At 40.4% G+C, this 72,089-nt stretch overlaps 1 protein-coding gene across 3 annotated transcripts; it reads right to left on the reverse strand.

The window, feature by feature from the left end:
- Window positions 1–17,020: 17,020 nt before the first annotated feature.
- On the reverse strand, window positions 17,021–52,302 carry muc15 (mucin 15, cell surface associated). 3 transcript variants are annotated; one of them, XM_061887337.1, is made up of 6 exons: window positions 52,146–52,213; window positions 48,888–48,963; window positions 48,669–48,778; window positions 45,820–46,800; window positions 33,312–33,476; window positions 17,021–25,328 (listed from the first exon to the last, which is right to left on the reverse strand). In XM_061887337.1, exons 4-6 carry the CDS (start codon window positions 46,778–46,780, stop codon window positions 25,207–25,209), a joined length of 1,248 nt encoding a protein of 415 aa, XP_061743321.1. In that variant the 5' UTR covers window positions 46,781–46,800; window positions 48,669–48,778; window positions 48,888–48,963; window positions 52,146–52,213; the 3' UTR covers window positions 17,021–25,206. The 3 variants fall into 3 exon arrangements, with proteins under 3 accessions (XP_061743321.1, XP_061743319.1, XP_061743320.1); XM_061887335.1 differs by lacking the exons at window positions 48,669–48,778; window positions 48,888–48,963 and having other exon boundaries at window positions 52,146–52,302; XM_061887336.1 differs by lacking the exons at window positions 48,669–48,778; window positions 48,888–48,963 and having other exon boundaries at window positions 52,089–52,214.
- Window positions 52,303–72,089: the final 19,787 nt, after the last annotated feature.

A 72,089-nucleotide genomic window follows, 5' to 3' on the forward strand; every position in this document is an offset into this window, starting at 1 on the left:
TGTACGTAACTTATGTAAACTCAAATGGCTGGCCTATTATTTATATTGCTCTGTTTTATTCATTGTGTATGAAGGCCATAACAACTTCTAATTTAAATAAGGTCATAGTCATCTAAATATACCCAAAGTCAGCTGGGATATGCTGCAGCCCTCTGTTACCCTGCAAGGATGTAGCGGATGTATGCATAACTAATTAATCCCGGCTGACAGATAAGGTGCATTTTTTTAATAGGTATTTCACATTTTTCCGGGGCTTTTCTGCTTAGTTTATGATTGAAAAGATTGAACTTTTTCCCCCTCACAGGGGACGTGACCACATGTTACTTTACAATGCAGCTCATTCTAGTTTGCACCGCGCAATTACACAATGTTCACTGGCATCATCACCGGTGTTCTATGACGCACGGATCGAAAATAAAATTAGGTACAATAGCTCAGCAGGCACTAAATAGTCAAAATGTCAATCACGTGTCCGCTATCGAAAAAGGAGTCGTCTTGAATGGTGCTGTCATTTCAAACGTTTTCTATACGACACGTTATTTCTACTTGACTGTGCGAATAAATCTTTGTGAATAATATCATACATACTGCTCTTTAGTGCCGCCCTAGTGGCTCCCTGGAGCATTTTTTAAAAAAGGTGTCAGGTTCAAACACTGATGATGTCTATTAATCAGACAAGAAGCAAGGAATCATGCAGAGACAGAGTTCAATTTAGCTCATGAGGAGAACGCATGGCGCTGCACACTTAGTCACAGTTTCGCCCTACGCTCTAAGGTTCAGCTCCCGCGTCCATCTTTTTATTCAGAGTTCCATAGTTCACATCACTGAGGCCGCCTCTAAAAGGAGTGGTCATATATATTATACAAAGCAGGTCCAGGATGCACGGTACTTGACGGAATGGGCTGGGGGATTTGCGATTTCGCCTTGTCCACGCTTTGTCTGCGTGTTGTCATCTTATCTTCGTTGAGGTCCTTGAAGTCTCTGCTTCGTCTACGTGCTGTCATCTTATCTTCGTTGAGGTCTTTGGCTGTTAGCGAAAAAAACAAAGATAACATCTGTGGGGGAGACCACCCCTCAGACAAGAAGTTGTGTCTTTGCATAGATTAGAAAAGTCTAACTTGAGCACAATAACTAATAACTAAAGCAACAGACTTTAAGCATACTAAAGTTAGTTTGATAATGTATGCATAATTAATCATACAAAAGTGCTGAAAATGAAAAAAAAATGGGTGAAAAATAATTTTTCAGTTATAGTATATTTTTTTGTTTGAGGACAATCATGATGCAAACCTTCCCAATTGTTAGAAAGCCCACTCTTTAATATGTTTGTGTGTATGCTTCACTGATGAGAGTAGATGGCGAACGTTGTTTTGTCCTACTAATTTCGGCGGTTCTTGAACTCACCATAGTGTGGACTGTGATGCAGCAGTTTGTTTACATGTAAAATCTTCCGCTCCTTCTTTGTCTCATTTTGTCCACCAAAAGTTTTATGCTGTGCGTGAACACACAAAGGTGCACTTTGTTGATGTTTTTGACCTGTTGGAGTGCTAATCAGAAGGACAGAATTTCTAGGCGCAGTCAAGGCGTTGAGGGGTTCCGGTTTGGTAACCGCAGGATTAGGTCTCTGCTTTTTGCAGATGATGTGGTCCTGATGGCTTCATCTGACCGGGATCTTCAGCTCTCACTGGATCGGTTCGCAGCCGAGTGTGAAGCGACCGGAATGAGAATCAGCACCTCCAAGTCCGAGTCCATGGTTCTCGCCCAGAAAAGGGTGGAATGCCATCTCCGGGTTGGGGAGGAGACCCTGCCCCAAGTGGAGGAGTTCAAGTACCTAGGAGTCTTGTTCACGAGTGAGGGAAGAGTGGATCGTGAGATCGACAGGCGGATCGGTGCGGCGTCTTCAGTAATGCGGACGTTGTACCGATCCGTTGTGGTGAAGAAGGAGCTGAGCCGGAAGGCAAAGCTCTCAATTTACCGGTCGATCTACGTTCCCATCCTCACCTATGGTCATGAGCTTTGGGTCATGACCGAAAGGATAAGATCACGGGTACAAGCGGCCGAAATGAGTTTCCTCCGCCGTGTGGCGGGGCTCTCCCTTAGAGATAGGGTGAGAAGCTCTGCCATCCGGGAGGAACTCAAAGTAAAGCCGCTGCTCCTTCACATCGAGAGGAGCCAGATGAGGTGGTTCGGGCATCTGGTCAGGATGCCACCCGAACGCTTCCCTAGGGAGGTGTTTAGGGCATGTCCAACCGGTAGGAGGCCACGGGGAAAACCCAGGACACGTTGGGAAGACTATGTCTCCCGGCTGGCCTGGGAATGCCTCGGGATCCCCCGGGAAGAGCTAGACGAAGTGGCTGGGGAGAGGGAAGTCTAGGTTTCCCTGCTTAGGCTGTTGCCCCCGCGACCCGACCTCGGATAAGCGGAAGATGATGGATGGATGGATGGAGTGCTAATCAGGGATATTTGGTCGGTGCATCAATGCTAACATGCTAATTAGGCTAGCTGTGTGTACATAATGCATCATTATGCCTCGTTTGTAGGTATATTTCAGCTCATTTAATATCCTTTACTTATATTCTCTATGGATATCATTTAATTTTGCATCTCTCATGACACATTTCAGATAGTTGTTTGTGTGCCGTGTTGTTCCAGACCACAGCAAACATTACATAGCTTGCCAAAGATTGTAATAAATCTATTAAAAGAAGACAGGCTGCTGTTTCCTTTAACTTGGACACACACATGTATACCTTTGGCCATTAAAAGCCAGTAATTTCCAGGAGTTATCTCACCTTCTGAGTAGCGTCTGATTTACTAATGGTTTGTAATGTTGTAAAAATGTGTAGAATAAATATTACATTTAAACATTTCTGTCAACGAAGATTTGTTTCAGCCTGCGACACATAGTCATGTTGATAGTAGGCTATTATAGCAAAAATAGACACTTATGTGTTGCTTTAAAGGCCTACTGAAACCCACTACTACCGACCACGCAGTCTGATAGTTTATATATCAATGATGAAATATTAACATTGCAACACATGCCAATACGGCCTTTTTAGTTTACTAAATTACAATTTTACATTTTGCGCGAATTATCCTGATGAAAACGTCGCGGTGAGAAGACGCTTATGACGACGCGTGCGCGTGACGTCACGGATTGTAGAGGACATTTTGTTCCAGCACCGATCCCAGTTATAAATCGCCTGCTTTAATCGCATTGTTACACAGTATTCTGGACGTCTGTGTTGCTGAATCTTTTGCAATTTGTTCAGATGATAATGGAGACGTCAAAGAAGAAAGATGTAGGTGGGAAGCGGTGTATTGCGGCCGCCTTTAGCAACACAAACACAGCCGGTGTTTCCTTATTTCCTTGTTTACATTCCCGAAAGATGACGGTGAAGCTTTACTATGGAACAGAGCGGTCAAGTGAACGTGGTTCCCTACCACATGTCAACCGGCAGGTTTCGGTGACATAATGGGGGTAATAAGTTGGCTCTTACCGTAGACATGAGCGGAGAGCTTGCGTCGTTCCTCCTGCAGCTGTGAACTCTCTTGCCTCCTCCCACCGGCCGACCCCGACCGTCGGATGCTTACACCGTGAAGGATATGTAAAAAAAAAAAATCTCAGCCCTGCTGCCTTCGCCTCTTCCCTCGGAGACACTGGCGGTCACCACACCCCTCCGACTTTCAGGTTGTACAGGTACGACCATATAATCTCACTAAAACACTAGTAACACAATAAGCAGACAAGGGATTGTCCAGAATTATCCTAGTAAATGTTTCTAATAACATCTGAATCGCTCCCACTGCCCACTTTTTTTTTTCTAGTCCTTCACTCTCACTTTCCTCATCCACAAATCTTTCATCCTCGCTCAAATTAATGGGGAAATCGTCGCTTTCTCGGTCCGAAACGCTCTCGCTGCTGGTGGCCATGATTGTAAACAATGTTCAGATGTGAGACGCTCCACAACCCGTGACGTCACGCGCACATCGTCTGCTACTTCCGGTACAGGCAAGGCTTTTTTATTAGCGACCAAAGCTTGCGAACTTTATCGTCGATGTTTTCTACTAAGTCCTCTCAGCAAAAATATGGCAAGATCGCAAAATGATCAAGTATGACACATAGAATGGACCTGCTATCCCCGTTTAAATAAGAAAATCTCATTTCAGTAGAGCTTTAATTATAACACCTATATACGGCTTTTCATTTTTTGTGGCTGCAGACAGATTATTTTGTTTGGTCCAATATGGCTCTTTTAACGTTTCAGGTTGCCGACCCCTGCCATAGGCCAATAAAAAATGCATACACAATTGTTCTTGTGCAATCTGGGGAAATTGCAGCAGTTATAAATTGTAGTGCTGTCAAGCGGTTAATAACCCTAATTAATCTCACTTTAAGGGTGCAGTATTTTCATTTAAATTCTTTACATTACTGCGGGTGATCACAAGATTGATATGTATTAGAACGGGGATCACCAACCTTTCTGAAACCAAGAGCTACTTCTTGGGTACTGATTAATGCGAAGGGCTACCAGTTTGATACACACTTAAATTAATTGCAAGGTATAGCCAATTTGCTCAATTTACCTTTGGTAAATAAATCTATATATATATTAAAAAAAATTGCTATTTCTGTCCGTCATTCCGTCGTACTTTTTTTTTCTTTTTTCGGAAGGTTTTTTGTAGAGAATAAATGATGAAAAAAACACTTAATTGAACGTTTTAAAAGTGGAGAAAACACAAATTAAGTTTTGAAACATATTTTATCTTCAAGTTCAACTCTTTAAAATTCAAAATTCAACCGAAAAAAAGAAATGAAAAACTAGCTAATTCGAATCTTTTTAAAAAAATTAAAAAAATAATTTATGGAACATCATTAGTAATTTTTCCTGATTAAGATTAATTTTAGAATTTTGATGACATGTTTTAAATAGGTTAAAATCAATCTGCACTTTGTTAGAGTATATAACAAATTGGACCAAGCTAGATTTTTAACAAAGACAAACCATTATTTCTTCTAGATTTTCCAGAACAAAAATTTTAAAAGAAATTCAAAAGACTTTGAAATAAGATTTTATAGATTTGCCAGAATATTTTTGTTTGAATTTTAATCATAATACGTTTGAAGAAATATTTCACAAATATTCTTCGTCGAAAAAACAGAAGCTAAAATGAAGAATCAAATGAAAATGTATTTATCATTCTTTACAATAATAAAAAAAAAAAAACTTTAACATTGATTTAAATTGTCAGGAAAGAAGAGGAAGGAATTTAAAAGGTAAAAAGGTATATGTGTTTGAAAACCCTAAAATATTTTTTAAGGTTGTATTTTTTCTCTAAAATTTTCTTTCAAAGTAAAGTAAAAAAAATTTTTTATTTATTTAAACAAGTGAAGACCAAGTCTTTAAAATATTTTCTTGGATTTTCAAATTCTATTTGAGTTTTGTCTCTCTTAGAATTAAAAATGTCGAGCAAAGCGAGACCAGCTTTCTGGTAAATAAATACAATTTTAAAAAATAGAGGCAGCTCACTGGTAAGTGCTGCTATTTGAGCTATTTTTAGAACAGGCTAGCGGGCGACTCATCTGGTCCTTACGGGCTGCATTAGAAAAATATACACTTGAACAGATGCCGTCTAAAATAAAACACCCATATCGAATGAAATCAACACACCAAAACAATAATACACTTTTCTGAGCAATGCAAGAGCTTAGGTCCACCCTGACGGCGAGCATTATCCGAAAACGAAAGTCTATTCAAAATTCGAGAGGGTTTGGAGGCTGGTTTCACTTCTAAGTACCTCACGTTTAATTTCTGCTTTGTTTTCTGCCGACATGAACAGAAGGAAATTGAGGGAATGCAATTAGCGCTTGTGCCAATAGAGGCCTCTGCTGCACAATAAAATATATAACAGTCTCCTATTTGAAAGTGCTAAGTGAAATTTGACATCTGGATGTTTGGTTTCATAGATGTCGTTTTTATTGTATTACATTGCATAATACTGCTGATTAAATGAAGAATCCACCTGACACAAATGTAGTTGGAGCCTATGTTTCTCTCATATGCACAAACAGATCTAATTCATAGTATACTAATACTGTGAAAAGTAGTATAACATCAGTTACCCAGTATATATGTTCCCTTGGTACAAAACCCCAAAACCAGTGAAGTTGGCACATCGTGTAAATCTTAAATAAAAACAGAATACAATGATTTGCAAATACTTTCCAACTTATATTCAATTGAATAGACTGCAAAGACAAGATTCTTAAAGGCCTACTGAAACCCACTACTACCGACCACACAGTCTGATAGTTTATATATCAATGATGAAATATTCAAAAATGTGTCTTTTAAGCCTCAGGGCTAATATAGTCCGGGATTTACGTTATACACTTGTGCCATCTAACACCTTAGACCAGGGGTCACCAACGCGGTGCCCGCGGGCACCAGGTAGCCCGTAAGGACCAGATGAGTCGCCCGCTGGCCTGTTCTAAAAATAGCTCAAATAGCAGCACTTACCAGTGAGCTGCCTCTATTTTTCAAATTGTATTTATTTACTAGCAAGCTGATCTCGCTTTGCTTGACATTTTTAATTCTAAGAGAGACAAAACTCAAATAAAATTTGAAAATCCAAGAAAATATTTTAAGGATTTAGTCTTCATTGTTTAAATAAATTATTTTATTGATTTACTTTGCTTCTTATAACTTTCAGAAAGACAATTTTAGAGAAAAAATACAACATTAATTGATTTTAGAATTTTTAAACATATACTTTTTTACCTTTTAAATTCCTTCCTCTTCTTTCCTGACAATTTAAATTAATGTGTAAGTATTTTCTTTTATTATTGTAAAAAATAATAAATACATTTTAATTTAGTTCTTCATTTTAACTTCTGTTTTCTCTACGAATAGTATTTGTGAAATATTTCTTCAATCTTATTATGATTAAAATTCAAAAAAAATATTCTGGCATATCTAGAAAATCTGTAGAATCAAATTTAAATCTTATTTAAGAGGCTTTTGATTTTCTTTTAAAATTTTTGTTCTGGGAAATCTAGAAGAAATAATGATTTGTCTTTGTTAGAAATATAGCTTGGTCCAATTTGTTATATATTCTAACAAAGTGCAGATTGGATTTTAACCTATTTAAATCATGTCATTAAATATTTAAAATTAATCTTAATCAGGAAAAATTACTAATGATGTTCCACATTTCGAATTAGCTAGTTTATGCCTTCTTTTTTTCGGTTGAATTTTGAATTTTAAAGAGTCGAAATTAAAGATAAACTATGTTTCGAAATTTAATTTTCTTTTTTGATTGGGTTTTCTCCCCTTTTAAACCCTTTAATTAAGTGTTTTTTTCATCATTTATTCTCTACAAAAAAAGCTTCCATGGAAGGAAAAAAAATGTCTGACGGAATTTTTTTTTTAATATATTTATCTGTTTATATATATATATATATTTATTGCGAGAAATCATTAAGAAGATCAGTGTTTCCACAAAGATAAATATCATTAATTATTAATAATAACAGAGTTAAAGGTAAATTGAAAAAATTGGCTATTTCTGGCAATTTATTTAAGTGTGTATCAAACTGGTTGCCCCCTTGCATTAATCAGTACTCAAGAAGTAGCTCTTGGTTTCAAAAAGGTTGGTGACCCCTGCCTTAGACTTAATGTCAAACAGCACTTGCAAATAATGATATGATGGTAATAAAAGAAGATGTAACAACTAGGCTTTTTTTTTCAAACATTGCAATAAAAAAATAGATTTTATTATTAAAAACACACACTAATTACAGAACATTTGCACCATAAAGTACTTTAATTTATATCAAAGTACCATATTGGTTCAAATGTGAATGGTACCATTCCAAAATATGGTTCTGAAGTGAAGACTTCAGAACCATACTATACCCCCAGGAGCCCCCATGTAAATTGGGTTTGAGACCCCTGATTTATTTGAAATAACAGTCACCACTGCACCTCTGACCAAATTAATTGCAGAAGTTCATATTATTAAAAAAAATAAAAATAAATAAAAGTTGCAGCAGGGGAAATGTCCAAATGATTTCCTTAGTATGAGCTAATAAAATTTCAGTCATTAACACATTTGGCATAATTTCACTTTAGACTGCATCATTTATTTTTAATCAAATTGAAAGAGTGGACCGGCCCGACCTTGCCGATGTGAAGTATGAACATTTGATTGCAGGGATGAGGTGTCATTTAATTGATTTCAGCCTCCTGCTTCATCCACAACTGTGAGTGGATCAAAATAGTAATAAGAGTTTATTGAATGGCATAACTTAGCTCCGTAGCGTGTGAAGGGAGCGCTCGAAATGGTGATGCAGAGGTCGTGAGGCACTGACTTATTTTTCAAACCTTCCATTCTTCTACTCCAATCAGTGTTGATTTAGGTTGCTCGTTACAGTAAGAACAGATATATATGTTATATATATATATATATATATAGAGAGAGAGAGAGAATAATTAACTGTTGGTTATTATGGTTGTTAAGAATTCCCCATGTTATTTACGTTTCAAATACTTTATTTTGAAGCATTTCTTGAGAGTGTCACTTCCGCTTCCCGTTTGACGTGTGTTAATGTGTGCTGACTTGTTTCTCAATCAATCAATCAATCAATGTTTACTTATATAGCCCTAAATCACTAGTGTCTTAAAGGGCTGCACAAACCACTACGACATCCTCGGTAGGCCCACATAAGGGCAAGGAAAACTCACACCCAGTGGGACGTCGGTGACAATGATGACTATGAGAACCTTGGAGAGGAGGAAAGCAGTGGATGTCGAGCGGGTCTAACATGATACTGTGAAAGTTCAATCCATAATGGATCCAACACAGTCGCGAGAGTCCAGTCCAAAGCGGATCCAACACAGCAGCGAGAGTCCCGTTCGCAGCGGAGCCAGCAGTAAACCATCCCAAGCGGAGGCGGATCAGCAGCGCAGAGATGTCCCCAGCCGATACACAGGCAAGCAGTACATGGCCACCGGATCGGACCGGACCCCCTCCACAAGGGAGAGTGGGACATAGGAGAAAAAGAAAAGAAACGGCAGATCAACTGGTCTAAAAAGGGAGTCTATTTAAAGGCTAGAGTATACAAATGAGTTTTAAGGTGAGACTTAAATGCTTCTACTGAGGTGGCATCTCGAACTGTTACCAGGAGGGCATTCCAGAGTACTGGAGCCCGAAATGAAAAAGCTCTATAGCCCGCAGACTTTTTTTGGGCTTTGGGAAGCCGGAGTCCTTTGAACGCAGATTTCTTGCCGGGACATATGGTACAATACAATCGGCAAGATAGGATGGAGCTAGACCGTGTAGTATTTTATACGTAAGTAGTAAAACCTTAAAGTCACATCTTAAGTGCACAGGAAGCCAGTGCAGGTGAGCCAGTACAGGCGTAATGTGATCAAACTTTCTTGTTCTTGTCAAAAGTCTAGCAGCCGCATTTTGTACCAACTGTAATCTTTTAATGCTAGACATGGGGAGACCCGAAAATAATACGTTACAGTAATCGAGACGAGACGTACCAAACGCATGGATAATGATCTCAGCGTCTTTAGTGGTCAGAATGGAGCGAATTTTAGCGATATTACGGAGATGAAAGAAGGCCGTTTTAGTAACACTTTTAATGTGTGCCTCAAAGGAGAGAGTTGGGTCGAAGATAATACCCAGATTCTTTACCGTGTCGCCTTGTTTAATTGTTTGGTTGTCAAATGTTAGAGTTGTATTATTAAATAGAGGTCGGTGTCTAGCAGGACCGATAATCAGTATTTCCGTTTTTTTGTCGTTGAGTTGCAAAAAGTTAGCGGACATCCATTGTTTAATTTCATTAAGACACGCCTCCAGCTGACTACAATCCGGCGTGTTTCTCTGTTATGTTTAATCGGTGCTCTAGTCCTTGACGATGTGAGTATGTTAATTATTATTTAAGAATCATTTAGTTTATTAATAGACATCACTGTGTTTGTGTAACATTTACTGGTGTTCTATTAATATTATTAGTGCTGTGTTGTCAGAATGCTACGAGCTAACATCTCCCTGTTTAGGATAGCATTGATGCTACTAATGTGGCTAGTTCATGTGCCATTGTGAAAATGCAATATATTATGTCTGTATTACTTTACTTAGAGCATATCTATAGGCATAATATAATATATTATATATATATATATATATATATATATATATATATATTGTTGTTTGTATAAATTACATAAATATTGATGGGTGTTTGTTTGTGGTTTACAGATACTAACTGCACCTAATATAACTCAATATGCACCATTAAAGTTGGAAGAGTCCAAATGATGACCGTGTGTCCTCTGACCGGAACCCCAACGTGGTCAATATCCCAAAAAAACAGTCGCAGAGTTTAATACTCAACAATGTTGTTTTCAAATACTTCATAATCCGATATTTAACTACAAAATCAACCAGTGATGATGTCATAGACTGAGTTTCGATTTCTGACCTGCGTTTGATAGGGATAGTCGTGTCTATCTAAATATCGATATCGATAACATTAATATCGGCATTACATGTATACTAGCGGGATGGGATCGATACTGAAGGCAGCCCGTCGTGATGGATGTGTTAGGCAGAGCTGTGGCCACGATCTTGGAATTGAACCGCAAATTGGATAACATCTCGGAGAAGCTGCCTATTTTGCAAGTCGAAACAATTTCAGAACAGTTGACAAACCATTGGAATGTGTTTGCTCACGTTCAAAAGCAAAGTTAAGTTCCTAAAAAGAGGTCCCACTGTATGTCTGTTCTAGGTCAGGCCTCTTCTGAAAATGTAATGTCTTTGTACGTTTTAAGTGCAATGACAATTAAGTTCTATTCCATATTCCACTTCTGTTGCTTCCACTTACTTGATTTTCCTCAGAGTTCATGCAAGTGCAGGGTTTTTTCTTTGTTTTTTCCCGAGCCTGTCAGTGTGTATCTCTCTCGTTCTCGAGCTGCTGCTCACTCAGGCACACACTCCCATCCCCTTACCTGGTTCACTCACCACTGACTTCATTTTTCATGCAAATATCCTGCAATGGAACTTTTTGACGTTGTTTTGTTGACATTCTTGTATTTACATTTTTCTTAGATTACACCATTGTTCTTAAACAATGGGGTTCTATTAAACGTGATAAGGGGATTTTTTAAAATTAAATTCCTTATATATTTACCCAACCCAAAACCAGTTGGCATGTTGTGTAAATACTAAATAAAAACAGAATACAATGATTGGCTAATTCTTTTCAACCTATATTTAATTGAATAAACTGCAAGGACAAGATATTTAATGTTCAAACTTATTTTTTCTTTGGAAATAATCATTAACTCAGAATTTATTGGCAGCAACACATTGCAAAAAAGTTGGCATAGGGGCATTTTTACCACTGTGTTACATAGCCTTTCCTTTTAAAAACACTCAGTAAACGTTTGGGAACTGAGGAGACCGATTTTTGAAGCTTTTCAGGTGGAATTCTTTCCGAATCTTGGTTGATGTACAGCTTAAGTTGTTCAACAGTCCGAGGTCTCCATTGTGGTATTTTAAGCTTCATATTGCGCTACACATTTTCAATTGGAGACAAGGTACCCGCACTCTTTTATTATAAAGCCACGCTTTTGTAACACATGAAGAATGTGGCTTGGCATTGTTTTGCTGAAATAAGCAGGGGCGTCCATGAAAAAGGCATTGCTTGGATGGCAAAAACCTGTATGTACCTTTCAGCATTAATGGTGCCTTCACGGATGTGTAAGTTAGCCATGCCTTGGGCACTAATACACCGCCATACTATCACAGATGCTGGCTTTTCAACTTTGCGCTTATAACGATCCGGTTGGTTCGTTTTTCTTCTTTGGTCTGGAGGACACGACGTCCACAGTTTCCAAAAAACGATTTGAAATGTGGACTCGTCAGCCCACAGAACACTTTTCCACTTTGCATCAGTCCATCTTAGATGAGCTAGGCCCAGCGAAGCTGGCAGCGTTTCTGGGTGTTGTTGATAAATGGCTTTTGCTTTGCATAGTAGAGTTTTAACTTGCATTTACAGATGTAGCGGCCAACTGTAGTTACTGAAAGTGGTTTTCTGAAGTGTTCCTGAGCTCATTATTATAATGTTATTATTAATATTGTTAAATGATCATGACATTTCAAGTTATTTTTAATGTATTTAGAACATGTATAGAGTATGGTAGATCACATATTTCTAATTCCTCATTACATGTCCAAAGAGGAGTAGGAAGGAGCACATTTTATCTAAAATAGCAATTTCTTACAGATTTGTTAGTTCTCTCTCTGGAACACAAAATAAATAAATCTCGTCCACTCCTATTATTGGATCAGGAAATTTGCAAATTCAGCTATTTAAACATAAGAAACTATAAAAAAAAAAAAGGTCATCATGCATCAAATAAATGAATCCATAAATATTTACAGTAAATATTAATAGTAATAAATATAATTAGGAAATAAGATAAATTAAAAAATACATATTTGTCAAATAATATTTATTGAAGTGATTATTGTTGCCTGCCTTCTTTGGCCTAACTTCACTCTTAGCATGTAATGTCATGGAAGAAGTCACACTATTGCCCAACTAGAGTAGACATTGAAAAAGTTATTTTTTATTTTTATTTTTTCTTGTGGGTGTAATAATAAATGAGAAAATGACCTGGAAATCCCATATAAAAAATACACAACATAAAGTAGCAGGAAATATTTTAATGATGAAAAAAGCAAAATATGTTCTAGACAAAAAATTACTCTATATTATCTACTGCTTGGTACATACTTGCCAACCCTCCCGGATTTTCCAGGGGACTCCCGAAATTCAGCGCCTCTCCCTAAAACCTCCCGGGACAAATTTTCTTTCGAAATTCAGGCGGAGATGGAGGCCATGCTCCCTCCAGCTCCATGCGGACCTGAGTGAGGACAGCCTGTTTTCACCTCCGCTTTCCCACAATATAAAAGCGTGCCTGCCCAATGACGTTATAACTGTAGAATGATCGAGGGCGAGTGCTTGGTTTCTTATGTGGGTTTATTGTTAGGCAGTTTCATTAACGTTCTCCCAAAGCGGTAACAACACACAACAACAGCAGTCACGTCTTCTTCTACCGTAAAGCAGTTTGTCTGCCGTAAACAGCAATGTTGTGACACTCTTAAACAGGACAATACTGCCATCTACTGTACATGCATATGGTTAGAAAAATAGTGACAGAGAATAGAACAGGGATGGACAATTCCACCCTTAACTCAACAATGAGTAGATGTATATGTGTGTGTATATGTATAAATAACACTGAAATTCTACTATTTCTTATAAATATACATATATATACATATATATATATATATATATATATATATATATATATATATATAATACCATTAATAAATATATAGCTAGAATTCACTGAAAGTCAAGTATTTCTTATATATATACTGTATATACATATATATATATATATTTATACATATATATATATATATATATATATATATATATACATATATATATATATATATATATATGAAATACTTGACTCTTAACCACGCCCCCCCCCAACCACGTGGGTGGGGCTTTTTTTTTTCTAGTCCTTCACTCTCACTTTCCTCATCCACAAATCTTTCATCCTCGCTCAAATTAATGGGGAAATCGTCGCTTTCTCTGTCCGAATTGCTCTCGCTGCTGGTGGCCATGATTGTAAACAATGTGCGGATGTGAAGAGCTCCACAACCCGTGACGTCACGAGCACATCGTCCGCTACTTCCGGTACATGCAAGGCTTTTTTATTAGCGACCAAAAGTTGCAAACTTTATCGTCGATGTTCTCTACTAAATCCTTTCAGCAAAAATATGGCAATATCGCGAAATGATCAAGTATGACATATAGAATGGACCTGCTATCCCCGTTTAAATAAGAAAATCTCATTGCAGTAGGCCTTTAAACTTCTGGAAAATGCTATATTGTTCATTGTATTCAGAATGAATTGGCCTACAAATGAAGAACAGGAAGTCATCATGTCTTAGTACTGGAGCTGTTATGTGGTAGAAAAGGGGTAGGATTAAATAAGCTCCAAGAAAAATTGAAGTGCATCATACTGAAATGTTATACATGTTCGAAATAAACTCCAGCCAACTCCATATCATACTCTGTTTTTTTTTTATTTATTACAAGGAGAGTAAAGAAAAGTCCAATCTCATGTGTTTTTGTTTTCTGCTCGACACACCACATTGCAGCTAAAATGCCTCGCCGGATGTCAACAAAAGGCAGATTTACAGGAAATCCCGTTTAAAGTGCACTGACTTTAATTGGGACTTTTGTGAATGATCATTTTTCAACACGGGGGTTTGGGCATCTTTTCTGGAAAGGCAAAAGTAAACATAAGAAAGTGCAGTTTATTAGAAGAGCATACAAAAAGCAACGTTTATTTTCACCCTCCATCCTGGATTTTTGGAGCACACTACAAAAGACAGAAATGTACAAAATAGCAATGAAAACACGAGTGCAGAAGACAGTTGTATTTTGCTTTGCAGTGCCACACTCTTTCTAGTCACTGTTGCATAAAGTGCTTTTTTTTTTTTTTTTTTTTTTTTTGACATATCAGTGTCAATATTCTAGAACAGGGGTCGGGAACCTTTTTTGGCTAAGGGAGCCATGAAAGCCAAATATTTAAAAATGTATTTCCGTGAGAGCCATGTAATATTTTTTTAACAAAATGCGTGCATTTTTATGTAAAAGCAACATTTTTTTAGTCCAGGGGTGTCCAAACTTTTTCTACTGAGGGCCGCACACTAAAACATCAAAGCAAGCGAGGGCCATTTTGATATGTTTTATTTCCAAAACCAATACAATATATGTATAACAAATGTACATTCAAGCCTCCACTCAGGCTTGATCCCAGGGACCCCAAAGGGTTTTGGTCCAAAAATTAAAAAAAAAAGTGTAATTTTTCAGTATTATTATTTGTATTATTATTCAAGGTTTAAATCTCTATATCCACATTAGGTCTCTCTGTCAATATAATGTTTTTACAGATTTAAGTTGTATGCTATTGTTGTCAAAGAAAACCCTGTTTTTTGTGGAAAAAAAAACACAAAATATGCAATATTTTCACCCAATAAAATGTGGAATATTTTAGATTATATAATAATTGGAGCCTTAAAAATGTCAATAACTCATAACAACATTAATATTAATTATTATATATATTTTTTTTGAGCAATGATACTTAAAAAAAAACAAAATAAATCACACAAATTATTGGGGATCCAACAGGATTATCACGAAAGTGTTAAACAATAAATAAAATTTTTACTGTTTACTTTTAACACCATGGTCTCAGATCTCTTTGTTAATTCATGTTTTTTGTTTGTTCGTTTTAGGCCCTTCTTTAAAAAAAACAACTGTTTTTTTATACGGCAAATACAAAATATGCAACATCCATCCATCCATGTACTACCGCTTATTCCCTTTCAGGGTGACGAGGAGCGGTTGAGCCTATCTCAGCAACAATCGTGCGGAAGGCGGTGTACACCCTGGAGGCCACGCCCCCTCCAGCTCCATGCGGACCTGAGTGAGGACAGCCTGTTTTCACGTCCGCTTTCCCACAATATAAAAGCGTGCCTGCCCAATGACGTTATAACTGTAGAATGATCGAGGGCGAGTGCTTGGTTTCTTATGTGGGTTTATTATTAGGCAGTTTCATTAACGTTCTCCCAACGCGGTAACAACATACAACAACAGCAGTCACGTTTTCTTCTACCGTAAAGCAGTTTGTCTGCCGTAAACAGCAATGTTGTGACACTCTTAAACAGGACAATACTGCCATCTACTGTACATGCATATGGTTAGAAAAATAGTGACAGAGAATAGAACAGGGATGGACAATTCAACCCTTAACTCAATAATGAGTAGAGGTGTATATGTGTGTGTATATGTGTAAATAAATTAACACTGAAATTCTACTATTTCTTATAAATATAAATATATATATATATATATATACATATATATATATATATATATATATAATACCATTAATAAATATATAGCTAAAATTCACTGAAAGTCAAGTATTTCTTATCTATATATATATATATATATATATATATATATATATATATATATATATATATATATATGAAATATATATATATGAAATATTTGACTCTTAACCACGCCCCACCTCCAGCCACGGGGGTGGGGCTTTTTTTTTTCTAGTCCTTCACTCTCACTTTCCTCATCCACTAATCTTTCATCCTCGCTCAAATTAATGGGCAAATCGTCGCTTTCTCTGTCCGAATCGCTCTCGCTGCTGGTGGCCATGATTGTAAACAATGTGCGGATGTGAAGAGCTCCACAACCCGTGACGTCACGAGCACATCGTCTGCTACTTCCGGTACATGCAAGGCTTTTTTATTAGCGACCAAAAGTTGCAAACTTTATCGTCGATGTTCTCTACTAAATCCTTTCAGCAAAAATATGGCAATATCGCGAAATGATCAAGTATGACACATAGAATGGACCTGCTATCCCCGTTTAAATAATAAAATCTCATTGCAGTAGGCCTTTAAACTTCTGGAAAATGCTATATTGTTCTTTGTATTCAGAATGAATTGGTCTACAAATGAAGAACAGGAAGTCATCATGTCTTAGTACTGGAACTGTTATGTGGTAGAAAAGGGGTAGGATTAAATAAACTCCAAGAAAAATTGAAATGTAACATACTGAAATGTTATACATGTTCGAGATCTTCAGCCAACTCCATATCATACTCTGTTTTTTTTTAATTTATTACAAGGAGAGTAAAGAAAAGTCCAATGTCATGTGTTTTTGTTTTCTGCTCGACACACCACATTGCAGCTAAAATGCAACAAAAGGCAGATTTACAGGAAATCCCGTTTAAAGTGCACTGACTTTAATAGGGACTTTTGTGAATGATCATTTTTCAACACGGGGGTTTGGGCATCTTTTCTGGAAATGCAAAAGTAAACATAAGAAAGTGCAGTTTATTAGAAGAGCGTACAAAAAGCAACGCTTATTTTCACCCTCCATCCTGGATTTTTGGAAACAGAAAATAAATGAGAACACACTACAAAAGACAGAAATGTACAAAATAGCAATGAAAACATGAGTGCAGAAGACAGTTGTATTTTTCTTTGCAGTGCCACACTCTCTCTAGTCACTGTTGCATAAAGTGCTTTTATTTTTTTTATTTTTTTTTTTTTTTGACATATTTTTTGACACAATATTCTAGAACAGTGGTCGGGAACCTTTTTGGCTAAGGGAGCCATGAAAGCCAAATATTTAAAAATGTTTTTCCGTGAGAGCCATTTTAACAAAACGCGTGCATTTTTATGTAAAAGCAACATTTTTTTAGTCCAGGGGTGTCCAAACTTTTTCTACTGAGGGCCGCACACTAAAACATCAAAGCAAGCGAGGGCCATTTTGATATGTTTTATTTCAAAAACCAATACAATATATGTATAACAAATGTACATTCAAGCCTCCACTCAGGCTTGATCCCAGGGACCCCAAAGGGTTTTGGTCCAAAAAATTAAAAAAAAAGTGTAATTTTTCAGTATTATTATTTGTATTATTATTCAAGGTTTAAATCTCTATATCCACATTAGGTCTATCTGTCAATATAATGTTTTTACAGATTTAAGTTGTATGCAATTGTTGTCAAAGAAAACCCTGTTTTTTGTGGAAAACCCCCCACAAAATATGCAATATTTTCACCCAATAAAATGTGGAATATTTTAGATTATATAATAATTGGAGCCTTAAAAATTTCAATAACTCATAACAACATTAATATTAATTATTTGGGGGTTTTTTTTGAGCAATGATACTTAAAAAAAACCAAAATAAATCACACAAATTATTGGGGATCCAACAGGATTACCACGAAAGTGTTAAACAATAAATAATACATTTTTTACTGTTTACTTTTAACACCATGGTCTCAGATCTCTTTGTTAATTCATGTTTTTTGTTTGTTCGTTTTAGGCCCTTCTTTAAAAAAAAAAAAAACAGTTTTTTTATATGGCAAACACAAAATATGCAACATCCATCCATCCATGTTCTACCGCTTATTCCCTTTCGGGGTGATGAGGAGCGCTGGAGCCTATCTCAGCTACAATCGCGCGGAAGGCGGTGTACACCCTGGACAAGTCGCAACTTCATCACAGGGCTAACACAAACGGACATACAACAAACACGCTAAGGCCAATTTTAGTGTTGCCAATCAACCTATTTGATTGATCGATTGATACTTTTATTAGTAGATTGCACAGTACAGTACATATTCCGTACAATTGAATGCAACATATTTTATTTAATCATATTTTTAGAATGTACCATGGGGCCGTTAAAAATGGTCCCCGGGCCGCACTTTGGACATCCCTGTTTTAGTCCTCTTATTCTTTTTCATAACATTGTTATTCTGAAGCTAACCAATAATAAGTACAATACTTCTTGCCATTGATGCGACTTATTGAACAGGTGAGGTAGAAAAACGGACGGATGGATTAAAATGTTCTTATATTTTGAACGTTACTTTAAACACTGTGATTACCAGCGGAATTATTCATTACTTATCGTGTTTAGGAATGTCAGCTAAGATGTATCTGAGAGCCAAATGCAGTCAACCAAAGAGCCACATTTGGCTCGAGAGCCATACAGTGGGGCAAAAAAGTATTTAGTCAGCCACCGATTGTGCAAGTTCTCCCACTTAAAATGATGACAGAGGTCTGTAATTTTCATCATAGGTACACTTCAACTGTGAGAGACAGAATGTGGACCAAAAAATCCAGGAATTCACATTGTAGGAATTTTTTATAATTTCTTTGTAAATTATGGTGGAAAATAAGTATTTGGTCAACCATTCAAAGCTCTCACTGATGGAAGGAGGTTTTGGCTCAAAATCTCACGATACATGGCCCCATTCATTCTTTCCTTAACACGGATCAATCGTCCTGTCCCCTTAGCAGAAAAAACAGCCCCAAAGCATGATGTTTCCACCCCCATGCTTCACAGTAGGTATGGTGTTCTTGGGATGCAACTCAGTATTCTTCTTCCTCCAAACATGACGAGTTGAGTTTATACCAAAATGGATACATGGATGATACAGCAGAGGATTGGGAGAATGTCATGTGGTCAGATGAAACCTAAATAGAATTTGGTATAAACTCAACCCGTCGTGTTTGGAGGAAGAAGAATACTGAGTTGCCTCCCAAGAACACCACACCTACTGTGAAGCATGGGGGCGGAAACATCATGCTTTGGTGCTGTTTTTCTGCTAAGGGGACAAGACGATTGATCCGTGTTAAGGAAAGAATGAATGAGGCCATGTATCGTGAGATTTTGAGCCAAAACCTCCTTCCATCAGTGAGAGCTTTGAATGGTTGACCAAATACTTATTTTCCACCATAATTTACAGATAAATTCTTTAAAATTGTGAATTCCTGGATTTTTTTTTTTCACATTCTGTCTCTCACAGTTGAAGTGTACCTATGATGAAAATTACAGACCTCTGTCATCATTTTAAGTGGGAGAACTTGCACAATCGGTGGCTGACTAAATACTTTTTTGCCCCACAGTTCTGGAACAAAGCAGAATTGCAACAAAGTTGACCCCCGCCACCGGCATTTCAAATCATTTGCAACCAAGCTGGATCGCGTATCAATCAAAACACATTTGCGTTTGTTTGTTATTGCTAAAGATATGGACGCTGACACATCCAGATGTTGTGCGGCAGAGTCCACGGAACAAAGGATTCCTATTATTCTCGCCACGTCCGACTGAACATAATCAGACGAGGAATACTCGCCGAAGGTTGTCACTCAAAGTCAAAGAACGCTCATGATAAGAATAACAATGCAATAATAATAATAATAATAATACAGAGCTTTAAACTATTTAACATTTCACTTTGTCTACTCGGTATGCAGCGTAGGTTTGCAGTGAAACCTCATCACTGTCAAGGAAAAGCTCGTAGCTCTGTTTGAACACCTCTCCCGTCCAAAGGCAAAACCTGGTAACTCACTTCTAGCTGATTTTGAGAAAACCAAGGAAAACCAATCCATCTTGATGCTGTCTTACAAAGATCTACAAAGTCATCAAACGTATAGATGTGTTCTTGAGCTTTCGTTTTCTTGCCGATCGAGCCATGGATTGAATCTGCTCTCATGAACGTGTGTGCCCTTTCTCCAGATATTTTATCACAATCTTGGGTGGGCCCCATTCTACGTTTGCACATTGAGCAAGAGCCGTGTACAGCGTCCAGTTTTTATTTTGACCTCCACAGTTATCTGCCCAAAAGAGTATGCAAGGGGAAGAATCAAGAACAATACATTTAATGAAGGTGCTTGGGCCAATCTTCCAAATATCCCCTGGTGCCATAATATCACAAAATCAGGTTGAGCGTCGGCCCCCATTCGTGCAAATGTCTCATTAAAGACAATAAGGCAACTGACAAAGATGCTCCGATTGGTCCCTTGAGATAATAGGTTTTTCTGTTGTATCCACGCGGTTATGTGGTAGTTGCTAGGTCCTGCCATGCGCGTAACAGCTTACTTACGGAAAAAACTACAATATCGCATCATGCACTAATGTAAAGCATCACCTAGGAACTCCAAGGTTATTATCAGCTCAGTTTTGACCAAAATTGAGTTATTGGGTTTTGCCTTTGGACGGGAGACCTGGAGGTTTGGTATGGTAATGTAGCAGCTGAAAACTCCTATAGTCATAACTGATTAAAAAAAAAAAGACTTGTAATACAGCTACGGTTCTTAAAGGGGAACATTATCACCAGACCTATGTAAGCGTCAATATATACCTTGATGTTGCGGAAAAAAGACAATATGTTTTTTTAACCGATTTCCGAACTCTAAAAGGGTGAATTTGGCGATTTAAACGCGATGACCTTTCACCCGTGACGTCACAACATGAAGCAATCCGGGATTTTCTCAGTCTTATTACACACACCAAGTCAAATCAGCTCTGTTATTTTCAGTTTTTTCGACTGTTTTCCCGTACCTTGGAGACATCATGCCTCGTCGGTGTGTTGTCGGAGGGTGTAACAACACGATCAGGGACGGATTCAAGTTATAACAGTGGTCAAAAGATGCGAAAGTCCCTCGTTTGTTCCGCACACTTTACCGACGACAGCTATGCTACGACAGAGATGGCAAGAATGTGTGGATATCCTGCGACACTCAAATCAGATGCATTTCCAACAATAAAGTCAACGAAATCTGCAATATTGGAAAATAGACCACCACTGAATCTGCCGGAGTGCAAGGTATTCAGGGACGACGGCAGTCTGTTCCCGCAGACGAGCGAGGAAAACCCCCTGGATATGTTGGCTAAGACGTGATTTAGGCCACTTCTTTTTCTGTCTCATTGTGTCCACCAAACTTATAACGTTGTGCATGAATGCACAAAGGTGAGTTTTGTTGATGTTATTTACTTATGTGCTAATCAGACATATTTGGTCATGGCATGACTGCAGGCTAATCGATGCTAACATGCAATTTAGGCTAGCTGTATGTACATATTGCATCATTATGCCTCATTTCTAGCTATATTTGCATCCAGCCTTTCCCTCCACCCACATTTAATGCCAAACAAACACATACCAATTGTTGGTTAGAAGGCGATCGCCGAATTCGTCCTTGCTTCCTCCCGTGCCGCTGTCTGTCGTGATATGGCTCAATAGCTTCAGTTTCTTCTTCAATTTGGTTTTCGCTACCGGCCTCCACACTCCAACCATCCGTTTCCATACATGCGTAATCTGTTGAATCGCTTACGGAGCTGAAATCCGAGTCTGAATCCGAGCTAATATCACTATACCTTTCTGTGCTATCCGCCATGTTTGTTTCTGGTTGTTTCACGCAGTGACGTCACAGGTTAATGGACGGGTGGATATATCCATCCATCCATCCATCCATTTCCTACCGCTTATTCCCTAGGGGCGGCCTAGCTCAGTTGGTAGAGTGGCCGTGCCAGCAACTCGAGGGTTGCAGGTTCGATTCCTGCTTCCGCCATCCTAGTCACTGCCGTTGTGTCCTTGAGCAAGACACTTTACCCACCTGCTCCCAGTGCCACCCACACTGGTTTAAATGTAACTTAGATATTGGGTTTCACTATGTAAAGCACTTTGAGTCACTCGAGAAAAACGCTATATAAATATAATTCACTTCACTTCACTTTTGGGGTCGCGGTGGACGCTGGCGCCTATCTCAGCTACAATCGGGCGAAAGGCGGGGTACACCCTGGACAAGTCGGTACGCTGGCGCCTATCTCAGCTACAATCGGGCGGAAGGCGGGGTACACCCTGGACAAGTCGCCACCTCAACGATGGTTAAAATCAGGCACTTTGAAGCCGTTTTTCGGGATATTGCGTGATGGGTAAAATTTTTAGAAAAACTTTGAAAAATAAAATAAGCGACTGGGAACTGATTTTTATTGGTTTTAACCCTTCAGAAATGGTGATAATGTTCCCCTTTAAAACCTGGACGCACAGTTCAGATTTGACAAGCTAAATGATAAATGATAAATGGGTTGTACTTGTATAGCGCTTTTCTACCTTCAAGGTACTCAAAGCGCTTTGACACTACTTCCACATTTACCCATTCACACACACATTCACACACTGATGGAGGGAGCTGCCATGCAAGGCGCCAACCAGCACCCATCAGGAGCAAGGGTGAAGTGTCTTGCTCAGGACACAACGGACGTGACGAGGTTGGTACTAGGTGGGATTTGAACCAGGGACCCTCGGGTTGCGCATGGCCACTCTCCCACTGCGCCACGCCGTCAGCTATTGCCTTAAGCGTGATAATTATTGCGCATTAATGTGATTGTTTGCTGTGGCTCCTGATTATATTTTACAACTTTGCAATATTTCCGTCCGTCATCACCCGCGAAGCATTCAGTCCCTGCAGGAATTCGCAATTTTACACAAATTCAACCAAATTTTGCACGGCCTCACAATTGTGAAGTGAAATAAATAACTCAGATCATGTTTTGCTTATTAAAGTTAAAAATAAAGTACCACTGATCGTCACACACACACCAGGTGTAGTGAAATCACCCTCTGCATTTGACCCATCCCCTTGGTCCACCCCCTGGGAGGTGAGGGGAGCAGTGAGCAGCAGTGGTGGCCACGCTCAGGAATCATTTTGGTGATTTAACCTCCAAATCCAACCTTTCATGCCGAAGGTAATGGATCCCATTTTTATAGTGGTTGGTATGACTCGGCCGGGGTTTGAACTCACGACCTACCGATCTCAGGGCGGACACTATAACCACAAGGCGGTCTATATCAAACTTGGAGAAGACAAACCACCAAGTTTAAGTAAATAGTGGTATTTCAGTTTGAGCACGTAATAAGATATGGCCCCTTAGTACAATATTCGCAGGTAGATTGGATCACTTCTCGTAGGAAAAGAGGCTCTAATCGGGACTTCGGACTGCAAAAGTGATAGCCCTATCCTTGAGAAGAGACTACATGTCTAGCTCAATGCCAGCATTTAAGTTATGACTTAAAGCAGTTGCTTTCCAGACACATACACACAAACATCTCTTTTTATGGTCAGGATGTGCTCTCCTGATGTAGCACACACACAGAGAGACAGGAAGGAGGAATATAAAACTGACGGTTTGGCTTCTCCAGTTCCGCAGTCCTTCGTTTTTGACCTGAGCTCCTCCAAGAAACTGCATTCCTGTGTAATGACACTCGCTTGTAATAAAGCAACTTTTGGTTCAGTAAAGCGTCCCCTACATCGCTTTTTGATCCAGCCGCACCGCCGTGTCGCCCTTCTGTTCGGACGAAGACAACAAAACCAGAAATGCACTTCATCCGCCAAGGTCCTAGCATATTTGAGCTAATTTGTGTCATTTTTGCCAATCAAACTGTCTAAAAATATTCCTATTCGTTTCTTGTTACCCATGCCTTTGGCACTAATGCACCCCCATACGATCACAGATGCTGACTTTTTAACTTTGCGTCTATGACAGTCCGGTTGGCTCTTTTCCTCTTGGGTCCGGAGGACACGACGTCCACAGTTTCCAGAAACAATTTGAAATCTGGACTCGTCAGACCACAGAACACTTTTCCACTTCGCATCAGTCCATCATAGTTGAGCTTCGGGGCCAACAAAGCCGGCTGGGTTTCTGGGTGTTGTTGATAAATGGCTTTCGCTTTGCATAGTAGAGTTTTAACTTGCGCTTACAGATAGGGCGACAAACCGTAGTTACCGACAGTGGTTTTATGAAGTGTTCCTGAGTCCTTTACACACTGCTGTCGGTTTCGAACGTCACAGGCATTCAATGTTGGTTTTCAGCCTTGCCGCTTACGTCCAGTAATTTCTCCAGATTCTCTGAAACTTTTGATTATGTTACCGATCACCGATTTTTTTGTTTTGCAACGGTTGAACTAGCAAAGAGGCAGCGTTTACATGACGGATGTGTTGAAGCGTGACAATAGTCTCTCATTTTAACCAGCAAAAAAATTGCTTTCGATAGTTCCAAAATGCTCTTGACGATGCGGGGGTAATAAATGTGTTGGAACGTAAATTAATGTTTAAGATGGACACTTTTCAAGCGTAAAATTAACATCGAGTTCACCTTTTGCTTCCTTTGGTGGCATTTCATTCTGTAAATATAATTAATGAGTTATAATGACTTAAAGCAGTACAGTCATGCGAGATTAAGCTCTGAATATGTGATCCTAAGTTTCTGCCGTGTAGAAAGAGTAAAACATCAACACCGAATTTGTTTCTGCTTTTGGAGGTTCAGGGTTACAAGGAACACTTTAAAAAAAAATTGCAAATTCCTAAACGTCGATTCAATGTTATTGGAAGAAAAAAATAACAAAACTTTCTTCAGGCGTCACAAAAAAATCCTGCGAAATCTCGGAGTGGCTGATTTAATAACAACAATTCAATAGCATGACAATGCACTGCATTATCTTTGGAAAAATGAATAAAAGACAGGCACATTTTGGCTGCTAAACACATTCTAACAAGTAGAGTTGTACGCGGCAAACCTTCAAGCAACTAACTCATCTGTAAATTTCTCCCACAAAAAGTCGTATTGACAAAACTCCACACGGAATGTTTTTTGTTTTTTTTCCAAGGGAGTGTGCAAAGGTTCCGTGAGTCCTCCTACTGAGCCTTGTGTCTTGGGTAGTTGCTCATTTGAATGCTGTCCCCTTGAAGTCCAGGGTTGTAATAAGCCGAGCCACCGTAGTTCAGATCCAAAGGCTCGCTGGTGTCCAATCTAAGAACTGAAAAAAAAAAAAAATACTTGGAGTTTGCATTTGTGTTACAGAAATCATATTGTGATGTTTTAGGCTGAGATATATTAAATATTTCAATCCCAAGCACACCGAGTTTCTTATTTGTTGCAATTTAATAATTAGGTGCCAAAAACTATCATCACCATCTGCTACCATAATGTATTTCACCACCTAACATAAATCAAAGCAACCTCTGCAAACTGACAGTAGAGTAAGGAATAATACCAAAAAAAAGTAATAAAGACGCTGAAAAGAATGAAAAAATGTGTATAACTCCAGCTTGAAGAAGCTGATATCATAAAAACATATTTCGGTAGCAAGGACTATCTTAGAAGTTTTATTTCATTTTAATTTTGTTTAATTTTATTTAGTAAAATTGTATTTGATTTTCCAACTTATTTTGCTGATATTTTTATAAACAAGATGACATTAAATTTGTGGTATGGAATTGTCTTTATCCATCAATCAATAAAGGTTTGTTTATATAGCCCTAAATCACAAGTGTCTCAAAGGGCTGCACAAGCCACAACGACATCCTCAGTTCAGATCCCGCATGAGGACAAGGAAAAACTCACAACCCAGTGGGATGTCAATGTGAATGACTATGAAAAACCTTAGAGAGGACCGCAGTACTGTAACAAAAAATGAGCAAAAAATAAATGTTGTAGTGTGCAGGATTCGTAAACCTTTTCTATGACCAAATTCAAGCACTTTTTAAGGACTTTTAAGATCAATTTTCCAGGTTTTCCATGAGCAAAAAAGTAATTTTGTAGTGTGCAGGATTCGTAAACCTTTTCTATGACCAAATTCAAGCACTTTTTAAGGACTTTTAAGATCAATTTTCCAGGTTTTCAAGTACCCAGTGTTTTCAGTGTTTGTAAACATCATTCCTTACAAGAAATAACATTCATTATTTTTGCTTCCTTGTTTGTTTGTATCATAATTCATGCATACATCATGTTCATTAAAATGATGGACCGATGCACCACCGTCCTATTGGGGGCGACACAGAGCCAGATATATGGCTCTGGCATGACAACAACCTAATGTAAGGGCTCGTGCAAAGCCAACAAATCAAGCATAAAGCTTTCATTTTTAAGGAAACTTATTTAATTTTTTTCCCATATTATAATTAGCCAATTGAGTCGGACTGCCGAGAAATATGATGAACATTTCCAAGCATTTACAAGCACTTCACCCAAAAATATAAGCATTTTTTAAACCTTCAGAAAACAACATTAAAATCCAAGCGTTTTCAAAGTTTTTTGCACCCCAATGAACCCTGTGTGCTGTATTTTATTAATGATTAAATAAATAATCCCACATTTTTGTGTGGCTCTGTCACTCATTTTAAAGGGAAAATATATATATATATTTTGTTTATTGTTCTTCGGTCAATGGTCAACAAAGCAAACAAACAGTTGTACATTCATAGATTGAAAATAAAAAATATTACATTCATGGATTGAAAATAAAAAATTGTACATTCATAGATTGAAAATAAAAAATGTTGCAGACCGAAAGGGTTTATGCTGAAGTTAAACACTTATTGCGCCTAACCCTATAAACAATTTCAAGTGCAAAATAAACTTCCGAAAATTATAAACAACATGAACGTAGTTAAATTTTATACACAGTACAGGCATGTGAAATATCCCTGTGTACATATTAGACCTTTGCACTAATTATATATGCAATATATACAAACAATTGTACTTTTATTATTACTTATATCTCATGTTTAATTTTTAATTAACATTAATCATAGTATTAACTACAATGTTGATTCAAGAGTGATATATTTTTTCAAAACATTGGTCTTAAAGTGTTTTTTAAATGTGTGAATGGAACTGGAACATTTTAAGGAATCATCCAAGCTGTGCCACAGTTGAACTCCCCTAACAGAAACACATCTACTTTTTAAGCTTGTTCTTATTTTGGCTTTCTGAAAGAAAGCTGAACCTCTGAGGTCATAGGGATTCTCTCTGGGTTTACATCTCACTTGTAAACACCCAGGCAGCATGTGGTTATGAGCTTTGAAAGCCACAATAGTAGTATTGAGGTCAACAAGATCGTTCAGTTTTAATGTTTTTAATTTAATGAACAGAGCATTGGTATGGTCATGATAATTGGCATGATTTGCAATTCTAATCGCTTTCTTTTGAAGTAAAAATATAGAGTTGATGTTTGATTTGTAAATGTTTCCCCAGATTTCAACACAATAATTAAGATATGGGAGTATGAAAGAATTATATAACATGATAAGAGCCGTTTGATTCACAGAGTTTTTAATTTTATGTAACATAGCAATATTTTTTGCCATGTTTGTCTTAAGTATATTTATGTACAGTTTCCAATTTAATTTATCTTCTATATAGAATCCCCAAAAATTTATTGAATACACCCTTTCGACAGGCAAACAGCAAACAAGTAAATGTCCTTTTTTCCAAAAACACAACATAGAATGTGAGATATAACAATATAATGCGTGCATGCATTATTTGTTTTCAAGACGGTTACAAAAAAAGTGGGACCCCAAAAATTTACTTATGACTCGATGGGGTCCCTGGGAACTCATTGTGAAAATTCCTAGCGCCAACACTGATGTAGTATTGGTGCGTGCAAAACAGCAGCAGGGGGCTGTGGCCTGCGGGCCGGTTCTAAGACTAATCAAATATTCATAGATAATTAATTTGATTTCCATCCATTGCATTCGGTCCCCGGTGGGTAGAGCGTCTGTGCCAGCAACTTGAGGGTTGCAGGTTCGATTCCCGCTGCCGCCATCTTAGTCACTGCCGTTGTGTCCTTGGGCAAGACACTTTACCCACCTGCTCCCAGTGCCACCCACACTGGTTTAAATGTAACGTAGATATTGGGTTTCACGATGTAAAGCGCTTTGAGTCACTCGAGAAAAGCGCTATATAAATATAATTCACTTCACTTCACTCTCCAAGGTTTCTCATAATCATCATTGTCGACGTCCCACTGGGGTGAGTTTTTCCTTGCCCTTATGTGGGCTCTACCGAGGGTGTTGTCGTGGTTTGTGCAGCCCTTTGAGACACTTGTGATTTAGGGCTATATAAATAAACATTGATTTATTGATTGATAATTCTTGGCTTTGACACGTAGTGTCACGGCGGTGTTTTCGCAGTTTACTGACGGACGGACCACCCTGGACATGGCGTGCAGGTATGTCCAGATTGAATTATCAAAATTCAAAGATGTACAAAAAACAGAAAACGAGATGCCTGATCGCACTCGAAGCTAAAGCTAACACTTAGCATGGACTATGAAAAATAAATAATCACGTAACTTTGGCATGAAATAAGCAACTTACGTAGCAGGTCGCATGAAGCAAATAATGATGCCAGGCCGACTGACTGGCAAAGGCAGGCTTAAATAATGCCTCTGGTTAGTGCTCGGGAAGCAGGTGAGCGGGCGAACACTAATCAGAGACAAGTGAAAATAATAAGTAACCATGGTAACTAAAACAAACAAGAGTACACAAAAACAGGAAGTACTGGAGTCCAAAACTAACAGTACATAGCAAAGCATGATCCGGACCACGGATCATGACACACAGGCTCTAGTGCAGGGGTCACCAACCTTTTTGAAACCAAGAGCTACTTCTTGGGTACTGATTAATGCAAAGGGCTACCAGTTTGATACACACTTAAATGAATTGCCAGAAATAGCCAATTTGCTCAATTTACCTTTAATTCTATGTTATTATTAATAATTAATGATATTTATCTTTTTGGAAACACTGATCTTCTTAATGATTTATCACAATAAATATATAATTTTGATGACATGTTTTAAATAGGTTAAAATCCAATCTGCACTTTGTTAGAATATATAACAAATTGGACCAAGCTATATTTCTAACAAAGACAAATCATTATTTCTTCTATATTTTCCAGCACAAAAATGTTCAAAGGAATTCAAAAGACTTTGAAATAAGATTTAAATTGGATTCTACAGATTTTCTAGATTTGCCAGACTACTGTTTTTGAATTTTAATCATAAGTTTGAAGAAATATTTCACAAATATTATTCGTCGAGAAAACAGAATCTAAAATGAAGAATTAAATTAAAACGTATTTATTATTCTTTACAATAAAAAAAAATACATTTACTTGAACAGTGATTTGAATTGTCAGGAAATAAGAGGAAGGAATTTAAAAGTTAAAAAGGTAAATGTGTTTAAAAATCCTAAAATCATTTTTAAGGTTGTATTTTTTTCTCTCAAATTGTCTTTCCGAAAGTTATAAGAAGCAAAGTTAAAAAAAAAAATAAATAAATAAAAATATTTAAACAAGTGAAGACCAAGTCTTTAAAATATTTTCTTGGATTTTCAAATTCTTTTTGAGTTTTGTCTCTCTTAGAATTAAAAATGTGGAGCAAAGCAAGACCAGCTTGCTAAAAAATAAACACAATTTAAAAAATAGAGACAGCTCACTGGTAAGTGCTGCTATTTGGAGCTATTTTTAGAACAGGGCAGGGGGCGACTCATCTGGTTCTTACGGGCTACCTGGTGCCCGCGGGCACCGCGTTGGTGACCCCTGCTCTAGTGTAAACCTTATATGAACTCAAAGCATGAATATTTCATTCTATTCTCATTGCAGACTTGTTGTCCACTCTGACATATGGTACTGAGTAGCCAGGACACACAAACACGTCCTATTTCACAGCATGTTCCTTTTTGGTTGTCATCGCATTTTTTCCCTTTTGTGACCCGATATCATTGGTATCCTTCTGTGGTGGCATTTTGAATAAATATAAGAAAAAAACACACACATCTGAGGCCTCCTCAGAAATGTGCTTAAATTCCAGATTTGTCGACCGTAAACCTCTTGACTTGTTTTCTAAAATCGTTTTCCTGGAATCATCATTCGGAATATTACAGATGTGACCATGCAACGATTATTGAAGATGGATGTGTGCGAGCCAGATGGGACGTGGGGTGGGGTGGGGGGGGGGTGGGGGGGGGGGGGGGGGGGGACGACGACACATATACTCGATTGCTTGTCTCCTCAAAGTTATTGCAGCTGTACTTTGACAGGAAGTTCAGGGTAAGTATGTGACAAAATGCACGGTTATTTAACAAAACCCCAAACCAGTGAAGTTGGCACGTTGTGTAAGTCGTAAATAAAAACAGAATACAATGATTTGCAAATCCTTTTCAACTTATATTCAATTGAATAGACTGCAAAAACAAGATATTTAATATTCGAACTGAGAACATTTTTTATTTCATTTTTTTGCAAAAAAATCATTAAAGGCCTACTGAAACCCACTACTACCGACCACCCAGTCTGATAGTTTATATATCAATGATGAAATATTAACATTGCAACACATGCCAATACGGCCTTTTTAGTTTACTAAATTGTAATTTTAAATTTTGCGCCTAAATATCCGGCTGAAACGTCTCGGTTTGATGACGCGTGCGCGTGACTTCACAGATTGTCGAGGACATTTTGTTCCAGCATCGTTCCCAGCTATTAGCTTGTCGTTTTTCATCGCGAAATTCCACAGTATTCTGGACATTTGTGTTGCTGAATCTCTTGCAATTTGTTCAATGGACAATGGAGACATCAAAGAAGAAAGCTGTAGGTGGGAAGCGGTGTATTGCGACTGGTTTTAGCAACACAGACACAGCCGGTGTTTCATTGTTTACATTCCCGAAAGATGAAAGTCAAGCTTTACTATGGAACAGAGATGTCAAGTGAACACGGTTGGATTGGACCACACACACAAAGTACAGTCAATCAATCAATCAATCAATCAATGTTTACTTATATAGCCCTAAATCACTAGTGTCTCAAAGGGCTGCATAAACCACTACGATATCCTTGGTAGGCCCACATAAGGGCAAGAAAACTCACACCCAGTTGGACGTCGGTGACAATGATGACTATGAGAACCTTGGAGAGGACGAAAGCAATGGATGTCGAGCAGGTCTAACATGATACTGTGAAAGTTCAATCCATAATGGATCCAACACAGCCACGAAAGTGCAGTCCAAAGCGGATCCAACACAGCAGTGAGAGTCCCGTTCACAGCGGAGCCAGCAGGAAACAGTCCCAAAGATCGTGTTTCGAAGAGGGTCCCTTGCAAAGGGCAGAGATGGGCATCGCCACCACCCGTCGACTGGTGCTGAAGAAAGGCGCGGAGCCGACCTTCAGGTTGTACAGGTACGACCATATAATCTCACTAAAACACTAGTAAGACAATAAGCAGATAAGGTATTTTCCATAATTATCCTAGTAAATGTGTCTAATAACATCTGAATTGCTCCCACTGCCCTCGTCTTTTTTTGTTGTTGTCCTTCACTCTCACTTTCCTCATCCACAAAGCTTTCATCCTCGCTCAAATTAATGGGGAAATCGTCGCTTTCTCGGTCCGAATCGCTCTGGCTGCTGGTGGCCATGATTGTAAACAATGTTCAGATGTGAGGAGCTCCACAACCCGTGACGTCACGCGCATATCGTCTGCTACTTCTGGTACAGGTAAGGCTTTTTTATTAGCGACCAAAAGTTGCGAACTTTATCGTGGATGTTCTCTACTAAATCCTTTCAGAAAAAATATGGCAATATCGCAAAATGATCAAGTATGACACATAGAATGGACCTGCTATCCCCGTTTAAATAAGAAAATCTCATTTCAGTAGGCCTTTAACTTAGAATTTAATGGTAGCAACACATTGCAAAAAATTTGGCACAGGGGCATTTTTACCACTGTGTTACATGGCCTTTCCTTTTAACAACTTTCAGCATTAATGGTGCCTTCACAGATGTGTAAGTTACTCATGTCTTGGGCACTAATACACCCCCATACCTTGATTGAATGATTGAAACTTTTATTAGTAGATTGCACAGTACAGTACATATTCCGTACAATTTACCACTGAATGGTAACACCCGAATAAGTTTTTCAACTTGTTTAAGTCGGGGTCCACGTTAATCAATTCATTGTACCATCACAGATGCTGGCTTTTCAACTTTGCGCCTATAACAATCCGGATTGTTATTTTCTTCTTTGTTTCGGAGGCCACAATGTCTCACAGTTTCCAAAAACAATTTGAAATGTGGATTTGTCAGACCACAGAACACTTTTACACTTTGCATCAGTCCATCTTGGATGAGCTCGGGCCCAGCGAAGTCGGTGGCGTTTCCGGGTGTTGTTGACAAATGGCTTTGGCTTTGCATAGTAGAGTTTTACCTTGCACTTACAGGTGTAGCGACCAACTGTAGAGACTGACAGTGGTTTTCTGCAGTGTTCCTGAGCCCATGTGGTGATATCCTTTATACACTGATGTCGCTTTTTAATGCAGTAGCGCCTGAGGGATCGAAGGCCTGTAATATCATCGCTTATGTGCAGTGATTTCTCCAGATTCTCTGAAATTTTTGATGGTGAAATACCTAAAATCCTTCCAACAGCTCCTTGAGAAATGTTCTTAAACTGTTCAACAATTTGCTCACGCATTTGTTCACAAAGTGGTGACCCTCGCCCCATCCTTGTTTGTGAGTGACTGAGAATTTCATTGGAAGCTGCTTTTATACCCAATCATGGCACCCACCTGTTCCTAATTAGCCTCTTCACCTGTGGGATGTTCCAAATAAGTGTTTGATGAGCATTCCTCAACTTTCTTGCCACTTGTGCCAGCTTTTTGGAAACATGACACAGGCATCAAATTCCAAAAGAGCAAATATTTGCCAAAATAAAGTTTTCTAGTTCGAACTTTAAGTATCTTGTTTTTGCAGTCTATTCAATTGAATATAAGTTGAAAATGATTTGCAAATCATTGTATTCTGTTTTTATTTACCATTTACACATCTTGCCAGCTTCACTTGTTTTGGGTTTTGTACATAATATCACACAATAAAGATTGTGTGTATCAGTGATCTATTTATTCTCATTAAATTTGCACATTTATTCCATGTTGTGCATGTTTCGGGTGCCTACCTGGTTCAGTGGGGAACACCTCCACCAGTTTCCTGTGAGAGAAACCGTTCTGGTGTTTCCTTTTCAAGACGACGTACGCCACCAATCCCACAACGGACACGACCACCGCTGTTCCCAACACGGCTCCCCACGCTTCGCGCCGTTTGCTCGTCTCTGATGCAAAACCTTCATTAAGCAAAATGAGATGGAAATGTTGTTTAGGGAAGGAAATGAAAGAAAGGAATGAGTGATCAGGAAATGTGTTTCTATACATTTAATCATTTTCTACCACATATTCTGTTCATTTTCTGATGGCTCATTCACAATGTAAACAAACAATTTCCACTCAGATTCACACCAGGATGAATTTATCATGCAAGTTCTTGGACTCCAGGATGTGTGTGACCCTAATCTACATTTAGTTTGGGACCCCATTTGGTTTTTGATATACCTATTTATAATTTTTTTTGTTATTATTTATATTGTTAGACTCATGAAGACCACCATAAACCTGACGTCACATAAACATTCTCAGTATGTTTATGGGATCAAAAAAAACAAAACATTGACTTAGTTTGATTGAAACGAGTATTTTAAAACTCAGGGAGCATGTCTTTAATCTGCCATCCATCCATCCATCTTCTTCCGCTTATCCGAGGTCGGGTCGCGGGGGCAGCAGCCTAAGCAGGGAAGCCCAGACTTCCCTCTCCCCAGCTTCTTCGTCTAGCTCTTCCCGGGGGATCCCGAGGCGTTCCCAGGCCAGCCGGGAGACATAGTCTTTCCAACGTGTCCTGGGTCTTCCCCGTGGCCTAAACACCTCTCTGGGGTGGCGTTCGGGTGGCATCCTGACTAGATGCCCGAACCACCTCATCTGGCTCTTCCCCATGTGGAGGAGCAGCGGCTTTACTTTGAGTTCCCCCCGGATGACAGAGCTTCTCACCCTATCTCTAAGGGAGAGACCCGCCACACGGCGAAGGAAACTAATTTCGGCCCCTTGTACCCCTGATCTTATCCTTTCGGTCATGACCCAAAGCTCATGACCATAGGTGAGGATGGGAACGTAGATTGACCGATAAATTGAGAGCTTTGCCTTCCGGCTCAGCTCCTTCTTCACCACAACGGATCGGTACAACATCCGCATTACTGAAGTCGCCGCACCGATCCGCCTGTCGATATCCTGACCAGATACCCGAACCACCTCAGCTGGCTCCTCTCGATGTGGAGGAGCAGGGGCTTTACTTTGAGTTCCCCCCGGATGACAGAGCTTCTCGCCCTATCTCTAAGGGAGAGCCCCGCCACTCGGCGAAGGAAACTCATTTCGGCCGCTTGTACCCCTGATCTTATCCTTTCGGTCATAACCCAAAGCTCATGACCATAGGTGAGGATGGGAACGTAGATCGACCGATAAATTGAGAGCTTTGCCTTCCGGCTCAGCTCCTTCTTCACCACAACGGATCGATACAACGTCCGCATTACTGAAGACGCCGCACCGATCCGCCTGTCGATCTCACGATCCACTCTTCCCCCACTCGTGAACAAGACTTCTAGGTACTTGAACTCCTCCACTTGGGGCAGGGTCTCCTCCCCAACCCGGAGATGTCACTCCACCCTTTTCCGGGAGAGAACCATTTAGTCTTTAATCTTCTGTTTGGAAAAAAATACTAATACTATTTTTGACGACGGAATTAGGTTCGTCTAGCTTTAAAAGATCACTGGTCTAAAATATCAAAATACTGCAGCAATAAATGCGTTCAAAATATGAATATTATCACAGACAGGAGAAAAGGAGGTGCACTGTTTGCACAAACAGAGTAGGAGGAGAATCAAGTAATTTGCTGGACATGTAACATCGTGAAACCGCCCTAAATATTATCGATCCCATCCAACTAATATCCCCCGATACAAATACTCACCCTGGTATCGATACCAACGATATTGGGATCGATACAGGTTTGACTGTACATGTGTAACATTATTTTTGCCTTTTGAAAAAGAAAAACAAATGCGTCATTACCACTTATGCAAATCATACATGTTGACACCACGCCTCCGCTGCCACAAATAGATTGCTGATCTGATTTGTATGTCACAAATACTATTCCAACAAAGTTGCAACTTTGTGTCAATTTATTCTGGAGGGATACGTTTTCACCAGAGCAGCAGGCTTTTTGGTTTTCATTGTATTTCATTAGCAGGACTAAAATGAGTGAAATAACTAATGCACACATTTACATTTTAAGTAAATCCAATCCCTTTGGTAATAAGACTTTTTTAACCAAGCATTTAAGATAACATAAACGTTTTTAGCAAGAGAAAACAATCTAAAAGAAACTTTTTTATGACTAATATTCATATAACAAGGGCTTGTGTTTTGCTTTTAATTTCCCTCGAGGTATGTATGTATTATCTATAATTAGATTTCATCTGCATTAAATTATTTACATGCGCGGATAGGCAATTATATCATCCGCAACCGCATCACCAAAGTCGTCATCCACCCGCCGTACACCTGAACCAACATTTTACCAGAATCGCAACCGCCCGTTGAAATACATCAAAGGTCGGCTACCTTCACCACTCAAAGAGCTATTTAATCCCGTTTCACAAAGTAAAGAAGATAATGGGAGCCGCTAAAGTTCTCGCTAATATCCAATGGTGATCACTCTGATGACAAGAACAAGGGCGTGCTGTGAAGCCATTGTCTTTGATACCTTCGACAACATGTACGAACCGTTTGCCTGTCCAGCAAAATGTTGTATTCAGCTTCCACAATTACACTTACAAGATTGAAGGGCATACTGGGTGATACGGAGTACACTGATGGTTGTGATATAAACAGCTTTAACACTCTTACTAATATGCGCCACGCTGTGAAGCCACACCAAACAAGAATGACAAACACATTTCGGGAGAACATCCTCACAGTAACACAACATCATTGTATTTTTTTTATTTTTTTTTTATTTTATTTCGGCAATCTTCACATAAAACAAAGAACAACAACAAGAAAAGAAAAAAAAACACTCATTTGAGGTTGAAGCAACGCTTATACAAACCTACCCCATCACAACAAGAACAAGGTTCAAAATATATAAAATTTAAAACATGCTTCACTTATATTACTTTTTTTTTAAAACAATATATAAGCAACATATATGTAGCACACGTCTCATATACACAGTTTAACATTTAAATCAAACCTATACATTTGTACACTTATATACATATATATATATATACATATATATACACATATATATATATATAAATATATATATATATATATATATACATGTATATTATATATACACAATTCATTTAAATTCCATATAAAGTGGTAATATATACATTTTAATATAACCTATATGTATAATTATGAACATAAAGGCAACACAACAAATACCCAGAATCCTTTGCATCCGTGATACACCCTGAATATATTTTACACCCCCACGCCCCCAACCCCGCCCACCTTTCGACGCACGGGGGAGGGGGGGCGGGATTTGCTGCTAGCGGGGTGTATAAAATAGTCAGGTTTGTCATGGATGCAAAGGATTCTGGGTATTTGTTGTGTTGCCTTTATGTTGTGTTACTGTGAGGATGTTATTAACTGGGTGACTGCTGGCAGTCATTCTAAAGAATGTTGCGTCTTCTATTGTCTACTTCGCTTTGTGACACGGGTCCTAACTGGCTCTCTGGATGGTAAAGGATACCGATCCCTGAACCATGTATATCAAATATTTCCGAATGGTTCAACCGCCACCCGCCCGAATCTAATTAAAATCAATTTTTTTCGTCATGTCACCCGCCCGACCCGCGGATGAGACCGCAAACCGCGCATCTCTACAGCACACTATTCACGGAGGGCTTATTTAAAAATTCATGATGATTCCATACCTACGTACTTTCAGCTGTATTACTTGAACAAAGAACAATTACAAATAATTACATTAAGTTGATCATCACACATCCCGTCTTTAAAAGTTTCAGTATTTCTGACTCTAATCAATGACCAGGGGATGTTTCATTTTAGTATCTTCAGTAAATCAAAAAACATATAAGTAAATCCATATTTATCTATATTGGGTTATTGAAAGAATGTTTCATCTTAAATGATCCACACAGACGTTAATAACAACATAAAAGCTCACTTTTTTGCATTTAAACATTTGGGAACCAGGAAAATGTGATAAAAGTAAGGTACAAATATAATAATTATATCCGTGGCAGCTTCAGACAAAGTTATGCTTAGGTTTCACTTTTGCATATCATGCCACAGTCAATGTTGACATCATCAAGAAACCTTTAATAAAGTTTAAAAAGGAGACAAGGGAGGCTTAACCCCTAGTTGATGTGTGACTATATCTGTCAATCTTTGGACACTGCATGATTCCTTTCATTTCGAGACTTGGTTCGATTCGTAATCGTTTCCCGAATCAAAATCCATTAATTTTTAATAACATTGGGTGCCAGTTCTATGATTAACTACATTCCTCCATAAAATAAATAAACAGCATCTAACATTTCTATATTATTTAAAAGAAAACTTGTTTTGTTTGATAAAATGCTTCTCAATTATTTAATAAAGTCAAAAACAAATACGGCAACTTCTCTTGTCTAAGGTAAATCTGTACAGCAGATATTGGCATCAACATCAACAATATGATTTGCCCTGAGTGGCTGTAAAAAATGAAATAAATAAATACAAAAATAGAAAAAAATTATTTATTCATTACAAATAAGAATCACTATTTTCAAATTAATCGCAATTTTTATTTGTAATGATTCTTAATTGATTTTAAACAAACACATTTTTTTGGACAACGCTGCCAGATATGCTAATCCGGTCCATTTACCTTCCGTTCATTCTATTTCCAATTCTTAAACGCAATCAAAAAACAAAATTAGGGTCATTTTTCGACTATTATTATATATTGCAGATTTTAAGACAGAGAAAAAAGGGTTGATTCTCATTAAAATATTGCTATAAAAGTGAATTTTGTGCATTTTTTTCTTTTTTGGATTTTAATTTTTCTTCCAGATAAACACAAAAATCGAAAATATGTTAATCCAAAATGCAAAAATGCTTGGTTATCTGTGTGATGACAAATTAAACCGGAAGCAGTAGTTTAGCTTTTCTTTTGCATTTAGCATGTTTTTAGCATAACGGTAACATCTTTGTTCAGCAGGGGTCCTATTGTCGTTTTAAAAAAGTGCCATTAAATAGTTGTCCAACTTTTGTTAGAGAAATGATAATAGAAAAAAATGACCCAAAACTTGTTTTTTGATTTGCATTTGATAATCCTAAAACAATTGTGCATAATAGAACATAATAAAATGTGGTAATTATTTTCCAGATTATTTTTAACTGTTGAATTGTTTTATATTTACTTGATAAAATCATTTGTATGTTTAATTACAGTTTGTGCTGTCAAATGATTGCATTTTTTAAATCAGATTAATCACGCTTTTACATGTTGATTAATCGCAATTAATTGCAGTAAATTATCCCACGTGCATGATTTAACTTAACTTAAAAAAAGAGGCCCATATTTGGACATATATTCGATTAATCACACTTGTGCATTTTGTATTTTCCTCACTAATCACGGTAAATTAACTTGAGTGCTAATTTAACTTAACTTTTAAAAGACAACTTATTGGCGTACAAATCAGACTAATCACACTTCTGCATTTTGATTAATCGCGTGACCTTCTATCGCTCGGCTGTCGAGAGCCTGCTGACGTACTGCATAACAGTGTGGTACGCCAGCTGCACTGAAGCAGACAAACAGGCGATTCAGGGGGTCATAAAGTCTGCACAAAAAAATCATCGGCTGTCCCCTGCCCTCCCTGAAGGACTTACCCAACTCCCGTTGCCTCAACAGAGCAAAAAACATTACCAAGGACAGCACACACCCTGGCTTCCACCTGTTCGACTTGCTACCATCAGGCAGGCGCTACAGGAGCATCAAACAGGCTCAGAGACAGCTTCTTTCCCAAAGCTGTCACCATGTTGAACTCTAACTTAAAATAATAATAATTCACCCCTATAAAAAATCATGCCCTGATACCCTACTGTGCAATACTACCCTTTGAGTGCAATACGTCCGACACTGATTGTTATTTATTACTTCGGTACTCCTGTCTTGTTCTGTATATTGTGCAGTATTTTGTATTTCTATAGTGTTTTGTATATTGTACAGGATTGCTTATTATTTTTTATTGGATAGTAGTCTGTTTATTTCAATTGTTAGTTTTTTCCTTTTTACCTCTTATGTCATTTATTTCACCCCATACTTGTTCCCACTACCGCACCTTAAGTTGGAGTCTTAAATCTCGTTATATGCAAATATAATGACAATAAAGTTCATTCTATTCTATTCTATTCTATTGTAAAATAATGTGAGTGCCTAATTTAACTTAACTTTGAAAAACACCCCCATATTTGGACACAAATCAGATTATTCACACTTTTGCATTTTGATTCATTAGAATTAATCACAGTTAATTAACTCGCGTGCATGATTAAACTTAACTTTAGAAAAACACCCTCGTAATTAGACACAAATCAGATGAATCACCCTTTTCCGTTTGGATTAATGACACTTAATCACAGTGGAATAACTTGCAAGCACAATATAACTTAACTTTAAAAAAAATATCCTAATACTGGGGAACAAATATATTGTACATGCATTAGTTATTTTGTGGACAGTTTGGTCTTAAAATATGTCAGGAGAAACACATGCTTTGGTCCTATCTCATTTATTTTGTGGTCTCATACTGGTGTGTAAAGCAAAACAGGTATCTGTGACCCCGGTCTCTGACCGTCTTATTTAGTCCCCCCCCCCCCCACTGTAACAGTGTTTCTTTGTCCCTTTTGAGTACGACGATGTGAAAAGGCCCTTCAAGCAAAGTAGTCAACTGAAACCCAAACCCACGTTTTTTTTCTTCATTTGAAAGAAGGGGTGTTTGTCCTCTGACTGTGGAAATCTAGATGGCTGTGGTTTGGCGAGAGGTTGGAAGAAACACAACCAAATAAGACACAGTAATCTATATGCATTGGGTTTACAGTTACTTTCACATTGAAAAGCTGAAAGCGATCTTTTAAGGGTTATGTCACAGGTAAGTCCCCACAGTTACCTAAACAGTCCGTTGCAGTTTTACTAAACACGAGTCATGCATCTTAAAGCATAGATCCTGCTTACATGAAATACATTTTTCTGAAACTATTTTACCCACTGGGGTCGGTCTTCATGGACTGTAAAACACCATAAAGGCCTACTGAAACCCACTACTACCGACCACGCAGTCTGATAGTTTATATATCAATGATGAAATATTAACATTGCAACACAATACGGCCGGTTTAGTTTACTAAATTACAATTTTAAATTTCCCGCGGAAGTATCATGCTAAAACGTTGCGGTATTTGTTCAATGAATAATGGAGACGTCAAAGAAGAAAGCTGTAGGTGGGAAGCGGTGTATTGCGGCCGGCTTTAGCAACACAAACACAAGTCGGTGTTTCATTGTTTACATTCCCGAAAGATGACGGTGAAGCTTTACTACGGAACAGAGCGGTCAAAGCGAACACGGTTGGATTGGACCACTCACACAAAGTACAGTCAATCAATCAATGTTTACTTATATAGCCCTAAATCACTAGTGTCTCAAAGGGCTGCACAAACCACAACACAAACCTATACGACATCCTCGGTATGCCCACATAAGGGCAAGGAAAACTCACACCCAGTGGGTAGTCGGTGACAATGATGACTATGAAAACCTTTGAGAAGACGAAAGCAATGGATGTCGAGCGGGTTTAACATGATACCGTGAAAAATATTTTGTTCCAGTGCTGTTCACAGCTATAAGTCGTCTCTTTTCAACGCATAATTCCACAGTTTTCTGGACATCTGTGTTGTTGAATCTTTTGCAATTTGTTCAATGAATAATGGAGACGTCAAAGAAGAAAGCTGTAGGTGGGAAGCGGTGTATTGCGGCCGCCTTTAGCAACACAAACACAGCCGGTGTTTGATTGTTTAGATTCCCGAAAGATGACGGTGAAGCTTTACTATGGAACAGAGCGGTCAAGCGAACAGGGTTGGATTGGATCACACACACAAAGTACAGTGTATTATGCGGCGATCATTTCGAACGATCGTGTTTCGAAGAGGGTCCCTTGCGAAGGGCTGGTGCTGAAGAAAGGTGCGGGGCCGACCTTCAGGTTGTACTGGTACGACCAAATAATCTCACTAAAACACTAGTAACACAATAAGCAGATAAGGGATTTCCCAGAATTATCCTAGTAAATGTGTCTAATAGCATCTGAATCGCTCCCACCATGTAGTCTTTTTTATGTATTTTATTTTTTATAGTCCTTCACTCTCACTTTCCTCATCCACAAATCTTTCATCCTCGCTCAAATTAATAAGGAAATCGTCGCTTTTTCGGTCCGAATCGGTGTTGCTGCTGGTGGCCATGATTTTAAACAATGTTCAGATATGAGGAGCGCCACAACCCGTGACGTCACGCGCATATCGTCTGCTACTTCCGGTTCAGGCAAGGCTTTTTTATTAGCGACCAAAAGTTGCGAACTTTATCGTCGATGTTCTCTACTAAATCCTTTCAGCAAAAATATGGCAATATCGCGAAATGATCAAGTATGACACATAGAATGGACCTGCTATCCCCGTTTGAATAAGAAATCTCATTTTAGTAGGCCTTTAAGGTGGAACAGTTTCCAAAATCAACGGTTCGGTTTGTGGTAATGGTTTTCGGTTTAACTCAGTGTACATTGGTGTCCTTTTTAACACCCCAGAATACTATCCATCCATTTTTCTATATTGCTAATCCACATTGGGATCGCCGGTAAAATGGAGCCTATCCCAGTTGACTTAGAAAGAAAGGTGTGATACACCCTTGACTGGTCGCCAGCCAATCGCGTACCCCAGAACACCATATACCCCTATGCTCCCGTCCAAAGGCAGAACCCAGTAACTCAATTTTGGTCAAAACTGAGCTGATAATAATTTTGGAGTTCCTAGGTGATATGCTTTACATTAGTGTATGCGATATTGTAATTTGTTCCGTAAGTAAGCTGTTACGCGCATGGCAGGACCTAGCAACTACCACATATCCGCGTAGATACAACAGAAAAACCTAGTATCTCAAGGGACCAATCAGAGCTTCTTTGTCAGTCGCCTTATTGTCTTTAATGAGACATTTGCACAAATAGGGGCCGACGGTCAACCTGATTATGTGATATTATGGCACGAGGGGATATTTGGAAGATTGGCCCAAGCACCTTCATTAAATGTATTGTTCTTGATTCTTCCCCTTGCATACTCTTTTGGGCAGATAACTGTGGAGGTCAAAATAAAAACTGGACGCTGTACACGGCTCTTGCCCAATGTGCAAACGCAGAATGGGGCCCACCCGAGATTGTGATAAAATATCTGGAGAAAGGGCACACGTTCATGAGAGCAGATTCAATCCATGGCTCAATCGGCAAGAAAAGAAAGGGACGGCGTGGCGCAGTGGGAGAGTGGCCGTGCGCAACCCGAGGGTCCCTGGTTCAATTCCCACCTAGTACCAACCTCGTCACGTCCGTTGTGTCCTGAGCAAGACACTTCACCCTTAATCCTGATGGGTGCTGGTTGGCGCCTTGCATGGCAGCTCCCTCCTTCAGTGTGTGAATGTGTGTGTGAATGGGTAAATGTGGAAGTAATGTCAAAGGTAGAAAAAAGCGCTATACAAGTACAACCCATTTTTTTATTTTAAAATGAAAGCTCAAGAAAACATCTATACGTTTGATGACTTTGTAAATCTTTGTAAGATAGCATCAAGATAGATTGGTTTTCCTTTGTTTTCTCAAAATCAGCTAGAAGTGAGTTACTAGGTTTTGCCTTTGGACGGGAATATGGCCCTCGACGCAAATCCCGTAGGGGTGATGAATGGATGGTCAGCGCCTGAAGAGCTGCGGCCTACCACCATGACCTTGAACTACCTTAACTCTGTTGCTAGATATCTCGAGATGTATGTTGTAATATGTTTATGTGCTTTGCTATGGAGGTTTTTCCCCACTCCAGACTGGGCCCCCTTAGGCATCCAGTCTAGATTGTATTTTTAAACTCATCCTTCCCCAGCGTTTGCCTTTTTCCCATCTTTTACGGGGCGCCTTATGGCGACCCATCAGCCTTCTTGTTCTGTAACCCTGTACACTGTTTGTTTGTCTAATCTTGAACAGGTTTGTGCTGAAAACAAAGTTTCGTTGTACTTCTGCAATGACAATAAAGACCTATCCCTATCCGATATTCCACCATTACCATTTTTTTTCAACTATGTCATGTCTAATTTGGCGTTTAGTGAAATCCAGTAGATCTCCTTCCATGGACTTTTGTCTAAGGCCCCTTCTACACTAAGCCGGCTAAGGTTATCCAGGATTAATCCCACCTAACATTATCCTTGTCCACACACACACTCAATGGTCGTTTAAGACCCCCAAACCCCTTCCGTCCGCCGGCGCAACGTGACCTGAGGGCAAAAAAAATAAGATTTGGTCCTTAAATAGTTTGAGCCTTAGATAGTTGAAAATCTTTTCAAACAGTCAGCGTCCCACCTGTGTTGCATTTGTGACTTAAATCAGAAGCCAGAAAATATCAGTAACTTCACAACCACTTTCTACCATGCGTCCTGTTCGGAGGGAACTGGAACCTGTCTCAGCTAACATAAAAAGACACACTCAAGCTTTTTGTGGCCCTATTTCGGTGTTCAATATTTTTATTACACGTTTTTAGGGTTACGACCTGTCTCTCGACTGATTGTTTTGCTTTGTTGTGAGCAAAAATGTGGGTCACGACTTTCCCCAATGCAAGTTGGAGTAGCAAATGAACCCTTTAAGATACAACCAAAACTCACACTCGCTAGCATGAGCTAAAAGAAAACTATTAGGTGGACAGTTAGAAAGACGGAACTTTGTTGTTCTAAACATTTATCCATGAAAATATGGAAAAGCTGCTGATGATGTTTTGATGGAGCTATTGTACAATTCCACTCACCAAGGTAAATGCTGCACTTTATTATTAAATTACTTCATACAACTACGACCTACAAAAGTGACGACCTTCTCAGTGGCCTAGTGGTTAGTGTATCCGCCCTGAGATCGGTATGTTGTGAGTTTAAACCCTGGTCAAGTCATACCAAAGATTATAAAAATGGGACCGATTACCTCCCTGCTTGGCACTCAGCATCAATGGTTAGAATTGGGGGTTAAATCACCAGAAGTTATTCCTGGGCGCGGACACCACTGCTGCCCACTGCTCCCCTCACCTCCCAGGGGGTGAACAAGGGAAATGCAGAGGACAAATTTCACCACACCTTATGTGTGTTTGACAATCATTGGTACTTTAACTTTACTGCCGTTGTCTTTGAAACAGTATTCGTTATCTTGAAGTTTGTTTTTCTTATTCCAAAACATATATTACATGTATGCGGGGGTATTTTTGGGGGGCCCGGCACAGAATAATTTAAATTAATTTTAATGAGTAGGATTGATTCGAAATACGTGTTATTTTGGGGTACGAGCTCTATCACAGACCAATGAACTTATAAGAAGGGGATATTTTATAGGATTTTATAAGTTGCTCTAAATGTCATTAGTTATCCAAATATGAACAATGAGCATATCAATCGACGTAAACGTGGTCAGAGCTTTGCTGATTATGTCCCCCTACTGGTTGTGACCATAAACAACACCCCCACCAACCATGCCCACCTCAACCGACGCACGGGGTGGTGTATAATGTAGCCCAGAAGAGTTAGGGATGCGTGGGATTCTGGGTATTTGTTCTGTTGTGTTTGTGTTGTGTTACGGTGCGGATGTCTTCCCGAAATCTGTTTGTCATTCTTGTTTGGTGTGGGTTCACAGTGTGGCGCATATTAGTAAGAGTGTTAAAGTTGTTTAAACGGGCACCCTCAGTGTGACCTGTATGGCTGTTGAACAAGTATGCCTTGCAGTCACTCACGTATATCTGCAGAAGCCACATACAACATGTGACTGGGCTGCCAAGCAGGTGTTAGAGGGTGCTAAAGGCAGCGCCATGATTGCCCGTCCTCATTATTGTTGTTTGGGTGAAAATTAGCAGACATTCGAGAGAATAATTGCTCTGCAATTCGGGAGTCTACCGGAAAAATTGGGAGGGTTGGCAAGTGTGATGCTGTCAAGCTGCATTTATATAAAATTTGCGGGTGGCATTAACATTAAATTTTCATATCTAGGTGCGGGCCGCGTGTCTGAGACCTCGGGTCTATGTATAGCACAAAGCAAAAAAAAACAAAAACTTTGTATGCAGTGTTATTTCATTATAAATTTCAAAAGAGTTTTGTGGCTCCTATTATTTTCTTTATTTTGTGAAACGGGTCAAAATGGCTCTTTGAGTGGTAAAGGTTGCCGACCCCTGCCCTAGATTAAACAGTTACAACCAAACAATACTTTGACAGTCGAAAGTACGAAACAACTGTACCTCTTTCTGAGCTGCTCCCACTGGATGCCTGTTTATCATCCAGGTTGGCCTCAGGTGTTTCTGGAGCAACGGTTGTCGTCATCTCAGGAAAGAATTCGGCGGGATCAGTAGGCAACACTTCCGTAGATGAAGGTGTTGCAGATGTATCGTTCATCTCGGTTGTCGTGGTGGTTGTCACAGTTGTGGTCGCAGGTTCCGTTGCGTTGGTTGACTCTGTGTTATTTACTGTTGTCATGTTTTCATTTGGATTAATTATCCCGGGTGACAAGGTAGTAGTATTCACAAGAGTGGGATTGGTAAAATCCGGAACGGTGGTGGAGTTGCCATCGATTGGATCACTGGGTGGGATCATAGGGGTTGTGGTCGAGTTATCCAACTCTTCATTTCCAGTGATGTTGGTTTGGCTTGATTCTCCGTTTGTGAAGTTGCCAGTTCTATTCGTCAGCTCAGGTTGATCTTGGCTGGCCTTTGAGGATGTGGGAGGCTCCGTAGTTATGGCAACCGACTGATCATCGGATGTCTTATTTTCACCCTGCTCTTGACTGTCCACGTGATCACCGTCATTAGGCACAACAGGACCTAAATCGTTGCTTGATTCCGTAGGAGACACGTCACCTGGCTGTTCGTTTTGTCCTTCCTCTTCGGCGTCAGCGATCTGCTCACGCAACCAGCTTTTATCAATCGTGGGCCTTGGAGGATCTGTTGCGTTAAAGACCTCCTCACGCAACCAGCTTTTATCAATCGTGGGCCTTGGAGGATCTGTTGCGTTAAAGACCTCCTCACGCAACCAGCTTTTATCAATCGTGGGCCTTGGAGGATCTGTTGCGTTAAAGATCTCCCCGCGCAACCAGTTGCGATCAATTGTGGGCTTCGGAGATTGTGTTGACGTTTGAAGCGAGGCCAAGTTAAAAGTGTGCACAAGCAGTAACAGGTGTACTGTGAATTTCAGGTGCAGTCCCATTTTTTTCCTCTTGGATCTATCTAAAAAAAACAACACAGTGTTTTGAATTGAACAGTCGCATTCCAATTAAACAAAAAGTGATCATCCAAAGGCAACACTTGTGGTTTAAAATGCTTAAGCCTGTATAAACACTACAATAGATCATTTGCAGATACAAGCTGACGCTAATTCAGACTTCTATTGTGCATGTGAACACTTGCTGGGAAATCATTTGCGAACCACTGGGTTAGGGTGAACAAATCCACCTTGTAAGAGGTTCTACACTACCCCTACTACCTTGTGGATGGCTACCAAAAGCACCTTATTGCAGTGAAACTTGCCAAGGGACATGTAACCAAATATCAACATTGCTGTATGTATACTTTTGACCCAGCAGATTTGGTCACATTTTCAGTAGACCCATAATAAATTCATAAAAGAACCAAATGTCATGAATGTTTTTTGTGACAAACAAGTATGTGCTCCATTCACCCTACCCCAAATAAACAAGAAAGAGTTGTAGAAAGTATTGGAAACTCAAGACAGGCATGGCTATGTTCTTTACAAGTCTATGTAAACTTTTGACCACGACTGTAAAACGCTACTTCAGTACATGTGGCATGACTAGGACTATAGTGTGGTTTATTTTCCAGAGGTGCAAAGCGACTGGATCGGACACGATGTGAAGGTAACGACATATTTTAATCTTGGGAAGCGGCATAGCTCGGTTGGGAGAGTGGCTGTGTCAGAAACTTGAGGGTTGCAGGTTCGATTCCCGCTTCCGCCATCCTAGTCACTGCCGTTGTGTCCTTGGGCAAGACACTTTACCCACCTGCTCCCAGTGCCACCCGCACTGGTTTAAATGTAACTTAGATATTGGGTTTCACTATGTAAAGCGCTTTGAGTCACTAGAGAAAAGCGCTATATAAATATAATTTGCTTCACTTCATTTCACTTCTTAACTCAAGAAAGGAACAAACGAAAAGCGCTCACAGAGTAGGTACAAAATCTTGGCTATGAAGCAAAACTATTACTACAACATAAACTATGGACATAAAACAAAAGTTGTAAACTATGGCATGAATAACAAAACTTACGGGGAACGAGAAAAGAGCATGGATCATCAGCATGGAGTAAGGGTGTGTAGAGGATGATGTCGCCAGGCTATCTGCCTGGCAACTACAGGCTTAAATTGTGCTGTGGTGCTTGAAAACAGGTGCGTGAGTCGTGAAATCAGGTGAACTGATTGGTAGGCATGGAAACAAAACAATGGAGTGACAAAACAGGAACTAATGGAGTCTTGAAGTAATCCAACACAACTAAACAAAACATGATCACAAAGACATGACTACATGTTGAATAGGGGCAGACAGCAGTAAGGCAATCGCAGTAAAGATAATTCCAACTTGAATTTCGGAAGACGTTTTTTCATGTGCTACAATCCGAATGACTATTGGGATAAAACACCCGTCTCGATCGAGATGTTGATCTGAATGTGTGTGATCAGGTCAGAATATTCTGAATGCCATGGGTACAAAGAGGCATTTTTAATCCGATTAAATGTGTCCATGTGCACATAGTATCTCACTCATCAATTTTCATGGAAAACAAAAATTAATGAAGTGTGAAATCGGTCAATTGTTGCCAGTAACATAGTCTCCAATGTTTGTTCAGTTATTTCTATTTTTTGTGTTTATTGTCAGTTTTTTTTGCAGGCATGAAAGACAAAGGCTAGGAATGGGTGGGACTGCTAATGTACTTCCGAGCTCACGCAATCTTCTCACATGATACAACACAACTGAAAGACTGTTGAGATACAGTCAAGCCTGTTAAATGTTTTGGAGCAACACATTGAACGCTTGGCTGCTTGTTGCATTGTATGCCCAGCCCATTGTTGTGATAATAATACCTAGCAAGTCATCATTATGCAAACACTTTGGCGCCTAATCGTATCAGGAATCCAATGCCAAGCCACATGCTCTGGGAGGGACTGGCATGCCTGCATTCCTGAGGTGTCAACTGTTAATAGACAAAATATCCAAAGGTTACAAAACAAAAACCTTTATGGGAAATTGCTTGCAGTCTGGAAGAGGTCTACCAACAAGTATCTGAGACCATTCAAACTTACTGCCTGACTGCCAGTCTCTTGAGAATCTGTAGCACGTAAAATCCCAACTGTTCTGTCAGCCATGACTATGGAGTGCCTGGCACAAAAACAAACTCAGTCCGACCTCTCAATCTACCTGAAGCAACTATTTAATCACAGTTTTAGTCCTGTCTCCTCCTAAGAGAAGCAGCTTGTACAGAACTTTAAAAGGTCTGAAAGGCCTGATTAATTTGAAAAGTCTCAAATTATTTATCAACAATTTACAGATGTAGCGACAAACTGCATTTAGTGACAGTGGTTTTCTGAAGTGTTCCTTAGCCCATGTGGTGATATCCTTTAGAGATTGATGTCGGTTTTTGATACAGGGATTGAAGGTCACGGTCATTCAATGTTGTTTTTCGGCCATGCCGCTTACGTGGAGTGATTTTCTCCAGATTCTCTGAACATTTTGGTGATATTATGGACCATAGATGTTGAAATCCCTAAATTTCTTGCAATTGCACTTCGAGAAACGTTGTTCTTAGACTGTTTGACTATTTGCTCACGCAGTTGTGGACAAAGGGGTGTACCTCGCCCCATCCTTTCATGTGAAAGACTAAGCATTTTTTGGGAAGCTGTTTTTATACCCAATCATGGCACCCACTTGTTCCTAATTAGCCTGTACACATGTGGGATGTTCAAAATAAGTGTTTGATGAGCATTCCTCAACTTTATCAGTATTTATTGCCACCTCTTCCAACTTCTTTGTCGCGTGTTGCTGGCATCAAATTCTAGGTTAATTATTATTTGAAAAAAAAAAAGAAAGTTTATGAGTTTGAACATCAAATATGTTGTATTTAAAATGCATTCAATTGAATATGGGTTGAAAAAGATTTGCAAATCATTGTATTCCGTTTATATTTACATCTAACACAATTTCCCAACTCATATGGAAACGGGGTTTGTACTAAATACCTTATTTAAGTCTAATTCTGGTGTAGAGACATTCCCTGCACTACACGTCTCACATTTATGGTATTTCTTGAGTGGGGAATTTAAGCCTTCTATATCCAGTTCTTACAAAATATTGTTTTCAGTAGAGGCGACTTTCAATTCTGTGTGTATAAACAAGAATGTTTTCCGGGACAGAGTTGAAAACACAAATGACTTTCTTGGTTAGGGCCACAACCACTGGGATTAGTGGATTATTAACTAGCGGATTATTAACATGGTTATAGGGTTCTTAGTGTCATGATCCGTGGTCCGGATCATGTTTTGGTTATGTTCTGTTAGTTTGATTCCATTGGTTCCTGTTTTTTTGTGCACTCTTGTTTGTTTTGGTTGCCATGGTTGCGTACTAGTTTCACCTGCCTCTTGTGTTCGGGACGTTCACGTGACTCTAATCAAGAAACGATTATTCAAGCCAGCCTTCGCGTCATTATGGGTTTCATGCCACAGTTGATTGTTTTCCTCATGCTTTGCCAAGTAAGTCGTGTATGTTTCCTGCCCTAAGTTTTTGGCTTAGCTTCCGCTTGCCTTTGTTTTGTTAGTTGGATAATTAAATCATGTTTATACCTGCACGCTTTGTCCAGAGTAGTCCGTTTGCATCCCGGGGAAACAAACCTCGCAGTACGCTGCGTAAAACCACCTGTGAGACTTAGACTTTGACAAACTTTATTGATCCATAAGGGAAATTGTTCCACATAGTAGCTCAGTTACAAAGGATGGAAAGGATAATGCAGGTATAAAGTAGACTAAATACAGTATGTACCATAGTAGCAATATAAAATATAACATGTATGTAAAATATACATATTATATATACAGTATATAATGTTCCACATTGATTGACTGAATCGCTTTAGAATTGATTGATTGATTGATTGATTGATTGATTGATTGATTGATTGATTGATTGATTGATTGAAACTTTTATTAGTAGTTTGCACGGTTCAGTACATATTCCGTACAATTGACCACTAAATGGTAACACCCGAATAAGTTTTTCAACTTGTTTAAGTCGGGGTCCACGTAAATCAATTCATAGTAAGCACTTTGTCTGTGCTAAACTTTTATTCAGCGGTGAGTCGATATGACCTTGGTAATAGTTCCATTCAAAAGCCAACTGAGATCATTGCTATTTTAGCATCGCTTTGAACGCAGTAATCGATATAAATTCAACCCGCATTTCTATTCAAGCTCGGTTGGTAGAGCGGCCGTGCCGGCAACTTGAGGGTTCCAGGTTCGATCCCCGCTTCCGCCATCCAATTCACTGCCGTTGTGTCCTTGGGCAAGACAATTTACCCACCTGCTCCCAGTTCCACCCACACTGGTTTAAATGTAACTTAGATATTGGGTTTCACTATGTAAAGCGCTTTGAGTCACTAGAGAAAAGCGCTATATAAATATAATTCACTTCACTTAATTCACAATTACCAACGGTATTAAATATACTTGTTAAATATGAATACATAAGCTTACTACGCTACTGTATTTCAATGCTGGTTATCAAGGTGGTACTCTGAAAAAATTTTGATAACCACTGCTCTCGAACAACTTCATCGATTATAAGTTTTTATTATTTTCTCATTTTATTATTTTTTTTTGTTTTATGCCCCTTTATGTATTTGAAAGAAAATTGTTTTTTGAAATGGCAAACACACAAAATAAGATCCGGTTTGCTCTTTTGTTCCACCTTTTCATCATATTTATAGAATGTGCCGCGGGCCGTAAAATATTAGCACTTCAAACACCCCTGTTTTAGTACATTCCTACACCGGACCCTCCCCAGACAACGTTAACAATGTGTACATCTCGTCCGATGTCACAAAAAAAATGAATCTCTATTTCAATGCTGGTTATTACGGTGGTACTCGGTGAAAACATTTTGATAACCACTGCTCTCGAACAACTTCATCGATTATATGTTTTTATTATTTTGTCATTTTATAATTTTTTTTTGTTTTAGGCCCCTTTTTTTTATTTGAAAGAAAACAGTTTTTTGAAATGGCAAACACACAAAATAATAACCGGTTTGCTCTTTTGTTCCACCTTTTCATCATATTTTTAGAATGTGCCGCGGGCCGTAGAATATTAGCACTTCAAACACCCCTGTTTTAGTACATTCCTACACCGGACTCTCCCCAGACAACGTTAACATTGTGCACATCTCGTCCGATGTCACAAAAAAAATGAATCCCTCATTAGAAACATTGAGAAGTTATTTACATTGTGTCTATTTACCTTCGAGTACTCCCCTGGAAATTGAAACAGACGGAACCTTCCTGAGTCAGTGCTTACCTTATCGCGAGGCTGTCTCAGGTGAGAACAGGTGCACGGGCGACAAATATCTTCAGTGAGTGATTCGACTTGAGTGATTCAGCACTGGCGCGGGGAACAACCTGCTCAACCTGTTTGCACGTCTCTCAGCAATGGACACACCCTCAACCACCGTCATGCCAGGGAACACATAGGAGATGGAGATAAATAGGTGGACCCGGGAAGAGGAGGTTTTGTCAACGTCGTATTCATTTCTGGGTTTCCAGGCGATACCTGTGAGTTCCCCCCTAGAGAACGGGTCCCCCGAGTCTTTTTCCTTTGAAACAGTGGAACGGGCTGCTGTCGTCATGGCAACGCAAAGGCTAGCTCAGGTTTCATCCCCACACCTTTTGCCTTGTGGAGTGACGTGCGACTTTGAAGAACTCAACCTTTGACGGGTGTCTCATGAACCCGTGACTGTTGTTGCTTCGGTTGTCGTTGACTGCGTCACTAAGAGGCTGCAATCAAGAATCCCGCGGTCGAGTGTGTGCAGGGTGACGTGGGACTCGGTGTGGAGAGCGTCTGCTGAAAATAAATCGGGGCAACGGAGGCACCAGATTTAGGTGTGACAATATAATATTCACGAAACAAAAAGTCCCCTTGGGGCGGAGACGCCTTTGTGAAATATAATGACATGAGGTCAGACACAATAACAAGAGGACAAGTGTGAATCAATTTCAATAGGAGGTTAAATACAAAATACAGTGCTACCTCAACCTGAGAGTGCGTCAACTTAAGACTGTTTGGAGACAAGAGATGTCTCTTGGCTACTTGTTAGGTTTTTTTTTTTTTAGATGTTGCCTACCATTCACAATCTGTATGAAAGACATGATGGTGGATGTTTTTTGGATTTTTTTTGCAGGGGCGGCAGGTCAATCAATCAATCAATCAATGTTTATTTATACAGCCCTAAATCGCAAAAGGACCGTACAAACCACTACGACTACGACATCCTCGGAAAAACCCACATAAGGGCAAGGAGAACTCACACCCAGAGGGACGCCAGTGACAATGATGACTATGAGAACCCAGGGCAGGGGTAGGGAACCTATGGCTCGCGAGCCGGATGTGGCTCATTTGATGACTGCATCCGGCTCTCAGGTAAATCAATCAATCAATGTTTACTTATATAGCCCTAAATCACTAGTGTCTCAAAGGGCTGCACAAACCACTACGACATCCTCGGTAGGCCCACATAAGGGCAAGGAAAAACTCACACCCAGTGGGACGTCGGTGACAATGATGACTATGAGAACCTTGGAGAGGAGGAAAGCAATGGATGTCGAGCGGGTCCAACATGATACTGTGAAAGTTCAATCCATAATGGATCCAACACAGTCGCGAGAGTCCAGTCCAAAGCGGATCCAACACAGCAGCGAGAGTCCCGTTCACAGCGGAGCCAGCAGGAAACCATCCCAAGCGGAGGCGGATCAGCAGCGCAGAGATGTCCCCAGCCGATACACAGGCAAGCAGTACATGGCCAGCGGATCGGACCGGACCTCCTCCACAAGGGAGAGTGGGACATAGAAGAAAAAGAAAAGAAACGGCAGATCAACTGGTCTAAAAAGGGAGTCTATTTAAAGGCTAGAGTATACAAATGAGTTTTAAGGTGAGACTTAAATGATTCTACTGAGGTGGCATCTCGAACTGTTACCGGGAGGGCATTCCAGAGTACTGGAGCCCGAACGGAAAACGCTCTATAGCCCGCAGACTTTTTTTGGGCTTTGGGAATCACTAATAAGCCGGAGTCCTTTGAACGCAGATTTCTTGCCGGGACATATGGTACAATACAATCGGCAAGATAGGCCGGAGCTAGACCGTGTAGTATTTTATACGTAAGTAGTAAAACCTTAAAGTCACATCTTAAGTGCACAGGAAGCCAGTGCAGGTGAGCCAGTACAGGCGTAATATGATCAAACTTTCTTGTTCTTGTCAAAAGTCTAGCAGCCGCATTTTGTACCAACTGTAATCTTTTAATGCTAGACATGGGGAGACCCGAAAATAATACTCTGCTTAACACGATAAGTAATGAATAATTCCACTTGTAATCACAGTGTTAAAAAATAATGTTCTAAATATAAAACATTCTCGTGCATTTTTAATCCATCCATCCGTTTTTCTACCACACCTGTTCAAGAAGTTGCGTTGATGGTAAGTAGTTATTTATTATTGGTTCGTGTGGGGCTTGCCCTCCTGGGGGGTTTTCAAACCACCAAGCACCGACATGAGAGCCTGTTTCAGGGTTACAATATTGTTTTATTTTTCAATAAGTCTCTCAGTTGCTTTCCAGCAATCGTATTTTTCTCTTTCGTTCTCGCTTGTGCTCTGGCTCCAGCCCAAACCCTGTCTCTCCTCCCGGCTGCTGCTTATAACAGAGCGACAGGTGATTAGATAACAAGGCCCAGGTGGGCCGTCTACGCACCTGTCGCTGATTTCGAGGCCGGTCCTGGCAACACCCCGCTTCGCTGCAGGCCCGCAGGCCACGCCCCCCTCCACAGTTAGCTTCAGAATAACAATGTTGTTACAAAGAATAAGAGACCTATTATACTCTAGAAATGTTGGTCTTACTTAAAAATGCACGTGTTTAGTTTTGTTCAGTGTTAAAAAAAATATTTTACGGCTCTTACGGAAATCCATTTTAAAATATTTGGCTTCTTGGCTCTCTCAGCCAAAAAGGTTCCCGACCCCTGACCTAGGGGACCGAAAGCAATGGATGTCGAGCGGGTCTAACATGATACTGTGGAAGTTCAGTCCATAGTGGCTCCAACACAGCCGCGAGAGTTCAGTTCAAAGCGGATCCAAGACAGCAGCGAGAGTCCCGTCCACAGGAAACCATCCCAAGCGGAGTCGGATCAGCAGCGTAGAGATGTCCCCAACCGATACACAGGCGAGCGGTCCATCCTGGGTCCCGACGAGCAGTCCATCCTGGGTCTCAGCTCTGAAAGGCATGGCCTCACCTGCCATCATGGAAAGAAAAATAATGTAAAAAGAAAAAAAAATACCTGCGATGAGGTGGCGACTTGTCCAGGGTGTACCCCGCCTTCCGCCCGATTGTAGCTGAGATAGGCGCCAGCGCCCCCCGCGACCCCGAAAGGGAATAAGCGGTCGAAAATGGATGGATGAATGGAAAAAAAAAAAATTATATTGTTATATGTATCCAGTGATTATACTATAAAGTTATTTTCCATTTAACTTCACCAGTTTTAAATTATTTTTTTATTCAAAATCGCTTAATTTTCACATTTGCCGTTCAAATACTGAGAAGAGACTTGCGGTGAGTCAGCAGCCAGTTGAGCCTCACCGTGGATTGCGCAATGACTCGGCTAACTGCTGGCCTTGTCACGCCAAATTTCTTCCCCCCTACAAAAAACCTTCCCCCCCCGGAAGAAATTTGGCGTGACAGCCCCTCCAATGCCTGAAGGACCCCAATGAGGGCGTGACAATACCAAGTTATATGACTCTTGAGGGTTACAGCTGCAAAATTGGCAAAGCAAAAATAGCTTCAAAGGTTAGCATGCTGGAATGCTAATATTTTTTCCTCACCGTTATTTTATGACAAACAGACAATTATAATGCTTTTAAAACAGGCAGACTTGTGGGCTGCTTTAAGGTCCTTCCACCCTCATTGGGGTCCTTCAAGCAGTTTCTTCCAGGGGGGAATGTTTTTGTAGGGGGGAAGAAATTTGGCGTGTGCTGTGAGACCGTATTGCTATATGAATTATATTATACATTTCCATGTAACGTATTTCTTGTGCTGGGCAATCATAAAACAGCTGCGAAACACGCACAATGTGAGGCTCCTGTTCTCCAGCCTCCTGGTGGTAGAGGGCGCTAGCGATCCCAGAGATCATTCTTGCACTACTCGGCTAGCCCTGGGGACATCTGAAGCCGGTATGTTTTAAAGTTGTCGTTTGCCTGCATATCGTAAAAAAAATCGTCCAACATTTTACAACTAATTGTAAACTTATAAGTGCCGACCATCGGGCCGAGTTGCGACGAAAGAGTGTGTCGATGTTGAGTTGGTAAGTGAATTTGTTTGCTAATAGTAGCTACTAGCCGTACCCATGTATTTTGTATGGGCGGTTAACATCAGGTTTTAATCCCGTTTCCTCCAATGTTTCTGCTCCGATTGAATTTATATTTATGTTGAGTCTTTATTTTGGGTACTTAAATATGGTGACTGAGTATTGTGGCGTTTTAAAGGGGAACATTATCACCAGACCTATGTAAGCGTCAATATATACCTGGATGTTGCAGAAAAAAGACCATATATTTTTTTAACCGATTTCCAAACTTTAAATGGGTGAATTTTGGCGAAATAAACGCCTTTCTGTTTATCGCTCTCTTTGCGACGACGTCAGAACGTGACGTCACATCGGTCGTCAACGCCATGTTTCCCTACCACATCGAGTCAAATCAGCTCTGTTATTTTCCGTTTTTTCGACTGTTTTCCATACTTTGAGACATCATGCCTCGTCGGTGTGTTGTCGGAGGGTGTAACAACACGATCATGGACGGATTCAAGTTGATTTACGTAGAATGTGCATCGATTAGCACGGCATGCTAATCGATGCTAACATGCTATCTAGGCTTGCTGTGTGCATTATGCCTCATTTGCAGCTATATTTACATCTAGCCTTTCCCTCCATCCACATTTAATGCCAAACAAACACTTACCAATCGACGGATTTAAGTTGCTCCACTGTCAAGAGATGCGAAAGTCCCTCGTTTGGATTTTACCGGCGATGTTACGACAGAGATGGCACAGAGATGACAAGAATGTCTGGATATCCAGCGACACTCAAAGCAGATGCATTCCCAAAGATAAAATCAACGAAATCACAAAGGTGAGTTTTGTTGTTATTGACTTCTTGATCCAGTGTCAATGCGAAAGTCCTGATCGGTTGATCTGTACATTTTACCGGCGATGCTAACACAGAATAGCGTTAGCGTGGCCGAATAGCGTCAATAGCTCAACAGCTTCAGTTTCTTCTTCAATTTCGGTTTTGCTATCTGCATCCATACTCCAACCATCTGTTTCAATACATGCTTAATCCGTTGAATCGCTTAAGCCGCTGAAATCCGGGTCTGAATCCGAACTAATGTCGCTATATCTTTCTGTGCTATTCGCCATTGTTTGTATTGGAATCGCTATGTGACGTCACAGGGAAATGGACTGTGGCATCGCAAATAGCGAAAATCAAGCACTTTAAAGCTTTTTTTAGGGATATTCCGGGAGATGTAACATTTTGAAAAAAACTTCGAAAAATAAAATAAGCAACTGGGAACTGATTTTTATTGGTTTTAACCCTTTAAGGCCATCTGCATTTTTTATGCTACAGTAAAGACAATGAATGAACACTGCCGCTGGAGCGCGGTTACACCTGTCATAGTGACAACATTATGTACTGTCGTGTTTGTTATTTTGTACATACATGTGATTATTTAATATTGTTAATGCTAGCAGTATTATCGCTAAAAAGGATAATAATAAGTGTAATTTATTTATACTATACTATACTAGCTAAAGTACCTTTTACATTAAGTTAAAGTACCAACGAGGTGTGGGGAAATTTGTCCTCTGCATTCGACCCATCTCCTTGTTCACCCCCTGGGAGGTGAGCAGTGAGCAGCAGCGGCCGGGAATAATTTTTGGTGATTCAACCCATAATTCCAACCCATGTTGCTGAGTGCCAATAAGCAGGGAAGAATGCTGGTATGAGCTTTTAAACATAACCCGTTAACTGCTGCCAATCAAATGGTAAATGAGATACTCTATAGGGTTCATATGTTTATAAATCCGCCTGTGATGAAGTCAGTGCCTCACCAGCCATGAACCTCACCGCACGTCCCTGAAATACAAAATAAATATGATCCGAAGTCCGCTTACAATGGAGCCTATAGGAGCCGACGGCCGCTCTATTCCGCTTATAAAGCCCTTAAAAAAATCATCCAAACACATCCTCTGAGATTTTATATACATCAATCAATCAATCAATCAATGTTTACTTATATAGCCCTAAATCACTAGTGTCTCAAAGGGCTGCACAAACCACCACGACATCCTCGGTAAGCCCACATAAGGGCAAGGAAAACTCACACCCAGTGGGACGTCGGTGACAATGATGACTATGAGAACCTTGGAGAGGAGGAAAGCAATGGATGTCGAGCGGGTCTAACATGATACTGTGAAAGTTCAATCCACAATGGATCCAACACAGTCGCGAGAGTCCAGTCCAAAGCGGATCCAACACAGCAGCGAGAGTCCCGTTCACAGCGGAGCCAGCAGGAAACCATCCCAAGCGGAGGCGGATCAGCAGCGCAGGGATGTCCCCAGCCGATACACAGGCAAGCAGTACATGGCCACCGGATCGGACCGGACCCCCTCCACAAGGGAGAGTGGGACATAGAAGAAAAAGAAAAGAAACGGCAGATCAACTGGTCTAAAAAGGGAGTCTATTTAAAGGCTAGAGTATACAGATGAGTTTTAAGGTGAGACTTAAATGCTTCTACTGAGGTGGCATCTCGAACTGTTACCGGGAGGGTTAGGGTTAGGGTCAGTGTTTTTCAACCTTTTCAGAACCAAGGCACATTTTTTTTCATTGAAAAAACTCTGAGGCACACCACCAGCAGAAAACATAAAAAAAATGAAACTCAGCAGTCCATATTGACGATAAAAAGTTATTGTCGCAATTGTTGTTTATGAATTTAAAGCATAACCCAGCATGCATCACTCTTTTCTCAAAGTCACCACCTGACATATTTTGTTTTTTTGGTGTTTTTCTGTGCATAGTGATTTAGTTCTTGTTGTTGCGATCTGCTGCTCAGATCTTCACGTGTTTGTTTTTTCATTCTCAGTCTGACCCGTTTATTTCCTGTTTTTGTCCATCACTATGGTTACACATCAGTCCACCTGTTTAGTCTCGCCCCGCACACCTGCTACTAATTTTCACCCTCCTATTTAAGCTCACCTTTTCTGTTTACTCATTCTCGGATCCTAATTTGCCCACGCGCATCAGTGACGACTCTCATCATTCGTATGTATTTTCTCGCTAGCTCTCACGCCAAGCCACTTTATTGTCTAGCTTTCATGCTAAATGTTTTGTTTACTCTTTTGTGTCCTCGTACCAAGTTTTAGTTTTCCTTGTTTTATCCTAGCTTTCACGCTAGCGTCTTTTGTTTACTTTTTCTCTTTACACCAGTATTTTTGTTCATAGACTTTTGTTATTAAATAAATACCTTATATCTTACCTATGCTGTGTTCTGCTTCGACGCATCCACGGGAAAACCACACCGGCATTACCATGCCGAAGAAGAGTCTTCACAGTAGGATCCGAGCATCAAGTTGTTTTTCCGCGTCGAAACCACGGGAGGAACCCTTCGACTTAGGGTTGTGGTTGGAGCTCATGGCTTGGGAGCAGGAAAGACTCGACTGTGGGCCTGAAGTCTCCTCCGAAGCCGTTCGCGCTGCCCCGAAGAAGCGGGGGGTCCAGTGGAGAGGTCCCCCGCGCGGCAGTAATGTTCCAGCACCACTTATTCCTCCCCATGGACACAGCAAGTTTCACCCCGTCCAGGATTCACCCGTCATTACCGGTAATCCTGCTTGTTTTTTTTCAAATCATTCCTTAAGCTGCCATGACACTTTTTCTGACACAAGCGATGACGTCATTTGGGGAACGCCCACCGGTGACGCAACACCGGCCTCTGTTGATGACATTTTTTCAGAAGATTTTTTTATTGTGGACGATATATCTCAGCCATTTTCCAAAGACTTGGACAGTAATAATACTTTCACACAGTATCAGGACATTTATATTAATTCTAGTCACCCTCAGTATATTGTTAATTGTCAAGATCAGCCTCCCATTACTTTGGCCCCGCCCACATCTCAGCCTATTTCACGTCCTACCCCCACGTCACCTGATTTTGAAACTGACCTAGAAAAATATAGTCCTGCCTGGATGGACGAGTGGTACAGGAGAGTTTTGATTGAACTGGAGCTGGAGGAGAAATTTCTTGCTGCTCAGAACAATCCTCTCCTCATACAGACTAATGGGGTGGAGTCTGCCCTCCTCCAAACCTCCCACCGCCCGCCCTTACGGTCAGCCTCTATCCAACGGGACCCCGTCTGGAATCCGGGTCTCGAGGGGAGGGCCAGTATTACTACTAAGCCTCCTAGACCTCCACCACCGGTGTTTACCCCTGTTATACCACTACGGCCTCCTAGACCTCCTCCACCGGTGTTCTCCCCGGTCAAGTCACGCCCTCTTAGACCTCCTCCACCTGTGTTCAGTCTGTGCCCTAGTTCTAGTTTTAGTCACAGTCTCTCTCAGAGTTCGAGTCCCAGCCTTCTTCGTAGCCCATGCTCTAGTCCTACTCGTAGACCGACTTGTAGACTGAGTCGTAGTCCAAGTCCTGGTCCGAGTTTCCGTTCTGATTCTAGTTGTAGTCCTAGTCTTTCTCGTAGTCGTCGTAGTCCTAGTTCCACTCGTAGACTGATCCGTAGTCCGAGTCCTGTTTCGAGTCCGGTCCCGAGTCTTGTTTCTTGCCTTTGTAATATTAGTACTGATTCCCCTCGTGGTCTTAGTCCGAACCCTAGTCCTTACCCAAGTTCTTGTCCGAGCCCCAGTGTTACTGTAAGTCCTAGTCTTTGTCCTAGTCCTTGCCCGAGCACCAGTTTGATTGTTAGTCCCAGTCCTTGCCCAAGCCCTAGTTTGACCGTTTGTCCTAGTTCTTGCCCAAGCCCTGGTATGACTGTAAGTCCTGGTCGTTGCCCAAGCCCTTCTCAAAGCACTAGTGTGATTGTAAGTCCTGGTCCTCTCTCAAGTCCTTGCCCGAGTCCTAGTGTTTGTCTTATCACTCATCATAGTCCTAGTCCTGCTCACAGCCAGTCCCCTAGTTCTCCTCGGCAGACCCCTGTGCCTGCTCCTCGGCAGACCCCTGTGCCTGCTCCTCGGCTGAAGCCGACTCCTGCTCCTCGGCTGAAGCCGACTCCTGCTCCTCGGCTGAAGCCGACACCTGCTCCTCGGCTGAAGCCGACACCTGCTCCTCGGCTGAAGCCGACACCTGCTCCTCGGCTGAAGCCGACACCTGCTCCTCGGCTGAAGCCGACACCTGCTCCTCGGCTGAAGCCGACACCTGCTCCTCGGCTGAAGCCGACACCTGCTCCCAGTCTGGTTCTCACACCAGCACATGACTCTCTCCTGGTTTTCACACCAGAAAATGTTTCTAGCCTTGTTCTCACGCCAGTTTCAGACTCTAAACTGGTTCTCACGCCAGCACAAACTCCAAGGCTGGAGCCCACTCTAGCACCAGTTCCTAAGCTGGAGCCCACTCCGGTACCAGCACCACGACAGGTACCGGTGCCAGCTCCGTGCCGCCAAGCACCGGTGCCAGCTCCGCGCCGCCAAGCACCGTCGACGACGGGGCTGGAGCCCACACCAGCGTCGACGACGGGGCTGGAGCCCACACCAGCGTCGACGACGGGGCTGGAGCCCACACCAGCACCACCGACGACTACGCCTGCACTCACGTCGATGACGACTCCTGCGGCTCCCAGGCCGCCTCCGACGACTCCTGCGGCTCCCAGGCCGCCTCCGACGACTCCTGCGGCTCCCAGGCCGCCTCCGACGCCTTCTTCGGCTGCAGCACCCGCATCATCCTCGCCAGCTGCACTCGGGCCTGCTTTGGCTGCAGTCCCCGCACCCTCGTCTGCTGCTTCCAAGCCTGCTGGGATTTCGGTGCTGAGGCGTCGTCCACCACGTCGACCACGGGCGTGGCCTCTGCGAGGTCATCCTCCTCGCCAGATACTCCCTCCTCCATGTCGGCCACGGATGTGGCCGTGCCCGGGTCGTCCGCCTCGCCGGGCACCTCATCCTGCGAGGCGGCCACTAATGTGGCCTTTTCGAGGTCGCCCGCCAAAACTTTTTCGGCAGCAGCGTTCCACCCGCCGCCGCCACATGATGTGTCCTCGGTGGATTCGGGGACATGCGATCTGGCGACCCTCCACCGTGGACTCCCTCCGCCCTCCCTTCGTTTGTGAACTTTCTGGTTTTGGGGAGGGGGTTCAAGTTTTTGTTTGTTTTTTAAGACATCTGGTATCTGTCTTTTGTTGGGGGGGAATACTGTTGCGATCTGCTGCTCAGATCTTCACGTGTTTGTTTTTTCATTCTCAGTCTGACCCGTTTATTTCCTGTTTTTGTCCATCACTATGGTTACACATCAGTCCACCTGTTTAGTCTCGCCCCGCACACCTGCTACTAATTTTCACCCTCCTATTTAAGCTCACCTTTTCTGTTTACTCATTCTCGGATCCTAATTTGCCCACGCGCATCAGTGACGACTCTCATCATTCGTATGTATTTTCTCGTTAGCTCTCACGCCAAGCCACTTTATTGTCTAGCTTTCATGCTAAATGTTTTGTTTACTCTTTTGTGTCCTCGTACCAAGTTTTAGTTTTCCTTGTTTTATCCTAGCTTTCACGCTAGCGTCTTTTGTTTACTTTTTCTCTTTACACCAGTATTTTTGTTCATAGACTTTTGTTATTAAATAAATACCTTATATCTTACCTATGCTGTGTTCTGCTTCGACGCATCCACGGGAAAACCACACCGGCATTACCATGCCGAAGAAGAGTCTTCACACTTGTCTTGCGCTCCTATATCGGTGGCTTTTCCTCTTTTGTTGGTATTTTCCTGTAGCAGTTTCATGTCTTCCTTGAACGCTATTCCCCGCACCGGCTTTGTTTTCAAAATCAAGACTATTTAAGTTGTGCGGACGCTATCCTTCTTTGTGTGGACATTTAGGATTGTCAAGTCATGTACGGATGTACTTTGTGGACGCCATCAGCTCCACACACTAAGTCTTTGCTGTCGTCCAGCATTCTGTTTTTGTTTACTTTGCAGTAAGTTCAGTTTATTTTCGTTTTCATAGCCATCCCTAAGCTTCATTGCCTTTTCTTAGGGCCACTCACCTTTTGTTTATTTTTCGTTTACAAACCCCGTTTCCATCTGAGTTGGGAAATTGTGTCAGATGTAAATATAAACAGAATACAATGATTTTTTTTTGTGCAAATAATCATTAACTTTAGAATTTGATGCCAGCAACACGTGACAAAGAAGTTGGGAAAGGTGGCAATAATTACTGATAAAGTTAAGGAATGCTCATCAAACACTTATTTGGAACATCCCACAGGTGTGTGCAGGCTAATTGGGAACAGGTGGGTGCCATGATTGGGTATAAAAGCAGCTTCCATGAAATGCTAAGTCATTCACAAACAAAGATGGTGCGAGGGTCACCAATTTGTAAGCAAATTGTCGAACAGTTTTAGAACATTTCTCAACGAGCTATTGCAAGGAATTGAGGGATTTTACCATCTACGGTCCGTAAAATCATCAAAAAAATCAGAAAATCTGGAGAGATCAGTGCAAGTAAGCGATGATATTACCGATTTTGATCCCTCAGGCGGTGCTGCATCAAAAACCGACATCAGTGTGTAAAGGATATCACCCCATGGGCTCAGGAACACTTCATAAAACCACTGTCAATAACTACAGTTGGTCGCTACATCTGTAAGTGCAAGTTAAAAACTCTGCTATGCAAAGCCAAACCCATTTATCAACAATATCCTGAAACGCCGCCGGCTTGGCTAGGCCCGAGCTCACCTAAGATGGACTGATGCAAAGTGGAAAGGTGTTCTGTGGTCTGACGAATCCACATTTCAAGTAATATTTGGAAACAGAGGACGTGGTGTCCTCTAGAACAAAGAGGAAAATAACCATTCGGATTGTTATGGGCGCTAAGTTCAAAAGCCAGCATCTGTTATGGTATGGGGGTGTATTAGTGCCCAAGGCATGGGTAACTTACACATCTGTGAAGGCACCATTAATGCTGAATGGTCCATACAGGTTTTGGAGCAACATATGTTGTCATCCAAGTAACGTTATTATGGACGCCCCTGCTTATTTCAGGAAGACAGGTGTTACAACACCGTGGGTTCGTAAAAAAAGAGTGCGGGTACTTTCTTGCTCCGCCTGCAGTCCAAACCTGTCTCCCATCGAAAATGTGTGGCGCATTATGAAGTGTAAAATACGACTGAAGCTCTATATAAAACAAGAATGGGAAAGAATTCCACTTTCAAAGCTTCAACAATTAGTTTCCTCAGTTCCCAAACGTTTATTGAGTGTCGTTAAAAGAAAAGGTGATGTAACACAATGATGAACATGCCCTTTCCCAACTACTTTGGCACGTGTTGCAGCCATGAAATTCTAAGTTAATTATTATTTGCAAAAAAAAATAAAGTTTATGAGTTGGAACATCAAATATCTTGTCTTTGTAGTGCATTCAATTGAATATGGGTTGAAAAGGATTTGTAAATCATTGTATTCCGTTTATATTTACATCTAACACAATTTCCCAACTCATATGGAAACAGGGTTTGTAAGTGTTAAATACATTTTTACCTGCACACTGCCTCCCGCATATTGTGATCGCGACAAACCATGTTCACGACATCTAAAAAACAACTAGCTACATGTTGCCCCCTACTGGTATGGAAGACTATTACACGGTTACTATGCCGAGCTCTAGACAGCACAGACACTCAACAACGGCACATTTGCAGATTATAATTACTGGTTTGCAAAAAATATTTTTAACCCAATTGTGAAATTACATAATCTCCCAGAGCACACTGGTCTAAGTCACGCGGCACAGTGGTTGAAAAACACTGATGTAGGTAACGGTCTAATTTAGAATACCATTTAATATTTACATATTTTGATCGTTTTAATCATACGCAGAGCATTATTTCAAAAACGCATCACAACGTTTGCTTTTTATTCTCTTTATTACTGATTATTACTCACTGCAGACTTCATGGGAGCCAACAAACACAATAAAACATCACCTACTGTACAAGGTCTGCTGTCATTAAGATACCGAATGCTAGGATGTTCATCCATTAAATGAAGGATGACCGTAATCCTCAGGAGGAAACTGTCACGCCCGTGGGGTTCATGTTTTGTTTTGGTCATGTTCGGTTTGATTTTTTGGACATTCAGTTCTTGTTCCTGCACTTCCTTGTTATTCTTATTTCCATAGCAACTCATAAGTTTCCACCTTGTCTTCAAGTCACGCCCCTGTCCTCTGTTCTCACACCTGTTAATAATTATCATAGCTATTATTTAAGCCACAGTTACCAGGTAGTCAGGCTGGCAACTTCATATTCCTCAACTGCCTTCATTCCTTGCCATTGCTGTTTATTATTCTGTCCATGCCACGTAGGTTTTTGGTTTGTTTTATGCCACAGCGAGTGTCTTTTGTTCTTTTGTTCATAGTCATGCCTTCGTGCTAGGAATTTTTGCTTTCAGTAGTCAAGTTTGTTCTCCGCCATTGTGTGCGCCATTTGTTTGCATTTTTTTTTTTAGTTACAGTGTTAAAAATAACAATGTATCTTCATTCACGCCTTGCTCGTGCCAATTTTCCTTTGCATCGGAGAAACAATCCACTCCATAGTCCAAGTCATAGTCCAAGTCGTGACAGAAACAGGGAAGGGGGGGTGGACCAAGCGTCTTTTTGTGTCGTTCTCGCCATTTCCGGGTCCTAAATCAATCAATCAATCAATCAAAGTTTATTTATATAGCGCTTAATCACAAGTGTCTCAAAGGGCTCCACAAGCCACGACGACGTCCTCGGCTCAGATCCCACATCAGGGCAAGAAAAACTCAACCCAATGGGATATAAGTGAAAGGGCTGTCAAAGTGCACCAAATTGTCGGAATACCTACTCAGACTTCTTCTTTCGAGGTGAGAAGCATAACTTGTGTTCTAGAATAAACTTCTAGGGAGAAAAGGAAGACAGTCGATCACGTGGAAATTGGGATGTTCATGCATTAAATGAAGGATCACCATAATCCTCAGGAGGAAACTGTCACACCCATGGGCTTCATGTTTTGTTTTAGTCATGTTCGGTTTAGTCTTTTGGACATTCAGTTCTTGTTCCTGCACTTCCTTGTTTTTCTTGTTTCCATAGCAACTCATTAGTTTCCCCCTTGTCTTCAAGTCACGTCCCTGTCCTCAGTTCTCACACCTGTTAATAATTATCATAACTATTTTTTAAGCCACAGTTACCAGGTAGTCAGGCTGGCAACTTCATATTCCTCAACTGCCTTCATTCCATGCCATTGCTGTTTATTATTCTGTCCATGCCACGTAACTTTTTGGTTTGTTTTATGCCACAGTGAGTGTCTTTTGTTCTTTCGTTCATAGTCACGCCTTCGTGCTAGGGTTTTTTGCTTTCAGTAGTCAAGTTTGTTCTCCGCCATTGTGTGCGCCATTTTTTTTGCTTTTTTTTTTTTTTGAGTTATAGTGTTAAAAATAACAATTTACCTTCATTCACACCTTGCTCGCGCCAATTTTCCGTTGCATCAGAGAAACAATCCACTCCATAGTCCAAGTCATAGTCCAAGTCGTGACAGAAACAGGGAAGGGGGGGTTGGACAAAGCGTCTTTTTGTGTCGTTCTCGCCATTTCCGGGTCCTAAATCAATCAATCAATCAATCAAAGTTTATTTATATAGCGCTTAATCACAAGTGTCTCAAAGGGCTGCACAAGCCACCACGACATCCTCGGCTCAGATCCCACATCAGGGCAAGAAAAACTCAACCCAATGGGATATAAGTGAAAGGGCTGTCAAAGTGCACCAAATTGTCGGAATACCTACTCAGACTTCTTCTTTCCAGGTGAGAAGCATAACTTGTGTTCTAGAATAAACTTCCAGGGAGGAAAGGAAGACAGTCGATCACGTGGAAATTGGGATGTTCATGCATTAAATGAAGGATGAACATAATCCTCAGGAGGAAACTGTCACGCCCGTGGGGTTCATGTTTTGTTTTGGTCATGTCCGGTTTGGTTTTTTGGACATTCAGTTCTTGTTCCTGCACTTCCTTGTTTTTCTTATTTCCATAGCAACTCATTAGTTTCCCCCTTGTCTTCAAGTCACGTCCCTGTCCTCAGTTCTCACACCTGTTAATAATTATCATAGCTATTTTTTAAGCCACAGTTACCAGGTAGTCAGGCTGGCAACTTCATATTCCTCAACTGCCTTCATTCCATGCCATTGCTGTTTATTATTCTGTCCATGCCACGTAACTTTTTGGTTTCTTTTATGCCACAGTGGGTGTCTTTTGTTCTTTCGTTCATAGTCACGCCTTCGTGCTAGGGTTTTTTGCTTTCAGTAGTCAAGTTTGTTCTCCGCCATTGTGTGCGCCATTTGTTTGCATTTTTTTTTTTTGAGTTATAGTGTTAAAAATAACAATGTACCTTCATTCACGCCTTGCTCGTGCCAATTTTCCTTTGCATCGGAGAAACAATCCGCTCCATAGTCCAAGTCATAGTCCAAGTCGTGAGAGAAACAGGGAAGTGGGGGGTGGACCAAGCGTCTTTTTGTGTCGTTTTCGCCATTTCCGGGTCCTAAATCAATCAATCAATCAATCAAAGTTTATCTATATAGTACTTAATCACAAGTGTCTCAAAGGGCTGCACAAGCCACGACGACATCCTCGGCCAGATCCCACATCAGGGCAAAAAAGGGCTGTCAAAGTGCACCAAATTGTCGGAATACCTACTCAGATTTCTTCTTTCCAGGTGAGAAGCATAACTTATGATCTAGAATAAACTTCCAGGGAGGAAAGGAAGACAGTCAATCACGTGGAAATTGGGATGTTCATGCATTAAATGAAGATGATTGCAGTAGCTTGAAAAAAAACAACAACACCCGCACAGCTGATTCCAGTTCTATCCAAGACAAAATTAATTGTGTTGGGGGTTTTTTTGTGTTCTTGCTGTCAACAATAGTCTGTGGGGAGCAGAAAACTTCACAAAATATGCCCAAGAAAACCTTTTTTTCGCAGACTAGGAGAGGCCACAACCCTGTTATATTCTCTGAGGGGAGACTGGCTGTGTTCCACTTTGAAAACCTGCACTGCACTATCGGTGACGTAACGTCTGATTTTAGACTGGTATTGAAAAAAAAAACCCGTGAACAAGGAAAGGAAGGTGGTGCACAGGCATGACCAAAACTTCCAGGCATGGCATTGGAACTTTCTACAACTGCCCTGGAAAGTTTAAAAAAAAAATTTCCTATGTGGTAAGATGCTACCGTTAGCATGCTAATGTATGGTTGTTGTTATTTTTTGCTAACATTTTGGCACATTTTGCAAGTTTAAACATTAAAAATAGGCATTTTGGATTATTGACACCATCTTACAAGTATACTAACTGTTCCCAGGTTAACCTGCTCATGTTTGATGCTACCATTTTAGCAAATGGTCCACATTTCAACCAAAAAAAATCACGGGTTTTTGATACTTGGTGCCATCGTGCAAGGATGCTAGCTGTTCCGATGTTAGCATACTGATAGTGTTTTCCCGGTACCAAAATTTTTCGGTACTTTTCGATGCTTTTCTAAATAAAGGGGAACACAAAAAATGGCATTATTGGCTTTATTTTAACAAAAAATCTTAGGGTACGTTAAACATGTTTGTTATTGCAATTGTGTCCTTAAATAAAATAGTGAACATACGAGACAACTTGTCTTTTAGTAGTAAGTAAACAAAAAAAGACTCCTAATTAGTCTGCTGACGTATTCAGTAACATATTGTGTCATTTATCTTTATATATTATTTTGTCAACATTATTAAGAACAAGTGGTAGAAAATGAATAATTAACTGTTTACTGCTTAATATCTGCTTACTTTCTTTTTTAACAAGTTATATCTACACTTCTGTTAAAATGTAAAAATCACTTAATCTTCTATTTGTTTGATACTTTACATTAGTTTTGATTGATACCACAAATGTATGTATCGATCCGATAACAAGCAGTTACAGGGTCATATATTGATCATATTCAAAATCCTCATGTGTCCAGAGACATATTTCCTGAGTTTATAAACATAATATAAATAAATAAAAAAATGTTGTGATGCCAAAAAATATTGATGTAATCATAGTAATATCGACTAGATACACTACTCTACTTGGTATCATTACAGTTGATGTCATGTTTAGATCTACCAATGGCGTTTGCCTACTAGTGTGTAGTGAAGCATGTTTAGCTATTCCTCGTCCTGCAGGGATGATACTTGTAAGAAACGTACTTTATTTGTCGCCATGGAGACCAGGATTAATGATTTAGAAGTAGCTAAAACATTGCCGAATGCAGCTGGACTCTAGCCGCTAACTAGCTAGCCATGTCTCAAAGCACCTCTTCCTGTGGGCGTGTCAGTGTTATAACTTCACCTTTATCGTTAGTTTTTAAGCCAAAATGCGTCCACCTGTACGCTGTGATTGTGCGCTGCTGAACATGCTCCTCTGCTTGTAAAACTAACAACGACGGCGAGGGTGTCGGGCAGGGGGTGGTGGACCGGTATTTTTAAGAGGCGGTATAGTACTGAATATGATTCATTAGTATCGCGGTACTATACTAATACCGGTATACCGTACAACCGTACATACTGACATGCTAAATGTTTTATAATTGCATTTTAGCAATTTTTTTTATGTGTGTAAACGAGTGCTGTCAAATTATACATTTCATTTAAATCCGATTATATACACAAATTTGGATTGATCATTATGAATTACTCTTTAATAATTTCAATGGAAACAATTATTAATGTGTTTCTTAAAATAAGGAGATAAGGATGTTTCATGAGAGCAGAGTGTGCCTTTAAAGGTGGTGCCTGTTGCCAAGTGACGTGTGACGTCAGCATTTTTGCTCAGCCGCGTTTGTTAGCTTAGCAGCGGCACTGACAGCAGCTATTAATAACGCCGTATGTTTTACTAATAACTAGGGATACTAAAGAATTATATTCGGTATTATACCGCCTCTACAAAGTATGGGTCCCGAACCCCTCCGCCCCCCATGGGTGCCATCGGTGGCTCTACACTTAACATCTACTGTAATGATACCAAGTACAGGAGCGTATCTAGTCGATACTACTAGGATTACATCGATATTTTTTAGCATCGCAAAATCTTTTGTTTTTAACAAAACAGGAAAAAGGTCCCTGGACACATGTTGACTTTGAACATAAGCGGTTAGTATAGCTTATTGTTTCCTCCCACTGTGTTTGGCGTAGCGCGTTTTGCTATTCCTCGTCCTCCAGTGATAATGCTACTTGTAAGAAGCGTAGTTTACTTGCTGACATAGAGGCAGCATCGCACTGTGGAGGGACGTTAGCTACTAGCGAGAACGCACTGGCTTATGTCCGTCACATACGCGAGACGCGGCGAGAATCTCTCAATGACTTTCCATTATCTCTCTAAGACCCCTAATTTTACAAACGAGTCATCCAGAGATTTCTTGGTAAAAATGACAATCGTCCAATGCAGGAGCAATTATGTGATAATATGATGAGGAGATTGTACATTTATATGGTTTCACGGTTCCAACCTGCCCTCTGAGGGCACTCATAACCCCGATGTTCCTCGCAATCAAAAGGATTTTGGGACCCCCGGTTTAAATCTTTGGTGTCCCATTTGCATCCAAATGAGCATTTATGGTGTGAAAATTGGTCTCTCGGTTCACGTTAGTCGGATTTCACAGCATCTGTACTGTTTTAGTTCAGTTGAAACATCCGTATCGGCATAGCTGGGTTGGTAGAGTGGCCGTGCCAGCAACATTGGGGTTGCAGGTTCGATTCCCGCTTGTGCCATCCTAGTCACTGCCGTTGTGTCCTTGGGCAAGACACTTTACCCACCTGCTCCCAGTGCCACCTACACTGGTTTAAATGCAACTTAGATATTGGGTGTCACTATGTAAAGCACTTTGAGTCACTTGAGAAAAGCGCTATATAAATATACTTCACTTTAACTTATATTGCATATGACACAAATACATATTGTTTTAATACCTATATATTAAAAAAGAAAAAAGACTAACAGGTTTAAAAAATAACTTTCAATCTGCAGCGCTGTGTGACTTATCCCTAGATGAGTTTTCTATTGTTCAGTAAAATCTTCCACTGGTTCTTTTTTTCCTGTTTCCTATTAAAGCAGAGATGTTTGCGGCCCACGGTTCATAGTTTTAACGGCCTGAGGCACTTTATAAAAGTACAATCAAACACAAAACGACAGCAAGAGTGGGCAAAACGGATCAAAAAGGCACTATAATATTTTTTTTTTTAAAAGCTGAAATGTTGGCACTAAGGGCTTCACGGTGGCAGAGGGGTTAGTGCGTCTGCCTCACAATACGAAGGTCCTGCAGTCCTGGGTTCAAATCCAGCCTCGGGATCTTTCTGTGTGGAGTTTGCATGTTCTCCCCGTGAATGCGTGGGTTCCCTCCAGGTACTCCGGCTTCCTCCCACTTCCAAAGACATGCACCTGGGGATAGGTTGATTGGCAACACTAAATGGTCCCTAGTGTGTGAATGTGAGTGTGAATGTTGTCTGTCTATCTGTGTTGGCCCTGCGATGAGGTGGCGACTTGTCCAGGGTGTACCCCGCCTTCCGCCCGATTGTAGCTGAGATAGGCGCCAGCGCCCCCCGCGACCCCGAAAGGGAATAAGCGGTAGGAAATGGATGGGATGGATGGATGTTGGCACTAATAAGTGGTGTCCCGATTCAACTTTTTCACTTCTGTTACAATACCGTTAAAGGCCTACTGAAATAAGATTTTCTTATTTAAACGGGGATAGCAGGTCCATTCTATGTGTCATACTTGATCATTTCGCGATATTGCCATATTTTTGCTGAAAGGATTTAGTAGAGAACATCGACAATAAAGTTCGCAACTTTTGGTCGCTAATAAAAAACCCTTGCCTGTACCGGAAGTAACAGACGATGTGCTCGTGACGTCACGGGTTGTGGAGCTCCTCACATCCTCACATTGTTTACAATCATGGCCACCAGCAGCGAGAGCGATT

The sequence above is a fragment of the Nerophis ophidion genome, linkage group LG25 (assembly GCF_033978795.1).
Source record: "Nerophis ophidion isolate RoL-2023_Sa linkage group LG25, RoL_Noph_v1.0, whole genome shotgun sequence".
Lineage (NCBI taxonomy): Eukaryota > Metazoa > Chordata > Actinopteri > Syngnathiformes > Syngnathidae > Nerophis > Nerophis ophidion.

Coding starts and splice junctions, on each gene's coding strand:
- muc15 (XM_061887335.1), bottom strand. CDS start 46,780: ATGGGACTGCACCTGAAATTCACAGTACACCTGTTACTGCTTGTGCAC. Junction 33,477..45,819: donor TGGGAGCAGCTCAGAAAGAG/GTACAGTTGTTT, acceptor TGCTTAATGAAG/GTTTTGCATCAGAGACGAGC. Junction 25,329..33,311: donor GGTGTTCCCCACTGAACCAG/GTAGGCACCCGA, acceptor TTTTTTTTTCAG/TTCTTAGATTGGACACCAGC.